The 72,089-nt window shown below is 31.2% G+C and overlaps 5 long non-coding RNA genes across 8 annotated transcripts; 1 reads left to right on the top strand and 4 right to left on the bottom strand.

The window, feature by feature from the left end:
* The first annotated feature begins 21,280 nt into the window (after window positions 1-21,280).
* LOC148601823 (uncharacterized) lies at window positions 21,281-26,245 on the top strand. Of its 3 annotated transcripts, XR_015917320.1 has the most exons (7): window positions 21,281-21,367; window positions 21,854-21,875; window positions 22,321-22,353; window positions 23,784-23,816; window positions 24,125-24,157; window positions 24,807-24,839; window positions 25,975-26,245. It is a non-coding gene; the product is annotated as an uncharacterized LOC148601823 (long non-coding RNA). The 3 variants fall into 3 exon arrangements; XR_015917322.1 differs by lacking the exon at window positions 24,807-24,839; XR_015917321.1 differs by lacking the exon at window positions 23,784-23,816 and having other exon boundaries at window positions 21,283-21,367.
* A 17,091-nt stretch (window positions 26,246-43,336) lies between these two features.
* On the bottom strand, window positions 43,337-45,090 carry LOC148601822 (uncharacterized). Its single transcript, XR_015917236.1, has 3 exons — window positions 45,021-45,090; window positions 43,779-43,919; window positions 43,337-43,459 (listed from the first exon to the last, which is right to left on the bottom strand). It is a non-coding gene; the product is annotated as an uncharacterized LOC148601822 (long non-coding RNA).
* Window positions 45,091-51,864: 6,774 nt separating this feature from the next.
* On the bottom strand, window positions 51,865-54,071 carry LOC148601821 (uncharacterized). Of its 2 annotated transcripts, none has more exons than XR_015917222.1 (3): window positions 53,929-54,071; window positions 52,687-52,827; window positions 51,865-52,367 (listed from the first exon to the last, which is right to left on the bottom strand). It is a non-coding gene; the product is annotated as an uncharacterized LOC148601821 (long non-coding RNA). The 2 variants fall into 2 exon arrangements; XR_015917223.1 differs by having other exon boundaries at window positions 51,865-52,331.
* Window positions 54,072-61,146: 7,075 nt separating this feature from the next.
* LOC148601820 (uncharacterized) lies at window positions 61,147-62,973 on the bottom strand. The gene is made up of 3 exons (XR_015917187.1): window positions 62,831-62,973; window positions 61,589-61,729; window positions 61,147-61,269 (listed from the first exon to the last, which is right to left on the bottom strand). It is a non-coding gene; the product is annotated as an uncharacterized LOC148601820 (long non-coding RNA).
* Window positions 62,974-69,988: 7,015 nt separating this feature from the next.
* On the bottom strand, window positions 69,989-71,852 carry LOC148601819 (uncharacterized). Its single transcript, XR_015917262.1, has 3 exons — window positions 71,730-71,852; window positions 70,488-70,628; window positions 69,989-70,168 (listed from the first exon to the last, which is right to left on the bottom strand). It is a non-coding gene; the product is annotated as an uncharacterized LOC148601819 (long non-coding RNA).
* Between the last annotated feature and the right edge of the window lie 237 nt (window positions 71,853-72,089).

Here is a 72,089-nt window from a genome sequence, read left to right as displayed (position 1 = left end):
ATAAAGATTTTAAAATCAATCAATCATGATAGGGAGTAATCAGTACCTATTCATTCCACATCATGAAAGTTTATAAACATTTCCGATATTGATGTATTCGCTGATATTTGATTATCCAATTTCTACCCAAACTTCTCGAAAGAGTAATCATGGGAACCAAGAAATCAAAAGAATGTAATCCAGGGACAACAACTAGACATGGAAAACAGACAAACACAACAAAAAACATCAAGTAACTAAAATAATACATACAAAAAAAACAAAAGTAAATGAACAACGCAGACTCCACTAAAAGCTGGGAGCATGGCCAGGTGCACCGGTAGGGTAAGCGTCCTCTGCATTTCTAGAAACCCCCGCCTAGTTGCTCATAAAAAGTCAAGTTCGGAGTAGATGAAAGAGAAAAGAAAACCTATGACACGTTGAACAAACCAGTTTTCATTGTGCAGATGCATCCACGAGTTCATGATGATAACCATAAAACTTCTGTACTGATGATATCAATATTGTAGCAACATAACCCTGTTCCAGAAGCCTAACTGTAAAAAGTCTAGCGCGATACAAAAAGTCTGCGTAGTTACAACGAGCTCTGGCATAACGTTTTAGTCGTGATATGACAACTCCATACGCAGGTGCTGAAGGGATGTTGCTACAGATGAAAGAACAGTTGACAATTCTGAATGAAAAATCATAACGTTTGTCGTAAAGTTTGGTCAATAATTTTCCTTTACCATCGATCTCTAAGTGTAGTTCAAGGTATAAATTTTATTAAGAAATGGGTAACAGCTCAGCTGAATATCGTGAAGAGGGTGGTTCGTTCATAAAATTGCAACATGTGCTATCTCTTTGTAATCCGTTCAATTTGGTCAACAAAAAAATGTTCATTATATAGGGGTAAGTTTGGCACTGTACCCTTTTTGTGCATGAATCACGTATATTGCATAGCTCTTACATGGTCTGCGACCTAGCTAAGTTAAGAAGGAAATCTTTGTTAAAACAAGATACATAAAAGAGAACGGTCATATGATTCTGGTAGCAATAAAATGCGTTTACTATTCACATTCTAATGTGCCAATTAATTGCAACAAAATTGCTTCATATTATAATATGAAGTCTTAACCCTCGAAATAATGGCCCTGATGATAAAAGACATTTCTAAGAAGTTTAATCTTATCTCCATACAAAATCACGAGCATTTCATTTTTCAAAATTTCGTTTGCAGGATGTGTAATTTTATAATATTGAAATCATTTTGAAGCAACCATAACACGATCATACATTTGAAAACAATATGTAGTTTAAAAATATGTTTGTGTGAATTTCATTCCATATAATTTGATTTCAACATCTTAACAAATGCACCGAAAAAAACCCACACTTTTTTAACTTGAAATTTTGAGATACTCATCTGTAATTCATTATAACCATATAAATACCTCATTTATATTCCCAGTATAGTATCGATATAGGGTATGCAATACAGGTTCTTGGGTTCTATTTAGGGTTTTTAAATTTTGGTGTATTTGAATTGTCTTTCTGCTGACACTTCGGAATTTTTTGCTGATATTTTGACCATTCATAATTATATTCATTATTGACAATGCGTCACAGTCACATGACAACAAATTACAACGGTGAATTTATCATATCATATCATTAATCCTTATAATGTCGTTTTATGATGTCATATCGCAAAACATCTAGCCGTCCAAGAAGTTTAAAAAGCGACCGAATCATAAGAAAATCTTTTTCACTATGATTCCTTTTAAAATTTGGCCGCTTGATATTTGACATTTTCCATGACGGGAATTTAGGCGATCATCTGTCTTTTACGTCAGCTGTTGTTAGGGAAGAACAACGTAGAAAACTTCACACCGTTTCATTCGATCTTGAAAATTCTAACGATAATGCGTTGCAATCAAATAACGATAAATCATAACGATTTTTTACTTCGCTAGTTCACCACATTGTCCCATGATGTGATATCGTAAATTATTTAGCCGTCCAAAAGTAGATAAAAAAAAACAAAACAAATCAATTAGAAATTCGAACGACTGACCAAAGCTGCATTACTTGCCGTATTGACCCTCGATCTAAATCATCTATTAGATCGGTAGCCGGTAAGGTGGTATACAAAGATTAATCAAAGAACCCAACACTTAAGCGGAAATAGAAAAATGCAGACATGCAAAACAGAAAGACACAAAAGGAATATGAAATAACCAAAACAATTTGTACAAAGCAACAAAAGTAAATGAGCAACTCGGACTCCAAAAAACAGGGAGCATGCACAAGGCGCACCGGTAAGGTAAGCGTCGTCTGATTGTCTAGGAACACTTGCTGAGCTGCTCATAAAAAGGTCGGTTGTAGATAAAAGAGGAAAGAAAAACTTTGACTCGTTGAACAAAGTTGTTCTAAAGGTGGGTTTCTTTTGTTGACGTTGTATGTGACACATATTTTTACTTATTCCTTGACTGTTATACATAATTTTATTTTCTTGTTTATTACAATAACAAATTTTAGTGCAGAGACAGGCGCAAAAAGTAATGGCTACAACAGAAACTATTGCAAGGGCATACATAATTCTGTCGGCTATAATGTCTCTAAAATAAAAAAGACAATTTACTTTTAATAAGGAGCGGTTTCTGCAATTTAGAAAAGCATGAAATAATTTGAATTAACAATACAACTATTCTTTTTATTTTACTACAATTGCAAATCATAAAATAAAGTGGGTTCTGGTTTTGTAGTCGTGTGAAATAACCGCTCGGTCACGACATTTCTTTCTTTTTTCTCACTTTCTCTCTCTTTTGCCTTCTTTGTTTAATTTGATAAGATGCTTGGGTTGTTGAACAACAACAACAACAACAACATGAAACGGAAACCACAAACCATACATTCGTATATGAAACTATCAACAAGGATATTTTCCGGATATTAGATGACAAAACAATGAAATAACCAAGAAAAAAATAAAGCAATTGATGTTTGTGATTGTCCATGTTCCTAATTGTTAAGTAATACAGTACGTTCTTGTGCATTGTTATGTACTAATATTGATATTGTGGTCATTAGTTCGGGTTATGAGTTTACATTGAAAATGGTATATATCATATGATTACTAAACGTTTTATACAAACTCTGTACAGCATCCTAGCCTGCTATGGGCATATCAATTAAGACAATCGACAGCAAAAAATAAAATAAAAATATTATTTCCGTTGTTTAACTGTGGTATTTAGAAGAGTTATGAGAAATATCAATCTTACATTTTATTATATATCAGTGTTATGTTTTTTTTTCTTTGGTAAGTCTCTTGTTTAATAAGTTTGCATGATAATTTGTTTCGAACTATATGTTTGGACCAGTTGTATCATTTGGGTAAGCGAGTTGCGTTTACAGACTTGACAGTCGTCAATTCGTATTATATGTGAAAAGAATCTATTTTGCTAAATTATTTATCTAAAACACAAACATGAGATTTAAGGCATAGATTTTGCATTCCTTTAATGACGCAAAAGGGGTACTCACGATTGATCAAAAATCACTCGCTGAAATTATCATTGTATTTAACCGAAGATTACATCTTTCCAACATGCCAATTCATTCATCAGTTAAAAACATTTAAGAAATAAAGAACGAACCTAAAATGCACACTTTTCGAAAGCCACAATATTTCTGTGTGAAATATGATAAAATATTGGGGAATGTAATTGAGCCATTGAAACGTGTTTGAAACTGTGTCGTTTATAGTGATAAGTTATGCAAAACACACAAAGATTTCAAGCGTAAACAATAAACTGCAGATAAAATTTCTACTTCCTTGTTTGTTTTTATGTGTTTGTAACCCTAAACTTGATTATGATGTGTGCAATATTTATATGGCTGTATGCCTTCAAATCTCGTCACAAAATATCATAACAATGTCAACCAGGCAAAAAAAAAAAAAAATAAAGGTTACTGTTACCTTCTGTATAAATGAGTCAAAACATGGACACTGCTGTTAGACTGTTTTGATTGGTACGGGCCTGGACAGAAATGTCCAAAACCATTTACAATAGCAAAACATTTTACATCTAAAATTAAAAAGGTAATACTTATCGCCGGTATTACACCATAATTTTAATATTTGATGTATTCTCTTTAAACAAGCTATCACATTTTTAGGAAACATCATCCATAATAGCTTATGTAGCTTTATAACAATAGAAACGAAACAAAATAAGTTTCACATCGTTGAATTCTATCTGATAAAGAATATAACCATAACGATTTATATGTTATTAAGTAAATATACAAAAAACATACAGTACAAATAGACCTGCATTTCATTATTTTGACATTTGTTTGCATGATACAGATGTCCCGTTTTCCAAGCTCCCACATACATTACTAAACTAAAATAAAGACTTCTAAACGTGCCAGGTTTAGACAGGTTTTCAGATTATATGGGATTCAACTTAGGTAGTTTTTACTGTATTTTATTGATATATAATTTTATTACTTACCTGCTAAGCATATTATCGAGAAGCATTTCACCTGAACTATTCCCATTCTGTTAGACTGTATCAAGTGTGGAAGGACTGACTTAGATGGGTCATGCCAAAACTTACCAGGTATATACACACAATTTAAATGGTTTTTTGTGTTACTTGATCACACACACACACACACACACACACACAAAAAACAAATAATGTAAAATAGTTAACTGTTGCATGAAACCCAAAACATACTCATATTACAATTTCGGTAACATCATTATCACAAAAAATTAGAATTGACTGATTTGTTTTACAACCTGTTCATGAATGAGGTATGATGTAGGATAGAGGATCAAATTAATGATGCATGTCACAACAAATCAATATTATACAAACGTCTCAGAATGTGACGACTCTATTTGCTACACTGCTCCATCGGATCAAATCATTAAAAACCGAGATATGTTGCCAATTAAAAACAAAAGAAAGAATGCTTTTGTTATTCAATTTTCTTTCAATTTTTACAAGCAGTAAATTAAGGCTCCACAGAAAGTTGATCATGTAGACACTAAATATTATATACTAACTGCAAAGAAGTACACTATCCAGGCATATGAACAATTACAAGTTCGTCAGTAACATTCTTTTCATGAAACACCAATTTTATTCAAAACATGTCCTGAAACCACAGAAAAAAAGGTTCATAACCCCATATTAAAAAAATGACTAAAACCAATAGCATGATGGAAAAGCTATATCGACCGGTATGATAATAATGACAGTCGTATGATATTTGGCTAGGTATATTTTTATTTCTTTAATGTCAAATATTCGTTGCTACACAGATAAGTGTGTCTTGGACAGATTTTCGTACTTAAAAACCAACAGTGAAAATATGCAATCTGACAGATTGGATACTAACACTAAAATAATTTTTTGATTTAAGTTTCAACAAAAGCAGTTTTCAAATGATTGAATTTTACATCAATTGCCAGCCTTAACCTCAACATATCATTCAAAATGATAAAACATAAGTCGAAAAGTACATGTAACGACACTTTTCAAATGTTCCTTTCTATTAACATACAAAATAACATCCGTGTGGAATTGAAATTTACCATCTTACTGATTCGAATTAGTTTATATTTATATTTATGGCGATTTCCAAAAGTGGTAAGAATCTGCTAATCTTAGTTATATCAGAGATTATTTCATGAAAAATACAGTATCGAGGCTTTACCCTTTGTATTGCAGAGAGTAGAACCTCTCGGTTCTTCGGACGAGGGAAACACGTTTGCAGCATACCGAAATTTTCGATCGATGATGAAGACGTAGAACAATTGGTGGAACAATTGAAATGTGGAGAGACCCATCCATTATTGACACTTTATTGTGTCCTAATGTCTTCATTAAAATAAACATATTTAGGGGTAGGATTACATTTGGCATGACATTCTGGGAGATTGGATCCGAAATAATGTAGAAGAAAAAATACAAGTTAGGCATGAATTTAAAAAAAACAATATGGCTATTTCAGTTCCAAACATAGTAGACCTTAACTTATGGTCAAATGAACAAGCTTGAACGAGTTTCTATAAACAAATCTATACTAAGTGGTAAACTATCGAATTTTAAAACACTGTCTTGATATTGACAAGTTTATTTCATGAGTCTTTCTAATGTAAAGAAAATAGTGTTTATGATATTAATGATGGTTAACAACTCAATGTGCAATACATTAACACTAAAGAAGGTTAAAAAAATGACTTCAGTTCGTTTACTTTACTTCATGACCATTACCTGGTCAACTACAAATAGAGCAATTGACATGATATATATAGTTTAAAATATTTCAACAAACTAACTTTTTACAATTCCGTAAAATAACTGATTTAATTCATACGTTGACATACACGTAATTGTCGTTTGCATAAGTTGTGTGAAGTCAAACTGACCTGTTATAACACCTAAACCTTGGCGCCTCAGACTTCAAACAATATTTCACATTTAAATGGAAAACAAATCTACAATTTCATTGACAACTACGGGTATAGTATATACTAAAGTATAACACAATCGTATCACTGCAGTGCCTGTATGGGATACACGTCCCATTTTATGGAATATTGGGCAAGGGGGCTTGGGGAATTGGGGAATGGGGCATTGGGAATAGGGTATATGAATAGGAAATTCGGGAATGGAGCGAGGGAATAATTCTGATTGGTCAATCAAAAATAATTGTTCTGCCTTTTTCCGAAAGCAACGTACCTATCATAATTCTATGACAGCAATTAAAATATTTATTTTTTTTTAAATTTGGACCATCATTGAAATTAAAATTGTTTGCACCCTTACAATCTGCAGAAATATGTCATTTTTTAGAAATTGGACTGAAATTAATGTTTCACAGCCACACATATGATGCTTATTTTGACAATTTTAACCTTTTAAACAATAATATAAGACCATGAAGGTAATTTCAAGCGCTTGCACTCACTAAGTTTGCAAAACATTTCTCATTTTCAAGAATTTGATCAGAAATTTATGTATCACAGCCATCAGCATAACACTGATATAGACACTATTAACATTTTTGAATATAATTATTGACTAATAGGTATATTAAAAGCGTTTGCACACATACATTTAACAAAAATATGTCATTTTGAAGATTTTGACTGAAATATGAGTGTCGCATCCACCAACCGGATACTAATATTGCCATTTTTAACATTTTAAACAAAAATTTTGGACCATTATTGAAATTAAAATTGTTCGATCGCATCCTTACAATCTGCAGAAATATGTCATTTTTGTAGAAATTGGACTGAAATAATGTGTTGCAGCCACACCTATGATGTTTATTTTGACAATTTTCAGATTTAAAACAATAATCAGTCTATCATTGAAATTGAACTTTTTTGCACCCATACAATTTACAGAAATATGTTATTTTGTGGAACTGGGACTGAATATGTATACATTTGGAAAAGTGTTTCCCTAATTAAAATTTGAAATAAAACAAGAATATTCATTTTTAAGAATCATTTTAGAAATTAAATTGATGCACAATATATATATATCTATAGTTATATTTTGGATCATTATTTCTCATGACGATAATACATGTAAACAATGCAAATATCACGTGATTTCGGTAAATACAGTATCGAGGCTTTACCCTTTGTATTGCGGAGAGTAGAACCTCTCGGTTCTCCTGACGAGGGAAATTTCTCGAAACACGTTTGCAGCATACCGAAATTTTCGATCGATGATGAAGACGAAAACTAAATCATAAGTAGAAAAATCTTTGGAACGATTGAAATGTGGAGAGACCCATCCATTATTGACACTTTATTATGTCCTAATGTCTTCAAATTAAAATAAATTTTTAGGGGTAGGATTACATTTGGCATTAGATTCTGGGAGATTGGATCTGAAATAAATTTTGCCCTCACCTTCCTTTATCGAGACTTGAAAAGTCCTAAAGATAAATGTAGCTACCAATCCTTTGTTTAATTACGATTTTATTTGGAGAATTTGAAAGAAAATGCAGTTAGTTTTGTTTGTCAACATTGCATCAGTTCCAAACAAATGTGGCGGATTTATAATTAAATATTCTCTTCTGGAATTCGAAATTTTGTTAATAACGATCGCATGATTATTTTTTTAACAGATTATCTAAAGAACACTCGAAAACAGAATGGTTTAAAATATCGATTATTGTCAGAATGAGACTGAACTCAAGCCAGTTATAGAAAGTTGTCTAAAATGTTTAATAATTTTCGAAAAGAAACAAAGATTAAGAAAAAAATCACTGCATTAATGATATGCTCTACCATATTTCATCAACTGCTTTACACCTTTTCAATGGAGTCCAGGTGGCTCATTGAATTTTGTTTTTTTATATATCTGTCATTCCAGTACCTTTGATGTATGTGCCTATTTCCTTTTTCTAGTTGTTATTCCTGTTTTTTTTTCCTTTTGGAAAACGGTTCGAATCTTTTCCCTTGACGTAACGAAAACGGAAAATTTATGCCATTGGTGCTCTTCTGTCCGTAGATAAATAAATATTGTATGAACAATAATTCAAAACCTTCAAATCATTTTGAAAAAGTAAGAAAAGGCAGAATACTTCGAATACGGATACAAAAGAACTCCATGATGGATGTAAAAATGCTCTGCGTAGCCTCGAAGTTTGCCCCGCTCCATAGCCTCGTACAAATACAGTCTATATTAAAAAAACTTCCTCCAGAATTGGAAATAGTGATTAATTCCTCTTAATCAAAATAAAATTATATGTGTTATACTAAGACGACTTGCATCATAAACTAAAGAATAAACTAGGTCAGAATTTTTCAGCTTCTGAGCACATATTTTTCCTTTTAAATTTTCATTTGGCCATGATTATTTTGTATCTTGAAATTTGCTCATACTATCGTGAAGACTAATTATTTAAAAAAAAAAATCTGCTACAGTTAATTTAGAGGATGAACTTAACTGTTAAATATCAATCATCTTTGTCAATTAACAATTTAATCAATATAAGAAAAATATTGCTCGTTGCAAATGTTCGAATTTTTAAAGGTGCAATTATTTTTGAAAAAGATACTACTACCCATTTTATGCATTAGTCCGCCGTAACAAAACTTAAATAAAACTATTTTGCCAATCCAGAGAACTACATTTATTACAAGTACTCCGTGAATAAAATCGGACAACCATTTTAAATCAATAAATCTACTATACGACAATAGAATAAAATACATGGAAAACTACAATTTAAATGAAAGCTTCTTCCGCCTATTTTTCATTATCATGTTTTTTTTTCAGCTTCACGCTCCACACAGAGGCAGCCGACGTGTGTTGCCTCACTTAATAACTGTTGCAGACAAGCTTTTAGAAATATTCGGTCATTTTTCAAATCAAACGGCATTTGAAAATCGGATAACATGATAACATCTAGTAAATCATTCACTTTTTCCGACTTTGCAAGATTCTTGAACTTTTCTGAATTCGAGTTGGCTGGCTACAGAGGCAGACTCTGTTCGGAGCCTGGTGTTTTGGGGATTTTTATAATCGATGAACATCGAGCAGTATCAATATCAATAACCCGCAGTTTAAATCGTTTTTAAGGCACAAATCCTTCATGTTTTAATGAACCGATAAGGGGATAGCAAGCCTAGAGAAAATTGAGTCCTCTGCTACAGTTCTATCAGCCAAGTATAAAGAACGCATCTTAAGGGTGAAAAAATACGTAGGAAAATTAGCGAAAGTAAATATGAGTCGTGTCGAATGATTAATCTTACACATGATGACCTAAACGAACATTTTTCAGACGCACAAGAAAGCTCTGATTCAGAAAACATGGAAGTGTCCGATGATGGAGATGATCCTTGCCATGAGAGTCACAGATGTGAGAACTCAGATGGTGAGAATTTTGTTAATATGAACAAAAAGTCTGAATAAATAATATCCGGCAGTATAGCACGGTATGTGAATAAATATTTCTTTACATAAGTAACTCAAAATTGTAACAGAGAAAAAGTGATCAACAATGCGTTAGTTCATATGAACAGTACACATATTTCACAATTTATTTAAAACTTTGTCAAGGACTTGATCGGTAATTGCAAGGTGGTATACATTCAGAGAAAGAATCCTGCAAAAACATAGATATCTGAGTCCAATCTATAAGGTTTCTATAAGATTGGCGGACCATGACAAGATATCGTCTGACTTGTCAATAGCGGAAAACCTGAATCTCATTGATTTTTGCTTTAACAGACTGTATAAATGACATTTGTAGTTTCTACTTTGGATCCACTTCTACAAGTTGAATCACGTATAATGTTTACTAGGAGAATGTCAAAATGAAGAAAAAATATCAAGTCATCTAGGTTCAAAAGCATACTGTTGAAGAATGTAGGTTTTTACTTTACGTTTTTGTTTTCTTTTGAATTTTGATAACACATTCAAATCTCTTGTTGATTGAACAAATTTGTTCCTTATCGTAGAAGGAATACATGAATTTGCTGATATGGAAAGTCTACAGAAGGATAAACTTGTATCTGAACCATTTCGTATGAGATAGTTTGTACACATTTAAATTGTTTGAGGTAGTAAGTTACAAAAGATAGAGATGCAATTGGGTTGTTCAGTTTAAAGAAATCCTTCCAATGTTATACATTTTATATGTACACAGTATCAAATAATTACTTCATTAAAAGATCTCTTCTTTCGCGTCTAGATTTTGATGTTTCATCTATGACAACATTCCTTCAGCACCTGTGTATGGAGTTTTCATATCAAAACTTATATACTTTATACCTGAGCTTGCCGTAACTACGCAGACATTTTGAATCCCCGTTACCTACTTTCAATTAAGCTTCTGGAACGGGATTATGTTGCTACAGGGTTGTAGACTAAGGAAGTTTTATAGTCGTCATCATGAACTCGTGGATTAATACGGTATAACCATCTGTATCACGAAAACTGATTTGTCGACGTGTCATAGTTTTCCTTTCATCTTCCATGGACGACTTCTTATGAGCAACTCGGTGAGTGTTTCTTAAAAGCATAGGACGCTATCCCTGCCAGTGCACCTGATCTATGCTTCCAGTTTTAGTTTAGTTCGATATACTCCTTCTTTATGTTACTTTGTATGTATCATTTTGGTATTTCAATGTTCATCGTTGTTTGTGTTTGTTTTCCATTTCTGGTATTTCTGGTGTCTGTTTTCAATGTCTGGGGTTTGTCCCATGATTACATTCTATTGATTTTCGCTGGAATCTTGTTTCCCTGATTGCTCTTCCACTTGCCATTTTGATCAAATGTTAAACCTAATTTTAACTGTTTATGAGAATCAATAATCAGAATTGCTTGATTATTATACGCAAGGTTGGTATTAATAAAACTCATGTTTTAAATCTTTAGGACTTCTATCTCATCTGGATTTAATTTCATCAAACACTTTTCTGACCAATCGTCTAGTTTAGCAAGATCAAGATCTATAATTGATTTTATATTTCCAGGATCTGTTCCAGAAACTCCAAATGATGTACCACCTGCAAAAAGTCTTTTAATTGAAATTTCCCCTTCTGATATATCGTTGATGAAAAATAATAAAAATAACAGAAGACCTCTGCACAGATCCTTGTGGAATTCCAGCTGAGACATCGCAAACGAGGGACATGGAATCTTTTGCAACAATTGTTTTGTTCCCTTTTTTCAAGATGACTGTTAAACCGTTTCAAAGGATCACCAATTATGTCATATGATTTAACCCGCGTTTGTATTTGTACAAAGGTTTATTTTTCAATTCATCTATTGTAACAATGTTTTTGTTTTAATTATTCCCTCCACCATTTTACACAGTTAATCAAAGCCAAATATTTATAATTCGACGGTAAAGCCAGTGTACCTTTTACAAAGATAGGAATCATTTTTTAGCCTCAGCGAAATTTGCAATAATGAACAAATTTGCTAAATATCATATGCAAAGGTTTTGGGACTTTTTCATGGCAGATTTTAAGCATTTTATGTCTTATTAAACTGAACCGCTGAGAAGGATTTTAATAACTATTTTTTTAGAACGTTCATTTTTATAATGAATATTTCATTCTTTGACATGTGCTCCATGTTGGCAAATGATGATTTGATAATGAACAGAAATATTCAGTTAATACGATGCTGTTTTCATCGTCCAGCATAACTCGCCAGTGGCTGAAAATCTGAGACACGATCTGTTAACGATAGAATATTGTAAGAACCTTTTTGTCCGATTTTAAGGCATTTACATAATTTCCTTACTTTTGGATTAGATGAATTTTCACAAGAATAAAGTTTATAGATTTCCTTCATTTTTTTTCTTTTACTTATCTTTCGAACTTATTGTTCTTGTTTCTTTATTTCTTATCCTTTTTCTATTTAACTGAGTCGCTTATATTTTTTTTTATCTATTCCGAATTCTATCATAAACACGTATAGTCTTTATTATTACAATTTTGAGCCAGGGTTTATCGGTGCCTATTTTATTTACTATTTTGATGGAACACTCGTTAATTATTAATTAATGTGTTTGTAAGCATTCATCAACTCTCACCAATGTCCAAGTCATATAACAATAAGTGCCAATCCACAGTGCCCATTAGGTCATTAAACTTGCCTCTATCTTATATGCTATATAGCATAATTGTTCTATACAGATCTTTGGTCTGGTTATGCTTTCGTTCTAAATAATATTATTGGTGCATCATGATCACATATATCTAGGTATCTGCAAAACAATAGTTACATGTAGTTTCATGCGATCCGATAATTGTATCTTATAGGAACTTAGAAAGTTGCGGACTTTGCTACGGTTTATCAATAACATCTTGCAGATCAATGGGTTAGTAATTTCAAATAATGTTGTGTTTTGTGTTACAAATAAGTCCAAGTTCAAATCACCAGTAATTATAATATTATCATTATTTTGAAGAAAAGTTTCTATCGCCAATGTAAGTCGTGTCCAATATCCAATATCTAACCAGTCTAACCAGTCTGACATATATGTACAACCAATGTTAATACAAATAATATTTAATTGAAAATAAAATGATTTATGTGGCCAAATTCCCCCTTGTTGACCCTCACTCTGTTATCTAATGTAGCCCATATCACCAGCTGCATTTAATTTATTCATACCAATGCAGATCATCCAATCAAATTAGCGCTATTGATCACATGTTCACTCTTTAACTTGATCAGCAAATCTTGTTGTGATTTTTGTTTAGTTGATTATAATTTAATTTCTATGTTTTATATCTGGATTTTTCCGTTCTACTGCACATTTATTGTTAGTTGTGATTTTCTTCATACGTGTATATTGGAAACGTTCGCCAGTGAACATCATACATCACAATTGGTAATATTATTTTTTTATGAATTACTTATCTTTACTGATGACATGCACATGGGTACATGGTACCTGCAGTGTATATGATGCATTGGTTTTCTGTCATCCTGATACAAGGTATCTGCCTCAGCTTTATTATTTTATGGGTACATGGTACCATTTCTGATCATGTAATTCCAAATATCTGTAATATTTCCATTTGGTATATGGTACCAATTTTTTTTACTTTAGTACATGGTTCTTAATCTGATCTCATTAATACATTTATTGTACAGTATCTCTATTGTTTGGGTACATGGTACCAACATTCTTACAATGTACCATTGTGCTGGTTATACATGTACTGTGCACATGGCAGTGACACTGTGTCCAGCCACTTTAAAGTTTCATACAATTTTGTAATTTTCAATACTGAAGTTTGAAATGTGTACTAGCATTATTTTTTAGTAAAATTGGTTTCGTATGTGGTCAACTCATTTAAAACATGATTTTTTTCTACAGTTAATCTAGAATATACATGTACGTGTAGCACTAGAAAAGTGTGGCACTGGGTCATACATTTTATATCACTTATCAGCTTACAGTATTACTTCAGTGATTATATGTTTATAAGTACACAAAGATACTTATTATTAGTTAACCAACAAGCTTCAATGTACATGTACCTGGTATATATTTTACATGCACGTTTGTAGACATATTTATATTGGGTTTAATCTGCACATTAAACTACTCATCTACTTCTTACACCTCTACAGATACTTGTACTAATGTTAAAGTACATAAGACCATGGGTCTAGTACTGCTATGAAAATATTTGAATTAGCAGCTTATTTGTACATGTACTTGAGGTTGTTGTTTTTATAATTATCTTTAACAAAATGTCTGCTTGTTTTCATTCTATTACAGATCACATAACTACACGAAAATTGAACTGCTCAATTACAGTGGGAATATGGGACCAAAAAAGAAAGGTTTAGAATTTTGCAAAAGAAACTCAAAATATTCCCGTCAAACTACATCTTCTGCATCCATTTCTGATGTCACCCCGCCTGAACCCCAACCTCAGCCTTCAGTCAGTGAAACAATTGTACCAATATAAATTGACAACACTTAATTAGCAAAAAACTGTGGAGGCAACACAGAATTTCTGACATTTCGACTAATGTTAATAACTCTGCAGGATCTGCAGACTTACCTCATGTTCATGTCACCGAGCATTCTGGACCTATTGAACAGCCCAATCAAGTGATGGGAACATCTGATGGCTCTACAAACTCTGATTCCGGGATTCCAAAAATTCTCAGATAAACAATTTGATTCAAAACATTCTAGATTCAGAGCCAACGGTTAGGGTCACTTCTATAGCTCCTGGTCAGCATACTGCTGCTGACCTTACAACAGGTATGCCAATAGATGCGCATATTTCGCGTAAACTTAAAACTAAAATTTTGACTATACTGATTTAAAAGGTTTCTTACCAAAAAATACGATACGTGTCAAGATCATGCCTCATGGACAGTAACTCTAACTTCAGCGTAAAGTTTTGTCCAGAATAGTCAAAATTCCAATGTCAAGTCTAAATATTCCTTATTCTGTTTTGATTGGAATAAAGCTTTCCATATATTTATGGCTGTTTATCTTCAGAAATTTCTTACTGAAGCTCCTCACTTGTTAAAATACATGAGTACTGTAAACGAAATTTATGAATTGAGAGGCAATGAAGCCTTTCATTACTTGATGAAACTTATCGTTCTATCCGGAAAGAGCACAGGCAGCCATGGCAAGTGGTGATTGAGGATATATATAGGAAAGCCATGTATATGAAATCTTTATCTAAGATGTCTGAAAGTAGAGTCTACTCAAGTCCTAAACACGATCAGACCTTTATTGGCAAAGAAAGGCATGACACCTGTCATGTCTGTAATAAATATGGAAACTGCTCCCGAGTTAATTGTAGATTCCAACATGTCTGCAAAAACTGCAAAGGTCACCATCCTATGTCGAGATGCTTAAAGCCAACGGGACAAAAGCAAAATAGTAAACCCCGGTCCATGCACACCCCTCCAAGCCCAATTAAGCCTGAAGTCTTAACACTGGATGGTTATGATAAATCCCTTAGCAGAAAGCTTATTGAAGGTTTTATTTTTTGTTTCAAGCTTGGTATTGTTGGTGATAATCACCCAACTTCTTGTACAAACCATAAATCGGCCATTCAGAAACCAGAAATAGTGTATGGAAAGTTAGCTCGTGAATCATTTCATAAACGTATTGCAGGTCCCTTAAAAAACCTTCTTTTCATGAATTTCTCTGTTCCCCTCTTGGGTTAGTACTTAAAAGTGTTCCAGGAAAGTTTAGGTTAATTCCTGACTTATCGTGTGCAAAAAATAGTTCTATTAACTCATTGATCCCAAGGGAGAATTTTATTGTGCAATATGACAGTATTGATGTAGTAGTGAATCTTGTTAAAAAGTTTGGTAGGTGCTCCCTTTTGGCAAAGTGTGATATTGAGGATGCATTTCGTATTAAAATTCATCCTTCTGACTATCATTGACATGGTTTTAAATGGAATGGCTATTTTTATTATGATAAGTGTTTACCCATGGGTGCTAGTAGTAGTTATAGAATATTTGAATCTTTTTCCTGTGCTTTGCAGTGGATTATGAAGTTTAATTACAGTGCTATTGGCATGTCCCATTTTATTGATGATCTTATCTTTGTGGGTCCTCCAAATTCATCTAGATGTTTGAATGATCAGAATGATTTTTTCAGCATTGTGCTCAAAAATAGTTCCAATTAAAATGACAAAAAAAAAAGCTGTTCGCCATATGACAGTACTTACAGTGTATGGCATTGAGGTTGACTCCAGTCAGTTAGAATTGCGTTTACCTGTGGACAAGATAGCAAAAATTCGGGCTTCTTTAGCCACCAGCCATGCGGGAAAAATCACTTTGAGGGATTTACAAAGCCTTATAGAAATTTAGAAATTCTTAATCATGTATGCATTGGGGTGAGCCCTGGTAGAGCTTTCCTCAGACGTCTCATCGACCTTACTTTGGGAATTTCAAAAGCACACTATTATATCAGATTAACTGAAGAAGCTAGGACTGATCTTAGGGCTTTGGAAGTTTTTTCTAGGCTCCTATAATGGAAAGCAGTCTTAGCTGATAAGTGGTTGTCTTCTGACCATTTTCACTTATTCACTGATGTCTCGGATAACCTTGGTTTTGCTGGTGTTTTTGGTTCTTCTTGGTTTGCTTTATTTTGGCCACAGGAATATATGCATTACCAAATAGCTATCAAAAAGTTATTTCCCATTGTTCGTTGCCTTGAGATTTGGGGTAATTCCTTATCCAACTCAAAAGTTTTATGTTTTTCAGACAATCAAGCAGTGGTTGAAATTATTAATAAACAATCTTGCAAAGACAAAGTTCTGATGAGATTAGTTAGGAGGTTAGTTATTGCCGCTATGCAATGGAATGTGTGTTTTAGAGCAAAAGATATCCCTGGAAAATCAAACAAAGTAGCTGACCTTGTTTAGTTTTCAATTTCAGAAACTCGACATCTAGCTCCATGGTTGGCGCCCAATGCAACCCAGACCATTTGTTCCGAATTTAGATTCCCAGGCAAGAACGCTCCTGCAGTCAGCGCTTTCCAAGTCAACCAAATCTGCATACAGACATAGTTGGAAATTATTAATTGAATATTGTAATTTTAAGAAATTGATTTTGTCATTACCTTTACCTTCAGTGCTAATTTGCAACTTCATTGGTCATTTATTTGCCAGGTCCTATAGTCCTTACATCACACATATCTGCTCTTAGTTATATCCATAAGATTTTGGACATGGAGGACAAATCCAACTCATTTATTGTCCGAAAAATGCTTGAAGGTTGTGATAATGCCCAAAGTTCTTGGTGTGACTCTCGCTTACCAATTATTAAAACCATTTTAACCCAAATGTTTTCTAGGATTGAAGTATGTATCAGTGACTTTTTCTATAAGATTACTCCTCAAAGCTGTTTTTCTGTTATCATTTTCTGCCTTCTTGCGTTTAGGAGAGATTTTGTTAATGTCAAAGGAGGACTCAACTAGAATAATACAAACAGGTGACGTTCAAGTTTCCGATTTTGATAAAGATATGTCTTCCCCTCTATCAAAAACAGCCACATTGACGCTGCGCCATCTTGAGAACCTAAAGTCACATCACCCTGTCTCAATATCTCTGGGAGCTAATTTGTCTGACCCAGGTTTCTGCCCTGTCTGAGCTTTGTTTGTATACTTACAGCATTTTGGTCATTCTGATGGTCCTCTCTTTCGGTTTTCTAACCATAAACCTGTAACCCACCATTTTGTTACTACACAAAAGGCCAAGATTTTACAATTCATTGATATAGACAATACTTTCTATAAAGACCACAGTTTTCGCATGGGTGCAACTACCCATTTTGACAACCTAGGTTACTCAGAAGCTTACATTAAGAAGCTTGGTCGTTGGAACTCAAAATGCAGTAGAAAGACATATCAGAATTGATACTTTTAAATTGTAGTACATTTAGCTGTTGAATTTACTTATTGAATGAGGCCAGGATTTGCCTGCTCATTTGGACTTCCATCCACTTATTACAATGTACGGTTACCTATACCAAAATGTATTTCTGTTATTTTCAGTTTTTGTACTATGTGTACTCGTTTGTTTTATTGCTTGTGCTTATTTTCATAAGTTCTGATCCAGGATTTGCCTGCTCAGTGACCTTTCAAGTTTGGATTCACTTATTCACTTTCATTTGAATATAGCACATTTTATTGCCTTAACAGACAGGAGGTCAGGATTTGCCTGCTCCTTATATGTTTTTTAACATTATGTGTACATTGTACACGTATGTTGTTGTTTTTTCATGTGACATGGCATTAAAGCACATTGATAGATATGGTTGTATGTACATGTAATTCCCTCCTGTTAACAAGTGGGTACATGTCTTGGGACAGATTTGAATGCTTAGATGTAATTATGTTTAGTATGGGTGACAAAGTTGTCACCAGACCTAGCTGATGGTTCATGATCCATTTCCAACATAATATTTGTTGTACCATATATATATGTAACTGTTAAATTGTATGTACTTTTGGTCAGCATGTGGCTGCTTCAGTACATATACACGCTGTATTTCAGTGTTACTCTTACATATATGTGTTGAATATATTGTTTTATTCTTTTGAATTTATCCCTAACCTCCCTGTGCTCGCTCCTCCAGGTATGGCGGCGCCGCCATTGACTGTCGGCTATGGCCGTTTTTTAGGACATTCCTTTTTTTTTGTTGTAAGGAATTTTGTATACGTTTTAGGGAGTGTCAACTGTATTATCAATTTTATATTATTTGCCTCATCTCTGACAGTGGCACTCCAATTTAATGTACATATGTTACTTATTTTTACAGTTTGATTTTCGTCATTTAATAAATGACATTCATGGGATATTAACAAATACCTATAGCACGTGCTTCAACTCAAAATGGTTCATCTAAGTTTGTTTCAAGTTCAAGTTTTTGATAAACTTATACAGTGTCTTTTTAAAAAAAACATTGTACCACTTCCACAGTTATTTTTTGTCCTTTTGTACCATGTGTTGAAATGTTTTGCGTATCAAGGTTCAAATCTAAATAAACATAGAGATTGATCAAAATGTGTTACAGTGATCGTTAGCATATCGAGTTTCGATAAATTATAGTTTGTTTCTCAAGCTTCGCCTCTGATACATGTATCTACATTACAAATAGACAAAAAGTACTCACTCAATTACCATCTGTGAAATTCTGAACAGGAGTTTTGTTCCATGTTGCAATTACCGATAAGTAAAATAAAATGAGATGTAAATAAATGGAAGGCGATATTAGCAGAATCTAGCAAATCGATAGTTGGAAGTTAATTTCTAATAACTGTAAAGAACATTTTGCATTGTCGAATTTTGAACAGACACAAAAATACCGATTGGATATAACTTGGCATATAATATAAAACACCGTAAATCTTAAAACATTACCAAGTGTAAAATTAACAATGACGGAATTATATTTTGAACACGATATAGCATAGCAATTGTTCGTGCAATGAAAACAAACACCGTGCCAAAATATTTCTTTGAAATTTTAAAATAGCAAGTGAAATGGAATGTACCTGTGAAGTTTCAACGACGGACGCTTAAAAATATAAAAAAATGAGTTTAATCAGTAAAACGTTATATCAATTTAAAATTGGGAACGACGTTGCATGTTTATGTATGGACAAAAAATAATTAAACAAAATGAAAAAAAATATATTAATACTTATGAAAATAATTGTTTCCATAGTTACAATATATTTTGTATCTTTAAGACTTATGTCTATAATAAAAAAAATTGAGAATGGAAAATATCTTGCTTTTGTAATCTTACTTAATAATTACCACTTCAACAGTTTTCACTGGTTTAAGCGTCGGTTTATCAAAACGTTTAAGTTTATATAATCTCAGTCTGCTGTTCCTATAAAGATAAAACAATAAATTCCATCATTTGTAATTCAGAAATATGAACAATGTCTGTACTATACATTTATTACTATAATTGATATTTCATAAAGTTTTCAATTATTTAACAAAGACGAATATTTTAACTGTTTGTTTTTCCTTATTTTTTTTAAAAAATGCACAAAGTAAAAAAATGTATCTTTAACAATATCAACGAATGCAGTAATATTATGGAATGCATTACATTTTTGTAAAAATGTTGAAAATACCTCACCTATTGAGCTTCTATGCCTTTATTAGAAAATGTTGTGGAGCGGATAACCTCAACATATAGGCTTGTTGAAAAACTAAAGCAATTTGATGGAAGTTTTGTGGACGGAGCAGCATCAGCGACGTCATATGTATGTAGAATGTAATACCAGAACTATGAATGGCTAAAAAATACTCTAATGGGGAGTCAAAATTTTTCGACACGGAAATAAACGTTTTGTCTTTAATACGTCGATATATTCGATTTTACATTTATTTATTTAATAAAAGTTTTGAAATTATTGGCTGTGTAGAAATGTTTTAAGGTCTTCCAGAAGAAACTCTCACATATGTACACTTTCTCACCAAATGAAGCTTCGCCCATAGCAACATGCAGTTGGTAGAGATAAAGACCAGGGAAGACCAGATGTCAAATTAGGAGAAAATGCAATGTCTTGTATTCTACCTACCCTAGCAACATGGTGGTGCACCATAAACAAAGAATGAACCCCGTCCATCGTAGGCATAGCCATAAATAATGTTATTAGATACGGTATTTCTTAAAATTGTTCCAAAAGTTCCTTCGGTTTTTTGTTACTGATTTTTTTTCGAAAACATTGATCAGTCATATCGCAAATAAGTAATATGTTTTTGTAGTTTATATTGATAATACCTCAGCATGTTCCTCATAATGTCTTTAAAGTGTTTTGATACTAGATGAGCTCTATGAATTCCTTTGACTGATTTACCAATACTTCGTCTAGATGTATAACCAAACGAACACCGGTTCGTATCATTAGAGCTAAAAATGGCTTTATTACCTTCATAATTTGGAAATAAAAGTCGTTTCAGAAAATGTATTGTTTAAAAGTGTTATTTCCAGTAACACGCATACAAAAGGATATTATTCTATCTATAAATATATATCATTAGACAAAAAAATTTCTATTTTTAGTCTCTCTGAAAAACGATCATGCCTATTTAGCAATTTAATGGAATTTAAAATAGACTTTATAGTTTGTTGTAAAATTTTATAAAATATATTGATCCGGTGACACTTGCCAGGTTCGTATATATATATATATATATATATATATATATATATATATATATATATATTCTGATCTTCCATGATTTATTTATGCTATCCAAATTAAGACTGAAACGTTGATATTTTGAACGCCTGCTTAATATACACCTTCTTAACAAGAATGTCTACTTTGCAAAATATTGAAGGTAAGAAGTAATTTTTGAAACCTGTCAGAGAAATGATTGGAATTATGTGTTTTTTTCATATATAATTGTTATAAATAGGGAATAACTGTCATATTTGTTTATTCATGTTTATTCATGAATTAAATTCGGGACATTGTAAACTCACATTTTGGAATTTTAAATATAAATGTATTTGAATATTCCTCGCAACAGCAAAAGAGAAATTTTGAATTTTTTGATTTAATCATTAATATGTTTTTACTTTTTGTGGAACTTATTTCTGAAATTGCGAATTTCAAAGTGAATCCATGTGAAATGCATAATGATAAAGTTTTTGATAGGATATGTTTAAATAAACGAGCGATCGATTCAGGTTTTGTGGGGCTACGGGATGTAATACCTTTAAATAGTGTATATTACACATTGGCATTACACTGTATAAACCTACTTTGGTTTATTTTACATTTCATAGAATAAAAAAAAAGATACTTCTCTTTGTTTCCTCAGATCACGATCCATGTAAAAACAAGTAAGTATGTATCTACAATGGCACTGGTTTTGTTATACCTCTTTTTGACAATTTAACCAACAGCGAGCATGCAATTTTTTGCAAGAAGCTTGCAGTGAAGACCATACATTTTTACTTGAATTACCATCACAAAAAATTGCTTTCGATTGATTTTGTTTTTTAAATGCTGTTAGTTATATGTTTCCGGAAGTTTTATGAAGATAAATCTTTATGGTTAGGTTTGTTAAATTTTTTTTTTGTAATTTGTAATTTGAACGAACTTCTTGACACATATGATCAATGTTTTCTGCGATGAAAATCTTCATCAACAGTATTTTTTTTTATTTTCTGTATATATATCTGAATGTGTAGGGAACAAAATATTTACTCGTGTCATTTCAGTCAGATCATTCCCCATAAACTTGATGTTGTTTTATTCCAATCTTTTTTTAACCTTCTTCTTTAGTAAATCTGGAAGTCATGGAAGCAATAAGCATGGGTAAGTTGTCAATTTTAATGACACTTTTATTCTGCTTTGATTTTAGAATAGTTTATCATGAATAGATAAGGTTAGTTTTTGACATAAACGAACAATATTCCTTACGAATCGATTTAGAAAACCTTGAAATTTTCTAATTTGATCGATTTTTTTTGTATCTCAGAAAAACCTACTATTGTACTAGCATAGGTCAGATCCCAAACTTTGAAACAGAATGAAGAGGTTTTCTTCAAGTATTTGCTTTTTCCTGATATAGTCAATATGACTTCTTTCAGTCATGCCGAAAGCTATGAAAACAACAAACGCGGGTAAGATTTGTTTTAAATGAGTTTCAAATAACATCAATCTTTATAACTAAGATTATTACGAAAAAAAAAAATAACCTTTTGATTGATTTTGTTCACTCGAATGAAATATGGGTTTGTTTATTTCTACGTAGAGAAAGTCAGATTTGATGGAATGTCTTATTCAAATTATAAAATTCTTTTTTTATAAATTGGGGCGAATTTTTTAGGAGCTTAAAGTTTTACAAAAAAAATCATAAATCCTTTGTCATATATCCGAAGGAAAACATAATGTCTGCAAAATATCATTTAATCGTATATTTCTAAATTTAGTTTTCAATCAATTTTGTTAACATTAATGCAAGACTGGTTTGTTTATTTATACAAAGAAAAAAAGTCAATTCGATCGAACTTCTTTATTCAGATTATTCAATACTTTTGTCTAGATTGGAGCGAACGATTTGACAAATATTAATACATGTTTTCGAAGCTGACGGTTTTTATCAAAACTCTTCTTTACATCTTTTTTTTCTTGAATCCGCATGTAGTGTCAGCAAAATATCATTCGATCGTCTAATTTTACTCAAGTTAATAAATAATGTTTGTTCAAGATCGATATTTTTTTATACAAACTATTTTCTGTTTTCCTTTTTAAGTGAGTCAGGAAAACTTGAAACCAATAAGCATATGTAATACTAATAAATCTGTCAATTTAAATCAAACCTTTTCTGCTCTGGTTATTGGACAGTTCAGCACGATTAATCGTAGTTCATTACATAAACAATAATCCCTGAGAATCGATTTATATGAGTAACATTGAAAGTTCCTAAGTTTTTTTGTTTTTGTTTTTGTATCATAGAGAGACTTACTATTGCATTAACATAAATCAAATCCAAAACGTTGGCACAAAATGATAAATTTTACCATTGTATTTTATACAGGTTTTTACTGATAATATAAAAAATAATCCTTGAGAATCGATTGATATGAATAACCTTGAAAGTTCCTAAGAGGTTTTTGTATCTTAGAGAGACTTACCATTGCATTAGCATAAATCGAATTCCAAAACGTCGGCACAACATTATAATTTTTGCCATCGTAGTTTGTACAGATTTTTACTGATATTGTCCATACTATTTCTTTCAGTCACCCGGAAGGCTATGAAAACAATAAACACAGGTAAGCATTCAAGTTGCTGAGTTTCAAATTAGATCAAAATTTCTTACTTAAATGGTTAACAAATTTAGTTTTCAATCAATTTTGTTAACATCAATGCAAGACTAGCTTGTCTACTTATATAAAGAATAATCCTTGAGAATCGATTGATATGAATAACCTTGAAAGTTCCTAAGAGGTTTTTGTATCTTAGAGAGACTTACCATTGCATTAGCATAAATCGAATTCCAAAACGTCGGCACAACATTATAATTTTTGCCATCGTAGTTTGTACAGATTTTTACTGATATTGTCCATACTATTTCTTTCAGTCACCCTGAAGGCTATGAAAACAATAAACACAGGTAAGCATTCAAGTTGCTGAGTTTCAAATTAGATCAAAATTTCTTACTTAAATGGTTAACAAATTTAGTTTTCAATCAATTTTGTTAACATCAATGCAAGACTAGCTTGTCTACTTATATAAAGAATAATCCTTGAGAATCGATTGATATGAATAACCTTGAAAGTTCCTAAGAGGTTTTTGTATCTTAGAGAGACTTACCATTGCATTAGCATAAATCGAATTCCAAAACGTCGGCACAACATTATAATTTTTGCCATCGTAGTTTGTACAGATTTTTACTGATATTGTCCATACTATTTCTTTCAGTCACCCGGAAGGCTATGAAAACAATAAACACAGGTAAGCATTCAAGTTGATGAGTTTCAAATTAGATCAAAATTTCTTACTTAAATGGTTAACAAGTTTAGTTTTCAATCAACTTTGTTAACATTAATGCAAGACTAGCTTGTCTACTTATATAAAGAATAATCCTTGAGAATCGATTGATATGAATAATCTTGAAAGTTCCTAAGAGGTTTTTGTATCTTAGAGAGATTTATCATTGCATTAGCATAAATCAAATCAAAAAAGGTTGGCACAAAATTATTAATTTTGCCATCGTAGTTTGTACAGATTTTTACTGATATTGTCCATACTATTTCTTTCAGCCACCCTGAAGGCTATGAAAACAATAAACACAGGTAAGCATTCAAGTTGATGAGTTTCAACTTAGATCAAAATGTCTTACTTAGATGGTTAACAAGTTTAGTTTTCAATCAATTTTGTTAACATTAATGCACGACTAGTTTGTTCATTTATATAAAGAAAAAGGTCAATTTGATCAAACTTCTTTATTCAGATTATTCAATACTTTTGTCTAGATTGGAGCGAACGATTTGACAAATATTAATACATGTTTTCGGAGCTGACGGTTTTTATCAAAACTATTCTTTACATCTTTTTTTCGTGAATCCGCGTGTAGTGTCAGCAAAGTATCATTCGATCGTTTAATTTTACTCAAGTTAATAAATAATGTTTGCGCAAGATCGATAAATTTTTATACAAACTATTTTCTGTTTTCCTTTTTTAGTGAGTCAGGAAAACCTGGACCCAATAAGCATATGTAATACTAATAAATCTCTCAATTTAATTCGAACTTTTTCTGCTCTGGTTATTGAACAGTTCAGCACGATTAAGATAGCTCAGTTCATTACATTTATAAACAATATTCCTGGAGAATCGATTTATAAGAACAACCTCTAAAGTTCTTAATTTGATCGTTTTTTTGTATCTTAGAGAGACTTACTATTGCATTAGCTTTAATCAAATCCAAAACTTTGGAATAAAATGTAAAATTTTCATACAGGTTCTTTCAATCGTTTGCTGATATTGTCCAAATTATTCTTTCTGTCATCCTGACACTATGGCTTTAATACACACGAGCAAAATTCTCGATTTTGACCTTCAAATTAAATTACAATTTCTAACTTTAATGATTGAAAAAACGATGTTCACCATTGACAGAATTTTCTGATTCCAAATAGCCTAATTTTTATAAAGACAAAACTTATTGTCCGATTCTATCAAATTTTTTAACACTGTATAAACCTACGTCGGTTATGTAGAATAATAGTTTTTGGACAAAATTTCGACACATTTCGAGTTGCGAATTTTATATTGACGGTTTTTATTGATATCATTTTTAACATATTTTATGAATCCAGAAGCAGTGTCAGCACAAATCTTGTGTTTGTTTATGTTTACTCAGGTGAATGAACTATTTGTAAATTTTAAAAGATTTGTTATTGAAAGTTTTTTTTTCATTTTCCTTTTCAGTGAATCTGGAAGTTATCATTCCAACAAAAACAAATAATACAACTCAGATGACCTTATTTAGATGGGAAAATGTACATTTTTTCAATCAAAAAGTATCTTCTTTCGTGCTTTTAGCATAATAATCTTTAGACGTTTACTTATATGTTTGATTTTAGAGGTTTTGACTCATTTTAAAAGCTATAACAATTGTTGGGATGCAAAATATACTCATTATAATATATTGTAAATAAATAGATCAAAGTGACAGAATGGTTTGAATTGTTTATAGTCATAGGGGCAGAACAAGATTTGTGTAGCATCAGTTTTCGGACAATATAGTTCGGCCAAAGAGCAAATCTCACCCTCGCAAATAGTGCAATTAAACCATCAACAAAAGTTGATTTAATTTGAAAAATGGAAAAAAGCAAGATAAGTTTTCATGACAAATATTGGCTTAGCAATTCATATTACAAGTATACATTGAAAATATCAATTTTGCATTTCCCGATACTACATTCCAACTTAAATAATTATGAGGTAAGAAAACTACTTGTTACATAAGTATTCTCATCTTAGTTTTATAATATGCTTTTGCATTGAATAAAGTGTATAATCAAACATTATTTGCCTGTCTTACCATAGGTTTCTGTGGGCAAGCGGCTCATCTATGCACGGAATTACTTTTCAAAGAAGAGGACAATAACTCCTACTAAATGTATCATTTGACATCGTCCTTGAAAACTCTATCTGCACATTTATCATTTTATAGTGTAATTGTATGTACTATCGTGTTTAAATTATAAGCCATAAAGTGCAACAATACTCAATGTTGACAAAAAAGAGATAACTAAAAGAAGGAATTGTCACTTGCTTTGACCCAATGATAAAAAATATGTAGATTTTATTTTAGTGTGATGTGTGTGGTTTTAAATTTGCACATATTTTCAAGATCTTAAACCATTTATCATTAAAGAGACCTATACAAAATATGAAATGAATTAACTTTGTGTAAGCTTTAATATAAGAATCGATTCATCAGTTGAATATTTTGAAGTTTCTTTTAAATTGTTATTATCAAGTTTAGATTTTTTCATGAGTCGAAAGTTCATTGCATCTGTTATAGCTACGACGATTTTATCTTTAAAGTAATTTTCAGCTGGTTTTTTTTTCTCACATTTTTACTATTACGTTTTTAAAGAGTTTCTATAGAAAAAGTTTTTCATCTTTAATTATATTAATATTTTTTTCATCGTTTGTTTATCGTGCGTTTAATAACCACGATGGAAGTGTTTGTTTATCGTGCTATTGGTGCTCGTTTTGCTTGCGTTTAGTTATCGCGGTTGTGGGAATCCGTAACATTTCAAAGGGTGAAATTGAAAGTTATTATGATATAATGAACAAAAATTGAAAACAATTCGTAGTACGTTTAACAATTTGATGAAAATATTGGAGTAATTGATCTGACAAAAAAAAGATAGAAAAACTGAATTAATCGAACTAAATGTGAAGTTTATGGGAAAGGGACACCAGTTGTTGCTTCTAGCAAGATATATCGCTTGTAACGAACGCCAACACTCAATATATAATCATGAAGAATATCACAGTACCAATGAAAAAATCTTTAAATAAACGATTGCTGAAAACCTTCCGCTCGACTTATCGTTATAACATCTGAACTTTTCAATACAATGTAATGCAGTATTTGTCATTAAAGTATTACGAAGTACATTGTACAAATACTTACATATAATTGCTAACAGTAACTTACGGAAGTATGGTGGTTAAATCAATTACATACAAACAAATAATGATAAATTTGTTTCAAATATTTATTTCATAAGCAACAAGCACTCGAATACCAAATCTAGTTACAAAACTAACATTGGAACGATACTGTTTATGAACATGAAATCAACAAATCTACTAACAACCCTTTCTTTGTTGCGTTGCCTCTTTAAATTATGACGTGGTCACGTCAAGCCCATAGATGTATCTAATAATCAACACAAGACACACCGTTTATGTCCGTTTCATTAATTTCCATACATTTGCATAAAAGGATCACTGTGATTAGGCCAACACTTTATTTTACTGAGGCTTGGACATTTAACATATGACTCCTGTTTCCGTGAATTTAAGATTCGAAACAATATCCATTTCAGCATTGTTTTTAAATGTTAAGAACCGTAGCAAAAAAAAAGGGGGGATTTCAATTGCTAGGGTATTCTTATATTTAAACATCATAAATTCAGATTATGACATAGAGAGTTAAAGGTTAGCGATAAAGGCCTCATAAATAGATAAAAAATATTGTTGACGTATTTTATTATTTCATATTGGTGTTTACAATAATTTGACTGACACGCCATTAACTAACTAATTTTATATGTAGTTGGTGTCTTTCGCAACCTATTGTTGTAATTGATCAATTAATATCTTCCTATGCATTTGGTTATAATACTGCTGTTGACAATTCATTCATCACTGCTTTGCATAACAAAATTAACAATATTTATATGACAGGTAGGTTTTGCATGTACATATTCCTAACAGAGCTTATTGCTATATGCTACACGATTTTAAGAATTATGCATTAATAACTTATAAATTTGTTTCTTGCTGTTGTATATCCATGTATGTTGGTAAACATTAGACAACATGAAATAACCAAAATAACACTTACAAAGAAAGAAAAGTTCACGAGCAACTTTAGACAAATTTATAACGTCATGTTTCTTATTTTGGTTGCATAATCATAGTATACATATGCATGTACATAAAAAGAGTTCTCATTTCATCATGGACTGACTTTCGCTGTTAAAAACTGGAGGCAAAATAGAAGGGGGTATTACAGTTGTTGTCATAAAGTCATAATTAATGCTATTAATTTGATGATTTCCATACGCTGTATGTGATATGGATTGGAAACATTCTTTTTTTAATTGTTTTTTTTTTCTCTATTTTTTCTTTTGAGAGTTACGGATCTTTAGCACAGCTCACATCTACATGGCATATACATGTGTTGCTATACTTCAACAAAATATGTTGAATTCAAGCCATTTTAGTGGTTGTGGTACCCCACTGTTTCATGTAATATTATATGGATATTACTATTCTACTTGATTATATTTATTTTCTTTTAAATCATCAACTATGAAGTCCTAATGCAAAATCTAGAGTTCTCAAGATTATACTGATCACAGTTGTTATGACATAGAAGTGTGGAGTTGATCATTTACCAGCTGTGACCAACAGTGTAGGAATTTAAGAACTTTAAGCTTGGTATTAGAGTGGTATTTCAACTTGATCTGTGTGACTAATTAAGGATTTTTTAAAAATATAGTTTTTCAACAAATTTAGCATGACGTCCAATGAAAAAATAAAACAGTCAAATAACTATAGCATAGCTATATTTGAACTAATTCTAGTCTTAGTGCACACAGATACAATGCGTTACCAGGATTAACTCTTTCTTTTTAATGTTACATTTATGTTGTTTCAATTTGGTCCGGTTTATTAATTTTACAAAAGATTCCAACAACTGGATAATGATCTTTAAAAATAAATTGATGATTAAAATTAATTATTCTCTTTTAAAAAAATGCATTTTGATCATTGGATGCAATTAAAATGAAAGCAAACATAAAACGTTATTCTGATGAAAAAAGAATAACTTTTTCCACTACTGTATTCAATATAAGACGTCAATCAATTCAAAAATATCAATTTTTGCATCCTTCAAACAAAACCATTTATGAAGGAGAAATATACTCATTCAAAATTAGTACATAATTGATATATCATGTAAATACAATTTTTTTTTATAATTTCTAAATATGTTTTCGGAACACTACAAAATTGTATGCAAATTCAAATGAAATAGAATGCATCACGGTTTCCTAATATTTCCATTTTTAAAGAGAGAGCGGATATTTGTCATCCCGATGGGGTTGTTGTCTCTTTGACACATTCACCATATACCTTATCGTTATATTAATTCGTGATTTTTTGGTGTTCAGTGAAATTTTACTTACACCACGTTTAAAATGCGAGATGATGTTTTCTATAGAAATATCAATCCCATTTCATTCATAAATAATTTTTAAAATAATAAGCAAATTTTGGTTTTTTTTTTAAATTGTTACATGTAAAAGTTCCTTAAAGCCAACAGAATAAAAGGTGTACTCTCCGGAGAAGTGTTTATGCTAGATCAAGTATGTAATTTAAATTCGATATAATTTACTCCTCATCAGTTCCAACTATTTGTTCAAATATGAATGCCTTATATCACAAATATAAAATATGTTACAAATTTGGTTCAATATTGTAAGCTGTATTGCAAGAAAATATAATGATGAGACAATTGTCTTTAAGTCTTTAAAAGGCAGGTTAAATTTCTTAATACTTGACTGAAATCTCAAAACGTTATTTTCGCAAGTTTTATCATTGTTATATTCCTTGTCAGAAAATGTTCCATTGAAGTTTGTATACTGAAAGCTTTCAAAGTGACAAATAATCAATTCTTTAATAAAAAAAAATTGATATCATTATTTTAAGGATCCCTGACCATTAACAAAAATGTGTAATATAAGTTCACAGGATGACTTGCGCGGACATTTGCACATCATGGAAGTGAATGTTTCCTGTTTTTGTGAAATTAAAAGTCAGTTCAAGATATGTTTTCTATATATATTGTATATTATTCCTGTCTTCGCAATTGTGATTTGCTGCACATTTCAAAATCCGTGTATGCTTTTAAAATAGGTTTATACATACATATCGAAGGATAAAGTCTTCTAGATACGATAGGAAGGTACGATACATATTTTGTGTTATGTGACATTTAAAATATTTAACGTTTTCCTATTGCAAATCAGCAATAAAGTATTAAATCTGTATTAAATTCTGTAAGATAAACTTAAGTTCAACTCAAATATCAAATAAAACACAATACTTGATCTGAATTAGAATTACTGTCAGCAAGCTCAACTTAAAAATAAAGACTTTTATGTATTTATTTCATGCTCATCTACATATTATACCCAATCTCAACCAAACCCTTGAGTAATTTAGGCGGAGTTGCGCTAACGAGGTGTTAACATGTAAAACATTTAAATTGTATAATCTCCCTCTGGAGTTCTCGGATAAATATTATATTCCTTTATGCACATCTCCTAATTATATCAAAGCTCCATGTGAACGATTCTCCAAATTCACGGGGTGTTTCCTTTTTACCCCCAAACTTTGTTTGTGGGGGTATATAAGTCAATTGTGTCTGATATTCTTTAAACTTTGCTATATTACATATTTCAAAAACCTCAAAAGTCAGTGCCGGGTTTGGCTTCCACTGTCGATACTTTTGGTTTTGAATATACGGTCAATTAATCTTTGATTGAGATCTTCATTATACTCATTCACGTCTACAGCATTCATAAAACATTATTATATAAGACACACTAAAAATAGACACGATACTTGTGAATTAAAAAAAAATACTAAGGGAACCAAGATTCAAAGAATTTTCAAATGAACTTATAATATAGACTAGACAGAAAAATAAATACACATAACAACGGACATGAAATAACTAACATAACATGTATGAAACTGGGAAAATGGAACCATGTGCTGATTTACTGTACATGGCTGAACCATGGATATTCGTTTTTTTGGAACACAAATAATTCTTGCAAATTGAGCTTTCTACTTTTAAAAGTAGCTTAAAGAACAAAACTAAAGTACAGATATATATCTTCAAATTAGGAAACATTGAACATTGTTTTTTATTCCATTTATACGCAATATAAGTTCTAGGTTGCATGAATTTTAAAGGAGTAGAACAATTGAAAAAATCGTATTGATAATCATGTGATCAATTCAAACAACTGCCGTTTTCAGAATGTCGGTTTTCTCCAGAAATAATAAATCGATTTAATTGTTTAACAGTTAATAGAGCAGATAAATGCAGTTTAATTGTCAAAATTAGCAGAAACGATAATAGAGTAACAGGTATTTCAAAACCTGTTCTTTGTATATTTACCATGTATGTGTATTTTAAAAATATGCCTTATTGTATGTATGTAAATGGAGAATTTAGTTATGATCAATAATAGTTCAACTGTAGTGTTAACTAGGTTTTATTAAAATACCATCAAAAGGTTATCACCTTACATACTGTTCTTTCTCGTGCTTAGATATTTTTCTAATTTATCCTAGTAAGTGTCGGTCTGTTAGATGTAAAATGTTTATCACAACTCATCTTTCAGCTTTAAAACTTAAATTTCTAGTACTTTTCTACTATTTTCGACATTCCTCAAATTGATATGTGGAAAGATAGTAACCATGTATACAATAACACACATGACAGTTCCATCTTCTCCTTTCGCCTGTTTCTCGATATAGAATGAAATGCAAATCAATCATCATTCGATTAAATCCTATCACGTAATTATTCGATATGTAATAGATCGATGTACGTATTTTCACAAGAACGTCGGAGAACAAGGTTACAGGGGTATATTTTGCGTTATGTCTTTTTAGTTCGGTTCAGGGTTAAGTAAATAACCACAACCAAAAGTAGGAAGCCTATGGTAAGGGTAAAATCCCAAAACATGATCTGATGATGAAAGCGTACTCAAGAAAACCAATTTAAAAAAAATAGTGGAAATTAAAATAATTTAATCCAGACGAAGAGAAAAAGAAAACTATGTCACGTTGAACAAATCGGTTTTCATGGTACAGATGGATAGAACTGAACGATACAAGAGTTCATAGTGGCGACAATTAGACTTAAGTAGTGATGACTTCAATCTTGTAGTAAGATAGCCCTGTTCGAAAAGCCTATTTATAAGAAGTCCAGCGCGAAACAAATGTCTGCATAGATATTGCCACGGAAAAAAGGAAACTTGACAATACGGAATGCATCGTGTTTGTCGTATAGTTGGATCAATAGTTTTTCTTTACCATCGATATCTAAGCGCAAGTCAAGATATGAAACTGACTTCATAGTGAAAGAAGGAAACAAAGATGATCTACATACACAATATTGAAAGCTGAATTAAATTTATAACATATAAAAACTATGACTAAGTAAAACAAAATGAGCGTTTAAGTAGATATATATGTATATGTGAAATATTGGGTTATAAAGAGGTAGATCGCGAGAAGAAGCATGATGAAAAAACACTGATTGGAAATTGCTTCTAACAGACACAAGAAGCATTTGCGTCTATTGTGGTACATTCTATATCAGGTTTTTATTAATTTTTATTGCTTTAATTTGTATTCCTACTTAGGATATAACAGCGACAACGAAGACTTGATTAACTCGAACCTACGTAGAAATACCCAAACGATCGATTTACACAGTTGCTAAAGTACACAAATTAAGCTAGATATAAACTCTGAGGTGTACGCGCAAAAGCTCAAGAACCAAAGAAGTAATATTAATAATTTGAGACAACAAGCAATTTTTCTCGTCTGTTAACGATTCTGTTGATGATCTAAACACTAGAGACTTGAACACTACTGTGAAACTGTAACATACCTGTGAAATGTGAACTACCAGTTAACGACATTCTATCGCTTGTAATCCCACACAATTTCAATTTAGCATAAGGGTAACAACAAAATTACCGGAAACTAATCCGATTCATAATCAAGTCAAGTCCAAAATAAATCTGGCAAAATAGATATTTCACTACCAGAGCAGCTGGTACCGCAATGGTCCTGACTTTTTTTCCAGTGAAGGTTTTTTTTTACTTTTATCCTTTAAAACATTGTTTTTTTCTTTTCTGTCTTTTGTTTTAAATAATCTAATATAATTGTCTTGAATCAAACTATTTCCATTGTCATCTGGTCTTTAACATTGATACAGGCTTGCGATCTTCAGAAAAAAAACCTAGGTTAACAAAGTACCAAACTTCTATTACTTTATTATAAGGCAAGAAACTTAAACTGATTTTGTCAATACCCCGGACCTGACTTTTTATGAGCAACTTGGCGAGTGTTTCTAGAAAAGCAGAGGACGGTAACCCTACCGGTGCACCTGGTCCATGCTCCCAGTTTTTAGTGGGCAAATGGACAAAGGCAATTATATGGACAAATACAGGACAAAAATGCCAGGTTCAATATGGCAAATTTCACTCTCCGTATTTTTTAACTACAAAAAATGTTTATTTTGACTTTTTTACCTTGGATTGATAGGTTGATTCATATTTGTTAGTTTGGCCATAAAATAGATACTGAAATTCATGAACATAGTAATATTTCTTTTCTTTTTAACTTCATGTTTCATTCATCCCTGTTCTACATGAATATGAGAGCAAAACCTACACGAATTAGATCAAAAATAGCGAAATTCGCCAAAGGAAATCAACGCCTTCATGTACTACTGACAGTTGTCACACAAATACAACGTTTTTTTGTTTGTTTTGTTTTTGCTTTTTGTTTTTGTCTTCTGTTTTGTTTTGTTTTGTTTGTTTGGGTTTTTTTTATCTTTTGTTTTGTCTTTTTTGTTTTTGTTTTTTGTTTTTTTTAAGAAAGTTACCCAATATAGAACAAAATAACATCATATGAACCACAAGTCGTCATGTTTGTATAGCCAGGCAATGTGTCATCGGGAATAGTTTTCAAAGATGCATCAGTGATGACGTCATCAAACCAGGAACGTCTCAAATCGAACTATATGAGGTATAAGATATTAAGATATAATCGCAAAAACATCCTTAACACTGCAGCATAGTTGGATTGTTTTGAAAAAAAATATTGGTCATGCTTTGTAATGATATATACCATCAAGACTTCATATAAACTGAGACCCCACAGTGACGTTAAATGTATATAAAGTAATGGAAGCAATGGAAACGTTGGAATCGTTAAGTATGAAATTTGTTTAAAATATTGTAATAAATCATGACATTCATATAAACATGTTTTCATTACATTTCCGAATAAGATGACGTGCAACATTGGTAATACTATGTAATGTAATAAATAGTCCGAACAATCATTCGGTTTGTCCCCGAAAAAGAATATGAATGTTCCATCGTGCAATGTCTTTTGAAGAGCGAATATTTTGAAAGTACAGAAAGAAAATAAAAACCATATCTATTAACAATAATAAAACAAATATATAATACTTTTAATGCTACATCACTAATTTGAAAGCCGATTTTTTCCAATTGTATTGAAATCACCGATGAAATGCTTCACACTTTAAATCAAGCAAAATACATATAAATAAGGAAACTAGCAAAAACATAGGTTTCATGATATGTTTTAATCATGCATTATAATAGATAAAAGCAATTTTACCATGTAAGCGACCTTTTGGCGGGCGATGGACATATTGCTTCTTTTATTTATAGTAAAACCTTGTGTCTGTCTCAGCAAAACAACCATTGCCATCGCAAAGATCACCTTAACAACCAAGTACAACTGCATTGCGTCAATTCCATAAAATATGAAACTTAAGAAACCGTTAAGGTCAAGGAATGTGTTGCATATGGTCAATCTTAAGACTTTCAGAGCGCGGAACCCAATATCATTACACTACACATGTGTGGAATATGTAAATTGAGCATTGCAAATGCGTTTTAACTAAAATGTTCACTGATTAACAACAAGTGAACGGATGATGGATAACTAAACTCTTCATCAACATGGTATTTTTCACTTCGATAGGAAAATACCATCAATTTATCAATTAAAGTAAAAAGGTACAACTTGTTGAATAAAGAGTATTTTCTGATGGCTTTCAGGCGTTTTTTACAAATGCAAGACTTTAACCTTGCGACAAAAAAAACAAAAAACAAAACAAAAAACAAAAAACAAAAACAAAAAAAAAAACAAAAAACAAAACAAAAACAAAAAACAAAAAACAAATCAAAACAAATAAAAAAAAATTTCTGTCGTTTAAACTGTTCAAATATGTCATTTATTCGACGTACACGAAAATCCATCTGCAGTTCCGGATAAAATAAATTAATTGATTAATCCAATTATATCTGTAACTTTAAAACGCATTGCTATCGGGTTAGTGCTTTGAAAGAGAGAATATTTCATTTCGTTTGAAATTTGGCACTATCTTAATTTTAATCTTACAATTTATTGCTTTCTTATTTTAAGTTCAAGACCAAATTCTAGCAGTTTCAAAAAGTAGTTGTAAATGGCGTATGTTTCATGGTGATTTTTTTATTATTCTAATTTTGTCAACCCAAGATTCTTATACGTTTCCATACTGACACTTCGTTCAAATAAGTTTGCTCTAGCTTGATATGTGTCTCGGAGCTGCATTATTGTTGCAAGATTGTATACGGATTATAATTGATTCAAATACGATGGATGCCGCTTGCGGAACATGACATACTTCTGGAGCACCTGATGTTACCCCTTTTTTGTGGAGTTCATTTTGTTAATGCTTTAGATGTTTTTGTTTACCGCCTTGTTTCCTTTTTCTTCAGTTATTATTCGGATTGCTACATTGTGTACGTAGATCTTCTCTGTTTCACGCATATACAATTTTAGGGGGATATTGACATATTTAAATAATCGCACGGCTCTTTCTCGTTGTTTTGCCGACATTTAATTCATTGCTGTACTACAGTAATGTGGTATATATGTGTTAACTCAAACCTCGCTTTATACTTATCCAGTAGATACGTGAAGATGTACAAAATATTGGTACATATAATATTTGAAGTAGAAATATAATAAATATCTAAACGCCAACAGTGTCTCAGTAAACACGTGGTCCATGCTCCCAGTTTTTAGTTTAGTCCGAGTCTCTCATTTGCTTTTGTTACTTTTTTATGTATGATTTTAGTTACTTTATGTTCTTTGTTGCGTATGTCTATTTTCCATGTCTGGTCTTTGTCCCTGAATTATATTCTTTTGATTACCGCTATAACCTTATATAAGTCAACAAAGTAAACGACATTTTTACAGTCGGGGGTTACAGTGTATTTCTAGTTAACAAATCAAGCATTTCACCCTGTGTCTTCACCAGTAATAAAACGACTGTCAGAGGTCATGTACATTAAAGTTATTACTATGTCTTGTAAAGTCATTAAATACCACCTTAATAACCGAAAAACCAAAAAATGGTGTAATAATAAAAATACCATTCAACACATTTCAGTACAGAGATACACAGAAAAAAAAATTAAATCCATTATCTTCTGGAAATTGGTTTAGCAAAGTACACAAAATATTTTGCCCAACTAACTGGAGCAGCACTATACAAAAGGAGACCGTGAAGGGAAACTCAATTCATTGATGATAACAATAATTGTAGAATTAGTCTATGATTCAATAATGTGACCTTGACGATGATATTAGTTTACCTTAATCAGTAAAAGTGACGCACGCTTAGCTTACACTTTCAAACAGTCGACCTGAATTTTGTTACATAGATAGGTAAATCAACTGGTCAGTGTATACATTTCATTAATTTGACCTGAACGCCAAGGCAAAAATAGGTTTAATGAAAGGTAACAACCAAAATGACTTGCTAAAAGATCCGGAGAAATATAGTTTGAAACAAATGGAAAGTATTTGCCATTTTAACCAGAAAAACACGATCGAACACAAGTATATATTAAAAACAATTCTTGTAAGCGCTATAATTATTAAGACAGCAAAAAAATCTGTCGAAAGGATTCGGTTAATGCTTATCCCTGCAACAGAATCTACTTTTTATAAAATACATAGGTGATCACCTTGCAAATTTGGCCTTTAAAATGTTATGTCATATCACCATGTATATGTATTACTTATATATTGTCTGTTTTTTTCGTGTTTTCCCATTTAATATGAACCAACCTTGTCCTTACCTAATTGCATTTATTGTTGTCAAAATACATTATCAGATATAATTCGATGTTTAACGTTTTTTGACTTTATTCAAATGTCTAAAGCTTTTGAAATATCATTAGGTTATTTTTCAGTATAAGATTTAATATGTAAGACAATGAAGTAGGGTTTAGATGTCGGGATGCGAAGTTTGCGATCATCTGATTGTCAACGCTATTTTCCATTGGGTATGTAACGCTAATCACGAAAGTGCTTTGGTCTACAACGTAGTGTGTTTTATGATATTGATTGGAAGAGTAATATCCAATTTAACTTTACATGTAATGTTGTTAAATAAATCACTTTTGTTCAAGATATTTATCATACTCATATATGAAGATAGTGTTACATGTAAAGTTTGGTGTCAATAACAGAAAAAAATATATAAGAACATTACTGATCAATTATTTTATAATAAAGTAAATATTCGTATCAACAAGCAACACAAGTTTGACCCATTAAAGTCAGTCACTCTTGTCGTTATGATCAGGAAAATTAATACCTATTAAAGGCCATCTCTTATGCCGCTAATATGTACCAATATTTAGACCTTTCAATTCAGTGAACAAGCACAAAAAAATGACCTTTCCAAATCAGTCACTCTTCTGTTTACGAGCCTTAAGGTGCTGACCACTTATCTCATTAACGAGCAAATATACTTAAACACAAATTGAATTCCCCTTACATGTACGTTATGTTTGTTTATTTGGTAGATTTCGTGCAAACATAAGTAATGCGTTTGTACAATTTATTTTCCAAATCACTTTATTCTTATTGACTCAAATATCTTTGTTTATCTTTAAAACTTATGTTTTGATCTCATGACAGTACATAGGCACAAGTATACCAAAACACGATGCGTTTCATGAGACCGTCATCATCAACAATCTCGGATAAACAAAGAGGAGTTTCCTTCTAGTACATACTTGTAGGGGATGATACTGCATGACAACTTGAAAATAATCATTCATCCGAACATATTATATGACAAATAAAGATCATACAGTATTATGAGAGATAGATTCAAACAAAAGGCATTCAACTATATTTTAAAGTTATAAACGATGATGTTTGGTGAAACAAAACGAGAAAACTAAACAAATAATAACAAAAAACAAAACAATACAAAACAATTAAACATTTTGACAGTCCTCAACTATATCAATTCCGGACTTTGTCTACCATATACATTTATGAAATTCATTTTATGGTAGAAACGAAATTAAAATGCCAGCTTCGAAATTGCCAATGATGTATGTTTTCAATCCATACTCAAAATATATTATTTTATAACAAGACAAAGACATCTGTAAAAAGTGTTTAATCAACAAATGTGACATTCCCAATCAAATTCATAAACAGCCAAACTGATGAACTGGGATTGGTAGTTTCCATGAATTATGTGCCCATTACCTTCTAAAGGTGCAATTGGTCAAAGTCTTTGCCTCAAACGAAGTATGTTTTTTTTTGTTTTTGTTTTTTTGTTTTGTTTTGATTTTATTTTTGTTTTGTTTTTTTTTGTTTTTTTTTGTTTTGTTTTTTGTTTTTTTGTTTTGTTTTGTTTTTCTTTTTTCTTTTTTTTTTTTTTGTTTGTTTGTTTTTTTTTAATTCAGCTACGACGAGACATTTTGGTAGAACCTTAGTCCATCAGAAAGAGACCAGATTCTCTCGTGTTAATAAGGTTTCGGGCATTTCTCCATTTATTATAAAGGTTTATATATTAAAGCTATCATCGTGAGAAACAAGGCGTGTGTTGATTCTCCACTATTTTTTTCCAAATCTCGTAAAACGACAAAAGAAGGTAATTTTTCTTGTCCTGAAAAACATTAAAAAATTTAAAAGTCTTATTTTGTCACTGAATCTATGAAGACTTGTCACAACATATATTATTTCTTTAAGACGAAAGTCAAATAAGGCAATAAGTTAGTCGGATTACCCTCATGTTAAGTGTCTGACGTTCATGTTTGTAAGATATGCGATATGGTCAAAAATATTATTTGAATTAAAAAATGTATCATACTTATGTAACATACATGAGGATAGCGTCACATGTCATCAACATGACATCAATAACAGAAAAAAATATGAATATAAGTGATTAGTAATGCTATACTTGAGATAAAGTTTATCGTGTCAACAAGCAACAGAACCTCGACCCATCAAATTCAGTCATTTCTCTTGTCTATGATCACCAAGATTTAGACCGTTTAAAGCCCAGCGCTCATCCCGTTAATTAGCACTAGTGTTCAGGCCCTTCAAATTCAGTGTCTGACCACGTTAACAAGCGCAGATAATTTGACTTTTCAAAATTGTACATAAATGTCAGATGTGTTTTCGTACATGGAAAATCAAAATTTACTCAAGTCCATAAAAAAGATAGACAAAAACAAGTAGTGTCAAATGTTTATCTAGATAGTTGTATGATGTCTGTCAGATCTTTATAAATATTCATTCTATTCACATGTCAAAGACTTTAACAATCAATTGAATGTTTTATGCATTGATTTTTCTTTTTGCAACAGGATAAACAAAACATGATAAGTAGAAAGGTTTTACCAAACATAAGTCGTTACTTGCGCTGGGATAACTTTCTAAAAAGAAATATATATTCCAAATCAACAAAATCCTGTTCATCATTCAATTATTTATGTTCCATTTTAAATTCCTCTTCCTAGACTTTTTTCCAAAGGTGTTTTTGTCTAACATTATTATAATTTAAATGTAATCATTTCAACTGAACAGTTAAAGCAAACATGTAAACCTTAGTTAAAATCTCAGTTTTGTTACATACTATCATACTTTCGCGTTTGTTGTGATGCTCAGGAATATCAGATAATACATTATTACCTTTGTCAACTAGTATGGGAATTAATACATTTGTCTCTGGTTCTGCAAAGGTTTCTTATAGTTTCAATGATCTTGAATGATGTTGTTTCACCATAATAGAGCAATACAGATGTGACGGTACTTTATTTTCTTATTTGATCAATATATTTGGTACATTTTACAAATTTTCCGATGAATCGCTTACATTAATTCCCCATTACAACTAATTGATACTGTTTTTTTTTTATTAGAACTAGGTATTTTTCATATGTAAGAAGTTTTTAGCCTGTGTATTTTAAATGAATACTGCAGACTGGGAAATTTTCGCACACTATTTTAAATTATGTTGAAGATGGTAACGTTTAATTGAAAAAATCGATATAATCACAATAGTTAACCGATCATTAGATGCAGTAAACGTCCATCTGTGTTAAAAAGGCCGTTGTCCAGTCGATTTTAAAGAAACCGGGATCAGATGTGAACATTCTGAAAAACTACAAACCATTTTCTGTGACGGGTAATATTGGATTACACTTTGGTCTTCATCATTTGAACACAAATAAATCAAAAGGTTTGCTTACATATTTACCTTAAATTACAGCTAAAATGAAACATGACATGGATAAACACAAAAACTTGTTCTGCGATTCCAAATCCCTTTATAATGTATTTTGAAATTTTGAATATTTTAGTTTGAACAGATGACCTTGTTATAAGAATATTATGTTTCCCAGGATTAAATACAGACCCAAAGTCATCAATTGAAATAATGCATATTCAAACGCGTTAGGAAAATCGTTCTGTCTAGCTAGACTGCCAGCCTGCATAAAATTGCAGCTGTAACGGAAAATTTTAAAATGCTCTTTCAAAATATTAAAGCACTTCCTCCACAAGATGTCACAAACAAAAAAGTGTTGTTATGAATGTGATGTCATTGTTCTGATATTTCATTGTTTCAATTTTTCATGATAAAATTTTGAAATTTGATGTAATAAATTATGGAATAACATGTGTTCAAAAGGTAGTTCATTAAAAATAATATGTCCAACAACATTTTCATAAATCATAAAGCATATTTTACTTTCAAAATGTTCAGTAATTTCTGGAATCCCACTGACCATAACATCTAGTTTGATTCCAGATTCTTCTACAATTTAGTAGAATTCGGAATCCTCTTAAGGCAAATCGAGATATCCTAATTAGTTCTAGGACAAATTAGAATTCCAATTTACACTTAAAATCCAGAAATTAGAATTCCAACTTGCCCTAGATGGATTCCGGATCCTACTGGATTCTAATTTACCCTGTAACATAGACTAATTCATTGTGACAACTATATATGTTACCGTTCTCACATTTTGCTTTCTAGGCCAAGTTCATTGCATGATTGATTATTATACGTTTCATTTGTTTTGTTTAATGCGGTTTACACGCAAAATCTGAGCAAGTATATTTGAAGTGGCCTTCTACTTTGTTTCAAATTATAATCCCATATGTTTTTTTTTTTCGATTGAAGCTTGTTTGACTTTTACCCTTTAGGACACTGATATTGTTTTATTTTTTGTCTTTTTTTACAATTATCTGATTAAATTGTGTTGAATCAAACAATTACAATTGTCATCTGGTCATGAACACGGAAACAGGCTTGCTATCTTTCACAGAAAATTTTGGTTGACAATGAACCGAACTTTTATTATTTATAAGGCAAGAAACTTAAACTGATTCATATGATAACAAAGTATATGACCTTCTTTTGTCTTTTTACGTCACTAGCAGTAAAAAAGTATGAACAGTAGTAATTACTTAAGTTAGGATAAAATAAAAAATCGTCTACAAGCATCAAATCTTTGACCAATCAAAGTTTTCAAATTTATGATCAACAAGACTGAGACACTTTAAGGCCCATCACTCGTCGCGTAAATAAGTACAAATATTTAGACCCTTCCAATTCAATAACTCACCTCCTTCACAAGCACAAAAATTTGACCTTTTACAATCAATTAAGCATTACGATGACAAAAATATATGTTTCAACCCTTTAAAATAAAAAACCAAAGCAAAACAAAAAACAAAACAAAAACAAACCCAAAACATGGACCAACGCACTTATATGGACAAATACAGGACAAAAAATGCCAGGTTCAACATGACAAATTTCACTCTCGGTCATTTTTTTTCAACTACAAAATTTTGATTATTTTGACTTTTCTTCACTTTGGATTCATAGGTTGATGTATATTTGTTAAATCTGAACTCTAGTAATATAACATAATAATATTTGTTTTCCTTTTAACTTCAAGTTTCACTCATCCCTGTACTTCATGAATATTTAATTGATATGAGAGCAAAACCTACATGAATAAGAGGAAAAATAGCGAAATTAGAGAAAATGATACCAAATAAATCGAAGCCTACAGCTGAGTGTTCCCACACAAATACAACGTTCGTTTGTTTTTGTTTGTTTGTTTTTTTTAATTATTTTTTTTCTGTATTTTCTTTGTGTGTGTGCGTTTTTTTTCCTTGTTTTTCCTTCGTTTGTTTTGTATTGTATTGTTTTGTTCTGTTTTTTTATATTTGCCTTTTTGTTGTTTTGATGTGTTTTTGTTACTGTTTTTGTTATTGTTTGTTTGTTTGTTAGTTTGTTTTTGTTTTGTTCTTTTAGTTTAAAATTTTGTAATACATCTTGACATTTATATCAACATGGTTTCCTTTAATTTCTTTAATTTGAAAACAGAATAGTCCAAATAAGATGTCTTGCAACATTGGTAGTTCTATGGAATGCTATAATCATCTGTAAAAAACAATCATTCGGTTTGTTATTTGTCCCCTGAAAAGATAATGAATTCAGATTTACATTCTACCACCGGGGAAAATGTATTTTAACAATTCTGAAGATACGGACAATCAAAAAGGAACCGTATCTGCTACTATAAAAATTAATATTAATAAACAATAAAATATTAATAAAATAAATAGATGATACCTTTAATGCTACCCCACTAATTTAAAAGATTTTTTTCAATTCGTATTGAAATCACCGATGAAATGCTTCACACTTATCAAGCAAAATACATATAAATAAGAAAACTGCCAAACCAAATGATAAGTTTTAATCATGTATTGTAATAAAATAAATGCAATTTTACCATGTAAGCGACCTTTTGACGGACGATGGACATAATGCATTTTATGATTCATAATAAAACCTTGTGCCTGTCCCAGAAACACAACCATTGCCATAGAAAAGATCACCGTAACAACCATGTACAACTGCATTGCGTCAGTTCCTAAAAAATAAGATTGATTCATTATTGATTAAGAATGTGTTGCATATGGTCAATCTGTAGACTTTCAGAGCGTAGAACCCAATATTATTACACTACGCATGTGTGGAATATGTACATTGAGCATTGCAAATGCATTTTAACAAAAGTGTTAACTGATTAACAATAATTGAACGGATGGTGGATAATCAAACTGTACATCACCATAGTGTTTATCACTTCAATAGGGAAATACACCCAAAATTTCATTTAACGTTAAAGCAAATAATAACTTGTTGAATCAACGATATTTCCAAAAAAGTATGATGTTCTTTGCAGAGGGTTTTCAGACGTATTTTACAAATGCAAGATAACATAAATTTACTTTTACCAATGTATATAACCAAGAAACGCAATAAAAAGAAGAGCCTGGAACGTACAAAGAAACACTAGCAAAAGACAATTGAAACCCAATGTAGAGGAAAACAAAATCAAAAATGTAAATGCCCAAAAAAACTCGGCAACCAACAGGAATATCGAATCAGGCTAAACATCAAAGTGAGTTTCTATGGTAAGGACGCTTACCCCACCGGTGCAACTGATAAACAAACCCTTTGACGATTACTGCTTTGAAGACACTAGTCTTTTGCTCGGTGATGACCATCTCCGTGATAAATATCTCTGACAGACGGGTCGATTTGCAAATAGCATTCCTTAGATCACAATGGAAATTGACTCTAATCTGAATATGCAGATTTTAACATGGCGGCAAAATAAAGTGCAATTAAGCACTATTTGTGAAGTAAAATGAATATCATTAACGCCAACAGTGTCTCAGTAAACACATTTATTCATACAATTAAAGTCAACAAAGTAAACTGAGATTTGTACAGTGGGGTAAACATTGTATTTCTAATTCACAATTCAAACATTTCATAAGTAACCCTGTGTCTTTATCAGTAATAAAACGACTGTCAGAGGTCATATACATGAAAGTCATTATTTTGTCTTGTTAAGTCACAACATATCACCTCAATAGCTGAAAAACTAAAAATGGTGTAATAATAAAAATAGTCTTCAACACATTTCAGTACAGAGATACACAGACAAAAATACATATATTACCTTTTGTAAACTGGATGGTCAAAGTACTCAAAATGTTTTCCACTACTTGAAATTTCCAGCAATATTTACGTAAACGGGCATGTACATTATATTTGTACGATTTTGCGTTGTGTTAATCACATTTGATTGGATGAAACATATCGTCCAACTAACTCGGGCATTAATATGCAAAAGAAAACCGCAAAGGGAAACTCAACCCATCTATGATAACAATAGTTGTAGAATCAGTCTACAATTCAATTTGACCTTAACGATGATATTAGTTTATATTAATCAATGAAAAAGATGCACGTTAAACGTACGATTTCAAACAGTCCACCTGAATTTTGTGACATAGATAGGTAAATCAGTTGGTCAGTGTGTACATTTCAATGATTTGACTTGAATGCTAAGGCAGAAATAGTTTTAACCAAAAGTAACAACCAACTGACTTCCTAAAAGAACCGTAGAAATATAGTTTGAAACAAATAAATTGATTTGATTTTTTAACCACATGAACACGATCGAAACTAAATATCTATTAAAACAGTTCTTGTAAACGCAATGATTATTAAGACAGCACAAATATCTGTCGGAAGGATTCGATTAATGCTTAACCAACCAACATAATCAACTGATTATACAGAAAACACAGTTGATCACCTGGGAGATGACAACTTTTATTTTTTGTGAATTTGGCCTTTAAAATGATATGTCATTACTTAATGTTATATATTGTCTATTTTTCGTGTAATCTCATTTACTATGAGCCAACCTAGAAACTACATTATTAGATGAAATTCGATGTTTAACGTTTTTAAAGTTGAAATATCATTTACTTAAATTTCTAAACTATTTGAAATATCATCAAGTTATTTTTTCAATAAAATATTTGATATGTAAGCTTACATCAGACATTGAAGTGACTGTCAGTGCTATTGTCCGTTGGGTGTGTAACGCTTAACCACAGAAGTGTTTTGATCTACACCGTAGTGTGTTGAATGATATTGAATGGAAGACTTATATCCAATTTAACGTTACATGTAATGTTGTTAAATATATCACTTGTATTAAAACTAATTATCAAACTCATATATGAAGACTTAAGTTCGTCCCATCAAAATCAGTCACTTCTGTCGTTATGATCATGAAGATTTAGACCCATTAAAGGCCATCTCTTATGCCGCTTATAAGTACCAATATTTAGACCCTTCAAATTCAGTGACTAACCTCATAAACAAGCACAAAGAATTTGACCTTTCAAAATCAATCACTCATTTGTTTACGAGCATTAAGGTGTTGACCACTGATCTCAGTAACGGGCAAAAATACTAAAACAGTTATAAATCAATAATCTTGTTAATGTCCACCAAAACCAAAAATGACTGTTAAAAGTCAATCACAAATTGAAGTTCCCTTACATGTATATTATGTTTGTTTACCTGGAAGATTTCATGCAAATATAAGTAATGCGTTCGTACAATTTATTTTCCGAATTATCTTATTCTCATTGACTCAAAAATATTTGTATATCCTTACAACTAATGTTTTTATCTCATGACCGAGTGTTCTTCAGTATATATGCACAAGTATAGCAAAACATGATGCGTTTCATGAGACCGTTATCATTAACTATCTCGTATAAACAATAGTTCTAGTTCCTTCTAGTACATACTTGAAGTGGATATTACAACATGGAAACTTGAAAATCATCAGTCATCCAAAGATATTATATGACAAAACATAACCAAACAAATATATAGATTCAAACAAAAGGCATTCAACTGTACTTTATAGTAATAAACGATGATGCTTGGTGAAAAAGATTAAAAAAACGAACAAAACATAACCAAACAAATAATAAAAAACAACATTTGTTAAACAGTTTAAATACTCTCAACTGTATCAACTTATGGTCTAAAAATGATGAGATCTTTTTGTCTACCGAACATATTTTTTTTTTTAAATCATCCTGTGGTAGAAACGGAATCAAAACGAAATTTAGATAAATGTATTTGTTAAATTCGTTCCCACGAGGTATTACTTTATAACAAGGTAAAGACATCTGTAAAATGTGTTATATTAACAACTTTGACTGTCCCAAACAAATTCTTAAACCGCCAAACTGATAAACGGGGAATGGGTGCGTTTTCCGTCTAGTAGTTTCCATGAATTAAGTGCTTATGACAAAGAAAGACTTAGATTCTCTTTTTATGATCAATTTGAGTAAACACATAAAGATATCATGCTAACACTTATGGCGAAATGTTTAATTTTAATATTTCCATTATGAAAGTTACTCTGGTCAGTAATAACTGATGGAATTTTGTTTTGATTAAACCTTTTTACTTATCCATGTTTTGTCTGTTCTGTTATTTTGGCAAAAAAATCAAATATCATAAAATTGTAAAAGTATTCGATATAAATACAATGACAGTAAACCATCTGACAGAATGTTACTATATTGCAGATCTCTTTAACCTTCTTGATAAACAAATGACACTTCAAAATTCCTGTCATTTTTATATATTCATTTGAGTATTTTTTTTTTTGTTTTGTTTTGTTTTACAATTGACGCAGAAACAACTAACAATGTTTTCCCTTGTCAACCACTTATTTGCATTAGGTTGTCAATGTTATTTTGAGAAAATAGTTACCGGGGTTACCGAAGTCGGATGCATTCAAAATATTGAATGATTGACACGCATCGAAAACGACCAACTAAAATTAACGCAATAAAAAACTAAAAAAGCAGACCTCGCATGTTGGCGACTAATTTAAAGTAGATAACTGAGACGCACTTGCGATTCTACTAAATACAATGTTGTATTTCATTTGGTTGTGAATAGATATATCGTGTTGTTGTGTGTATGAACTAGATTTCAAATTAAAAGTGAAAAGAAACAATAAAAAAGTTAGATGTAAAAGTCTGATTTTCTGGCTGAATGTATGAAGACTTGTTACAAGATGATGATGCAAGTTAAATAAAGCAATGACTGAATAAGACTTTCATAATGTATATATATATTGTCTATACCATCTCAACAAAAAAGTGAATATTACGGAAACAAAAGACAAAGCTCTCATAGCGGTGATCTGTACGAATTTAACGAATACCTTAAAAATCACAGAGGAGCATATTGAATAAATCAATAATAAACAATTCCAGTTAATGCAAAGGTATAATGCCAGAAAATATTTATTAGCTGTCCACACAAAATTGATCTGCGTAAGAAACAACGTGTTTATGTTTGTTTTGTTTTATTTTTGTTCTTGTTTTGTTTAAGTGAAACTGTATCGTGTACTTCAAGTATATCATTAGTTAGATAATTGTAACATTTTACTTGTAGATCTATTTTCAGGTTCATGATCTGATAATACCTAAAATGATTTTACCTAACAAATACAAAATAAATAAAAAAAAAAACATAGAGAGAAAACGAACACTTAAGCCTAAAAAATGTCAAACGACCTTCACACGTAAGCATGAGATTATAATTTGAAATCAATTTGGAAAACGTTGAAGGACAATAAAATCTCAGATTGCAACGGTAACATACCACAAAGAAAATAAAACGTAAAATGATCCAACATGCAATGGAATAGGCTTTAAAGGTAAAATGTGAGAACGTTTACAAATTTTATTGTCAGGTATATTCATGTATAAAATGCTGAAAATCTAATGTAGACGAAATTATCTCCCATACTTATTCATTGTTGTGTATGTCTGTTTTCCATGTCTGGTCTTTGTCCTTGGATTGCATTATTTTGATTACCGCTATAATCTTGGTTCCCTTGATTTTTCTTTCCTTAGTCTTTTTTTGTAGACATTGTAACTTAAGTTTTTTTTTTTTAAATGTCGGTAATGATGGTAAACATATATGTATAATATACCAATTTGAAGATGATATGATTTGTAATTTTTCAAAATTGTTAACATATCATAACTTATATGTGCTTTTTGAAATGTTTTAAAATTCGGGTTTTAGCATGTCCAATATTTTTGTAGGCATACCTCGCGAACTAGTTAAACACAAACAGAAAAAAACAAGTACTATCTAAAAGCAGACCGACGCATCAAAATTTTACTTCTAAGTTTCTACATTTCTTTAAGGAGTTATAGAAAATATTTATAAATCCTTGATTTCTTTCAAGAAAATAACACATGGCATACAATTTAAAATTTTCGAAACAGATTTTATGAACTGTTATCAGTATTTGGCCAATCGGGAAACAGAATTGCTATCAGGTGACTTGCGTTTCCATAAAATAACGTCCTTAAGGTCAAAGGGAAAAAAGCGAAACTATACCGACTGCGTCGGAAAAACAGACCTAATAAAATGACTGAAATAAACGTATTCCCCTTTTCCGTCACGTTATCATTTGCAAATATTTATGAACTCAACAATAAAATCATTTTCATTTTCAACTAGTATGTTTTGATGCCAGAGTTATAAATGTACAGGAGAGGTTATAATGTTTTAATTATGTTAATTTTATCACATTCAGAAGATACGATTAGGACGGGAAAAAAGATTGGGTAATATCATATATCTACGTTATTAACCTGATATGGAGGTTCACCAACTAAAACATCACTGGACTGTATGGGGCGGTAATGGTTATACGTAACTTCTGCTTTTACAGTTATGTAGGTTTTAAATGTTTTTGTTATAGTGTGAGTTAATTCAATGACGCGTAACTGTCGTTTTCGATAAAATATCATACTATTCGAGCAGTCCGCAAACAATTATGCTTTGCTGTCACATGTAATGGATTTGTACTAGTCGAGTACACGAATGGTACTAAAGTTTATTCGATTAGATTTTTATTAATGATTGTACTGATACAAAAAAGTATTTATTTGAAAATATAATTTTTTTTCTACGGTCAATTCCGTATTGAATAAAGTACACACTTTACTAGAGGATGTACTCCTTTCCCTCTGGAATAACCTCCTCTAAATTTCTGATTCTGCTTAATTTTCTTTCATTTCCTGGTTACTGATAACAGCTCCTTCTTTTGTAAGCTTTCTTATTTGGTCCGCCATTCTGCGCTTCAGACGAAAGTCAAGTCTTGTACATTTGTTGTAGGAACATATGCGTACATGTTTTAGACCTATCCCTTTAAACATGTATAACATGTTATCATATGTTGATAACGTATGTAATTTAGTATATAAATAATTTAGCCACACAATTTGTTAAATGCTCAAAATGGATAGAAAAGAACAGTTATTTGCACTGGACCTTATAATGTATATGCAATACAGAAGACTGCAATTTATATATTTACCATTTAACAAAAAGGAAGATTTCTTGTTAAATTTGATTATGAAGTTTTCCAACGAGTACAGAAGGAATATTGCAGTTGTTCTTCCTTTTAACAACCCAACCATACGTAACAGGATACTTGAAATGCATGCAGTACCAGCAATGATGGAGACCAACAATTTTTATGAATTACTGTTTACAAGACCGTACCGGAGATACAATGGACTCGTTCAGGGATATGCTACTACAAATATCGCCGCGAACAGCCAAATTCAGACTTGGAGGAAGATGTATGAGACTGGAGAATAGATTGTTAATGGCTTTGATGTGGCTACGTCAATATCCAACTTACACAGTACTTTCAATTTACTTTGGTGTTAGTATTGCTACAGCGAGTGTAGTACTAAGCAGGATGTGGGTACTTCTTTGGGAAGAATATGCGCTTGATTTTTTAAACGTGGCCGGATGTCAACACATTTCAGCAAAGATCAGGAACCTGGCCAGAAATGCAGAATGGTGTTGGATGTATAGACAGACGGAACATCTCACGAAATTCTTGTACCATCAACAGAACCATAAGAAGAGTTCTACAGTGGCCATGGAAAGTTCCACCGCATTCATACCCAGGTACAGTATCAGTTATCATAAACTGGAAGTTTTCATGTGCATGTACAAGTACAATGTGTACATAAAAAATAATATTTTATATTCTAATTACTTTTTAAGTTTTGTTTTTGTCTCTGTAGCATATTTCGCCATTCGTCTGAATAACAAACGAATCAGAAATTGATTGGAAAACTTAACGCACAATTATTAATTAACTCTTACCTTTTGTTTTTAATACAACCTAAACTGCCCTTACAATAAAAAGACGGCTAACGTTACTAAAATTAAATACCTAAACCAATATCGATTTTTTGTTCAATATTAACCGGGTTCCGATCTTTTCCGTCAAATATTTTTTTCTTCAACTTAAATTGAAACGTTTGTAATTTTCGGAACTTTGTTTTAAGAGAACAATTCAAGAATATATGGAAATGTAAAGAAAACGTGTCACGCGATGAAAATTGCACAATATTCAGTTTCAGTAGTTGTTAAATGTGTTATGTGAAATCGTAGTCTTATGAAGCAAAGAGAAGATCAACAAAATACTATGCATTCTTGCATGATGTCACGCCAATTTAAATACAAACGATTGACATTTTATCCCACCATTCATTAGCGGTGTGCACATGTAACTGAATCTGAAACCTCAATGGGGACTGTGAAGATTATAAAAGTTTTCATGAAAGAAGTGAAACATAACTCTTAAGACAATCATTAGTAAACAAAAAACAAAACAAAAACAAACCCAAAACATGGACCAACGCACTTATATGGACAAATACAGGACAAAAAATGCCAGGTTCAACATGACAAATTTCACTCTCGGTCATTTTTTTTCAACTACAAAATTTTGATTATTTTGACTTTTCTTCACTTTGGATTCATAGGTTGATGTATATTTGTTACATCTGAACTCTAGTAATATAACATAATAATATTTGTTTTCCTTTTAACTTCAAGTTTCACTCATCCCTGTACTTCATGAATATCTAATTGATATGAGAGCAAAACCTACATGAATAAGAGGAAAAATAGCGAAATTAGAGAAAATGATACCAAATAAATCGAAGCCTACAGCTGAGTGTTCCCACACAAATACAACGTTCGTTTGTTTTTGTTTGTTTGTTTTTTTTAATTATTTTTTTTTCTGTATTTTCTTTGTGTGTGTGCGTTTTTTTTTCCTTGTTTTTCCTTCGTTTGTTTTGTATTGTATTGTTTTGTTCTGTTTTTTTATATTTGCCTTTTTGTTGTTTTGATGTGTTTTTGTTACTGTTTTTGTTATTGTTTGTTTGTTTGTTAGTTTGTTTTTGTTTTGTTCTTTTAGTTTAAAATTTTGTAATACATCTTGACATTTATATCAACATGGTTTCCTTTAATTTCTTTAATTTGAAAACAGAATAGTCCAAATAAGATGTCTTGCAACATTGGTAGTTCTATGGAATGCTATAATCATCTGTAAAAAACAATCATTCGGTTTGTTATTTGTCCCCTGAAAAGATAATGAATTCAGATTTACATTCTACCACCGGGGAAAATGTATTTTAAAAATTCTGAAGATACGGACAATCAAAAAGGAACCGTATCTGCTACTATAAAAATTAATATTAATAAACAATAAAATATTAATAAAATAAATAGATGATACCTTTAATGCTACCCCACTAATTTAAAAGATTTTTTTCAATTCGTATTGAAATCACCGATGAAATGCTTCACACTTATCAAGCAAAATACATATAAATAAGAAAACTGCCAAACCAAATGATAAGTTTTAATCATGTATTGTAATAAAATAAATGCAATTTTACCATGTAAGCGACCTTTTGACGGACGATGGACATAATGCATTTTATGATTCATGATAAAACCTTGTGCCTGTCCCAGAAACACAACCATTGCCATAGAAAAGATCACCGTAACAACCATGTACAACTGCATTGCGTCAGTTCCTAAAAAATAAGATTGATTCATTATTGATTAAGAATGTGTTGCATATGGTCAATCTGTAGACTTTCAGAGCGTAGAACCCAATATTATTACACTACGCATGTGTGGAATATGTACATTGAGCATTGCAAATGCATTTTAACAAAAGTGTTAACTGATTAACAATAATTGAACGGATGGTGGATAATCAAACTGTACATCACCATAGCGTTTATCACTTCAATAGGGAAATACACCCAAAATTTCATTTAACGTTAAAGCAAATAATAACTTGTTGAATCAACGATATTTCCAAAAAAGTATGATGTTCTTTGCAGAGGGTTTTCAGACGTATTTTACAAATGCAAGATAACATAAATTTACTTTTACCAATGTATATAACCAAGAAACGCAATAAAAAGAAGAGCCTGGAACGTACAAAGAAACACTAGCAAAAGACAATTGAAACCCAATGTAGAGGAAAACAAAATCAAAAATGTAAATGCCCAAAAAAACTCGGCAACCAACAGGAATATCGAATCAGGCTAAACATCAAAGTGAGTTTCTATGGTAAGGACGCTTACCCCACCGGTGCAACTGATAAACAAACCCTTTGACGATTACTGCTTTGAAGACACTAGTCTTTTGCTCGGTGATGACCATCTCCGTGATAAATATCTCTGACAGACGGGTCGATTTGCAAATAGCATTCCTTAGATCACAATGGAAATTGACTCTAATCTGAATATGCAGATTTTAACATGGCGGCAAAATAAAGTGCAATTAAGCACTATTTGTGAAGTAAAATGAATATCATTAACGCCAACAGTGTCTCAGTAAACACATTTATTCATACAATTAAAGTCAACAAAGTAAACTGAGATTTGTACAGTGGGGTAAACATTGTATTTCTAATTCACAATTCAAACATTTCATAAGTAACCCTGTGTCTTTATCAGTAATAAAACGACTGTCAGAGGTCATATACATGAAAGTCATTATTTTGTCTTGTTAAGTCACAACATATCACCTCAATAGCTGAAAAACTAAAAATGGTGTAATAATAAAAATAGTCTTCAACACATTTCAGTACAGAGATACACAGACAAAAATACATATATTACCTTTTGTAAACTGGATGGTCAAAGTACTCAAAATGTTTTCCACTACTTGAAATTTCCAGCAATATTTACGTAAATGGGCATGTACATTATATTTGTACGATTTTGCGTTGTGTTAATCACATTTGATTGGATGAAACATATCGTCCAACTAACTCGGGCATTAATATGCAAAAGAAAACCGCAAAGGGAAACTCAACCCATCTATGATAACAATAGTTGTAGAATCAGTCTACAATTCAATTTGACCTTAACGATGATATTAGTTTATATTAATCAATGAAAAAGATGCACGTTAAACGTACGATTTCAAACAGTCCACCTGAATTTTGTGACATAGATAGGTAAATCAGTTGGTCAGTGTGTACATTTCAATGATTTGACTTGAATGCTAAGGCAGAAATAGTTTTAACCAAAAGTAACAACCAACTGACTTCCTAAAAGAACCGTAGAAATATAGTTTGAAACAAATAAATTGATTTGATTTTTTAACCACATGAACACGATCGAAACTAAATATCTATTAAAACAGTTCTTGTAAACGCAATGATTATTAAGACAGCACAAATATCTGTCGGAAGGATTCGATTAATGCTTAACCAACCAACATAATCAACTGATTATAAAGAAAACACAGTTGATCACCTGGGAGATGACAACTTTTATTTTTTGTGAATTTGGCCTTTAAAATGATATGTCATTACTTAATGTTATATATTGTCTATTTTTCGTGTAATCTCATTTACTATGAGCCAACCTAGAAACTACATTATTAGATGAAATTCGATGTTTAACGTTTTTAAAGTTGAAATATCATTTACTTAAATTTCTAAACTATTTGAAATATCATCAAGTTATTTTTTCAATAAAATATTTGATATGTAAGCTTACATCAGACATTGAAGTGACTGTCAGTGCTATTGTCCGTTGGGTGTGTAACGCTTAACCACAGAAGTGTTTTGATCTACACCGTAGTGTGTTGAATGATATTGAATGGAAGACTTATATCCAATTTAACGTTACATGTAATGTTGTTAAATATATCACTTGTATTAAAACTAATTATCAAACTCATATATGAAGACTTAAGTTCGTCCCATCAAAATCAGTCACTTCTGTCGTTATGATCATGAAGATTTAGACCCATTAAAGGCCATCTCTTATGCCGCTTATAAGTACCAATATTTAGACCCTTCAAATTCAGTGACTAACCTCATAAACAAGCACAAAGAATTTGACCTTTCAAAATCAATCACTCATTTGTTTACGAGCATTAAGGTGTTGACCACTGATCTCAGTAACGGGCAAAAATACTAAAACAGTTATAAATCAATAATCTTGTTAATGTCCACCAAAACCAAAAATGACTGTTAAAAGTCAATCACAAATTGAAGTTCCCTTACATGTATATTATGTTTGTTTACCTGGAAGATTTCATGCAAATATAAGTAATGCGTTCGTACAATTTATTTTCCGAATTATCTTATTCTCATTGACTCAAAAATATTTGTATATCCTTACAACTAATGTTTTTATCTCATGACCGAGTGTTCTTCAGTATATATGCACAAGTATAGCAAAACATGATGCGTTTCATGAGACCGTTATCATTAACTATCTCGTATAAACAATAGTTCTAGTTCCTTCTAGTACATACTTGAAGTGGATATTACAACATGGAAACTTGAAAATCATCAGTCATCCAAAGATATTATATGACAAAACATAACCAAACAAATATATAGATTCAAACAAAAGGCATTCAACTGTATTTTATAGTAATAAACGATGATGCTTGGTGAAAAAGATTAAAAAAACGAACAAAACATAACCAAACAAATAATAAAAAACAACATTTGTTAAACAGTTTAAATACTCTCAACTGTATCAACTTATGGTCTAAAAATGATGAGATCTTTTTGTCTACCGAACATATTTTTTTTTTAAATCATCCTGTGGTAGAAACGGAATCAAAACGAAATTTAGATAAATGTATTTGTTAAATTCGTTCCCACGAGGTATTACTTTATAACAAGGTAAAGACATCTGTAAAATGTGTTATATTAACAACTTTGACTGTCCCAAACAAATTCTTAAACCGCCAAACTGATAAACGGGGAATGGGTGCGTTTTCCGTCTAGTAGTTTCCATGAATTAAGTGCTTATGACAAAGAAAGACTTAGATTCTCTTTTTATGATCAATTTGAGTAAACACATAAAGATATCATGCTAACACTTATGGCGAAATGTTTAATTTTAATATTTCCATTATGAAAGTTACTCTGGTCAGTAATAACTGATGGAATTTTGTTTTGATTAAACCTTTTTACTTATCCATGTTTTGTCTGTTCTGTTATTTTGGCAAAAAAATCAAATATCATAAAATTGTAAAAGTATTCGATATAAATACAATGACAGTAAACCATCTGACAGAATGTTACTATATTGCAGATCTCTTTAACCTTCTTGATAAACAAATGACACTTCAAAATTCCTGTCATTTTTATATATTCATTTGAGTATTTTTTTTTGTTTTGTTTTGTTTTACAATTGACGCAGAAACAACTAACACTGTTTTCCCTTGTCAACCACTTATTTGCATTAGGTTGTCAATGTTATTTTGAGAAAATAGTTACCGGGGTTGCCGAAGTCGGATGCATTCAAAATATTGAATGATTGACACGCATCGAAAACGACCAACTAAAATTAACGCAATAAAAAACTAAAAAAGCAGACCTCGCATGTTGGCGACTAATTTAAAGTAGATAACTGAGACGCACTTGCTATTCTACTAAATACAATGTTGTATTTCATTTGGTTGTGAATAGATATATCGTTTTGTTGTGTGTATGAACTAGATTTCAAATCAAATTAAAAGTGAAAAGAAACAATAAAAAAGTTAGATGTAAAAGTCTGATTTTCTGGCTAAATGTATGAAGACTTGTTACAAGATGATGATGCAAGTTAAATAAAGCAATGACTGAATAAGACTTTCATAATGTATATATATATTGTCTATACCATCTCAACAAAAAAGTGAATATTACGGAAACAAAAGACAAAGCTCTCATAGCGGTGATCTGTACGAATTTAACTAATACCTTAAAAATCACAGAGGAGCATATTGAATAAATCAATAATAAACAATTCCAGTTAATGCAAAGGTATAATGCCAGAAAATATTTATTAGCTGTCCACACAAAATTGATCTGCGTAAGAAACAACGTGTTTATGTTTGTTTTGTTTTATTTTTGTTCTTGTTTTGTTTAAGTGAAACTGTATCGTGTACTTCAAGTATATCATTAGTTAGATAATTGTAACATTTTACTTGTAGATCTATTTTCAGGTTCATGATCTGATAACACCTAAAATGATTTTACCTAACAAATACAAAATAAATAAAAAAAAAACATAGAGAGAAAACGAACACTTAAGCCTAAAAAATGTCAAACGACCTTCACACGTAAGCATGAGATTATAATTTGAAATCAATTTGGAAAACGTTGAAGGACAATAAAATCTCAGATTGCAACGGTAACATACCACAAAGAAAATAAAACGTAAAATGATCCAACATGCAATGGAATAGGCTTTAAAGGTAAAATGTGAGAACGTTTACAAATTTTATTGTCAGGTATATTCATGTATAAAATGCTGAAAATCTAATGTAGACGAAATTATCTCCCATACTTATTCATTGTTGTGTATGTCTGTTTTCCATGTCTGGTCTTTGTCCTTGGATTGCATTATTTTGATTACCGCTATAATCTTGGTTCCCTTGATTTTTCTTTCCTTAGTCTTTTTTTGTAGACATTGTAACTTAAGTTTTTTTTTTTTAAATGTCGGTAATGATGGTAAACATATATGTATAATATACCAATTTGAAGATGATATGATTTGTAATTTTTCAAAATTGTTAACATATCATAACTTATATGTGCTTTTTGAAATGTTTTAAAATTCGGGTTTTAGCATGTCCAATATTTTTGTAGGCATACCTCGCGAACTAGTTAAACACAAACAGAAAAAAACAAGTACTATCTAAAAGCAGACCGACGCATCAAAATTTTACTTCTAAGTTTCTACATTTCTTTAAGGAGTTATAGAAAATATTTATAAATCCTTGATTTCTTTCAAGAAAATAACACATGGCACACAATTTAAAATTTTCGAAACAGATTTTATGAACTGTTATCAGTATTTGGCCAATCGGGAAACAGAATTGCTATCAGGTGACTTGCGTTTCCATAAAATAACGTCCTTAAGGTCAAAGGGAAAAAAGCGAAACTATACCGACTGCGTCGGAAAAACAGACCTAATAAAATGACTGAAATAAACGTATTCCCCTTTTCCGTCACGTTATCATTTGCAGATATTTATGAACTCAACAATAAAATCATTTTCATTTTCAACTAGTATGTTTTGATGCCAGAGTTATAAATGTACAGGAGAGGTTATAATGTTTTAATTATGTTAATTTTATCACATTCAGAAGATACGATTAGGACGGGAAAAAAGATTGGGTAATATCATATATCTACGTTATTAACCTGATATGGAGGTTCACCAACTAAAACATCACTGGACTGTATGGGGCGGTAATGGTTATACGTAACTTCTGCTTTTACAGTTATGTAGGTTTTAAATGTTTTTGTTATAGTGTGAGTTAATTCAATGACGCGTAACTGTCGTTTTCGATAAAATATCATACTATTCGAGCAGTCCGCAAACAATTATGCTTTGCTGTCACATGTAATGGATTTGTACTAGTCGAGTACACGAATGGTACTAAAGTTTATTCGATTAGATTTTTATTAATGATTGTACTGATACAAAAAAGTATTTATTTGAAAATATAATTTTTTTTCTACGGTCAATTCCGTATTGAATAAAGTACACACTTTACTAGAGGATGTACTCCTTTCCCTCTGGAATAACCTCCTCTAAATTTCTGATTCTGCTTAATTTTCTTTCATTTCCTGGTTACTGATAACAGCTCCTTCTTTTGTAAGCTTTCTTATTTGGTCCGCCATTCTGCGCTTCAGACGAAAGTCAAGTCTTGTACATTTGTTGTAGGAACATATGCGTACATGTTTTAGACCTATCCCTTTAAACATGTATAACATGTTATCATATGTTGATAACGTATGTAATTTAGTATATAAATAATTTAGCCACACAATTTGTTAAATGCTCAAAATGGATAGAAAAGAACAGTTATTTGCACTGGACCTTATAATGTATATGCAATACAGAAGACTGCAATTTATATATTTACCATTTAACAAAAAGGAAGATTTCTTGTTAAATTTGATTATGAAGTTTTCCAACGAGTACAGAAGGAATATTGCAGTTGTTCTTCCTTTTAACAACCCAACCATACGTAACAGGATACTTGAAATGCATGCAGTACCAGCGATGATGGAGACCAACAATTTTTATGAATTACTGTTTACAAGACCGTACCGGAGATACAATGGACTCGTTCAGGGATATGCTACTACAAATATCGCCGCGAACAGCCAAATTCAGACTTGGAGGAAGATGTATGAGACTGGAGAATAGATTGTTAATGGCTTTGATGTGGCTACGTCAATATCCAACTTACACAGTACTTTCAATTTACTTTGGTGTTAGTATTGCTACAGCGAGTGTAGTACTAAGCAGGATGTGGGTACTTCTTTGGGAAGAATATGCGCTTGATTTTTTAAACGTGGCCGGATGTCAACACATTTCAGCAAAGATCAAGAACCTGGCCAGAAATGCAGAATGGTGTTGGATGTATAGACAGACGGAACATCTCACGAAATTCTTGTACCATCAACAGAACCATAAGAAGAGTTCTACAGTGGCCATGGAAAGTTCCACCGCATTCATACCCAGGTACAGTATCAGTTATCATAAACTGGAAGTTTTCATGTGCATGTACAAGTACAATGTGTACATAAAAAATAATATTTTATATTCTAATTACTTTTTAAGTTTTGTTTTTGTCTCTGTAGCATATTTCGCCATTCGTCTGAATAACAAACGAATCAGAAATTGATTGGAAAACTTAACGCACAATTATTAATTAACTCTTACCTTTTGTTTTTAATACAACCTAAACTGCCCTTACAATAAAAAGACGGCTAACGTTACTAAAATTAAATACCTAAACCAATATCGATTTTTTGTTCAATATTAACCGGGTTCCGATCTTTTCCGTCAAATATTTTTTTCTTCAACTTAAATTGAAACGTTTGTAATTTTCGGAACTTTGTTTTAAGAGAACAATTCAAGAATATATGGAAATGTAAAGAAAACGTGTCACGCGATGAAAATTGCACAATATTCAGTTTCAGTAGTTGTTAAATGTGTTATGTGAAATCGTAGTCTTATGAAGCAAAGAGAAGATCAACAAAATACTATGCATTCTTGCATGATGTCACGCCAATTTAAATACAAACGATTGACATTTTATCCCACCATTCATTAGCGGTGTGCACATGTAACTGAATCTGAAACCTCAATGGGGACTGTGAAGATTATAAAAGTTTTCATGAAAGAAGTGAAACATAACTCTTAAGACAATCATTAGTAAACAAAAAACAAAACAAAAACAAACCCAAAACATGGACCAACGCACTTATATGGACAAATACAGGACAAAAAATGCCAGGTTCAACATGACAAATTTCACTCTCGGTCATTTTTTTTCAACTACAAAATTTTGATTATTTTGACTTTTCTTCACTTTGGATTCATAGGTTGATGTATATTTGTTAAATCTGAACTCTAGTAATATAACATAATAATATTTGTTTTCCTTTTAACTTCAAGTTTCACTCATCCCTGTACTTCATGAATATCTAATTGATATGAGAGCAAAACCTACATGAATAAGAGGAAAAATAGCGAAATTAGAGAAAATGATACCAAATAAATCGAAGCCTACAGCTGAGTGTTCCCACACAAATACAACGTTCGTTTGTTTGTTTTTTTTAATTATTTTTTTTTCTGTATTTTCTTTGTGTGTGTGCGTTTTTTTTTTTCCTTGTTTTTCCTTCGTTTGTTTTGTATTGTATTGTTTTGTTCTGTTTTTTTTATATTTGCCTTTTTGTTGTTTTGATGTGTTTTTGTTACTGTTTTTGTTATTGTTAGTTTGTTTGTTAGTTTGTTTTTGTTTTGTTCTTTTAGTTTAAAATTTTGTAATACATCTTGACATTTATATCAACATGGTTTCCTTTAATTTCTTTAATTTGAAAACAGAATAGTCCAAATAAGATGTCTTGCAACATTGGTAGTTCTATGGAATGCTATAATCATCTGTAAAAAACAATCATTCGGTTTGTTATTTGTCCCCTGAAAAGATAATGAATTCAGATTTACATTCTACCACCGGGGAAAATGTATTTTAAAAATTCTGAAGATACGGACAATCAAAAAGGAACCGTATCTGCTACTATAAAAATTAATATTAATAAACAATAAAATATTAATAAAATAAATAGATGATACCTTTAATGCTACCCCACTAATTTAAAAGATTTTTTTCAATTCGTATTGAAATCACCGATGAAATGCTTCACACTTATCAAGCAAAATACATATAAATAAGAAAACTGCCAAACCAAATGATAAGTTTTAATCATGTATTGTAATAAAATAAATGCAATTTTACCATGTAAGCGACCTTTTGACGGACGATGGACATAATGCATTTTATGATTCATAATAAAACCTTGTGCCTGTCCCAGAAACACAACCATTGCCATAGAAAAGATCACCGTAACAACCATGTACAACTGCATTGCGTCAGTTCCTAAAAAATAAGATTGATTCATTATTGATTAAGAATGTGTTGCATATGGTCAATCTGTAGACTTTCAGAGCGTAGAACCCAATATTATTACACTACGCATGTGTGGAATATGTACATTGAGCATTGCAAATGCATTTTAACAAAAGTGTTAACTGATTAACAATAATTGAACGGATGGTGGATAATCAAACTGTACATCACCATAGTGTTTATCACTTCAATAGGGAAATACACCCAAAATTTCATTTAACGTTAAAGCAAATAATAACTTGTTGAATCAACGATATTTCCAAAAAAGTATGATATTTTTTGCAGAGGGTTTTCAGACGTATTTTACAAATGCAAGATAACATAAATTTACTTTTACCAATGTATATAACCAAGAAACGCAATAAAAAGAAGAGCCTGGAACGTACAAAGAAACACTAGCAAAAGACAATTGAAACCCAATGTAGAGGAAAACAAAATCAAAAATGTAAATGCCCAAAAAAACTCGGCAACCAACAGGAATATCGAATCAGGCTAAACATCAAAGTGAGTTTCTATGGTAAGGACGCTTACCCCACCGGTGCAACTGATAAACAAACCCTTTGACGATTACTGCTTTGAAGACACTAGTCTTTTGCTCGGTGATGACCATCTCCGTGATAAATATCTCTGACAGACGGGTCGATTTGCAAATAGCATTCCTTAGATCACAATGGAAATTGACTCTAATCTGAATATGCAGATTTTAACATGGCGGAAAAATAAAGTGCAATTAAGCACTATTTGTGAAGTAAAATGAATATCATTAACGCCAACAGTGTCTCAGTAAACACATTTATTCGTACAATTAAAGTCAACAAAGTAAACTGAGATTTGTACAGTGGGGTAAACATTGTATTTCTAATTCACAATTCAAACATTTCATAAGTAACCCTGTGTCTTTATCAGTAATAAAACGACTGTCAGAGGTTATATACATGAAAGTCATTATTTTGTCTTGTTAAGTCACAACATATCACCTCAATAGCTGAAAAACTAAAAATGGTGTAATAATAAAAATAGTCTTCAACACATTTCAGTACAGAGATACACAGACAAAAATACATATATTACCTTTTGTAAACTGGATGGTCAAAGTACTCAAAATGTTTTCCACTACTTGAAATTTCCAGCAATATTTACGTAAATGGGCATGTACATTATATTTGTACGATTTTGCGTTGTGTTAATCACATTTGATTGGATGAAACATATCGTCCAACTAACTCGGGCATTAATATGCAAAAGAAAACCGCAAAGGGAAACTCAACCCATCTATGATAACAATAGTTGTAGAATCAGTCTACAATTCAATTTGACCTTAACGATGATATTAGTTTATATTAATCAATGAAATAGATGCACGTTAAACGTACGATTTCAAACAGTCCACCTGAATTTTGTGACATAGATAGGTAAATCAGTTGGTCAGTGTGTACATTTCAATGATTTGACTTGAATGCTAAGGCAGAAATAGTTTTAACCAAAAGTAACAACCAACTGACTTCCTAAAAGAACCGTAGAAATATAGTTTGAAACAAATAAATTGATTTGATTTTTTAACCACATGAACACGATCGAAACTAAATATCTATTAAAACAGTTCTTGTAAACGCAATGATTATTAAGACAGCACAAATATCTGTCGGAAGGATTCGATTAATGCTTAACCAACCAACATAATCAACTGATTATAAAGAAAACACAGTTGATCACCTGGGAGATGACAACTTTTATTTTTTGTGAATTTGGCCTTTAAAATGATATGTCATTACTTAATGTTATATATTGTCTATTTTTCGTGTAATCTCATTTACTATGAGCCAACCTAGAAACTACATTATTAGATGAAATTCGATGTTTAACGTTTTTAAAGTTGAAATATCATTTACTTAAATTTCTAAACTATTTGAAATATCATCAAGTTATTTTTTCAATAAAATATTTGATATGTAAGCTTACATCAGACATTGAAGTGACTGTCAGTGCTATTGTCCGTTGGGTGTGTAACGCTTAACCACAGAAGTGTTTTGATCTACACCGTAGTGTGTTGAATGATATTGAATGGAAGACTTATATCCAATTTAACGTTACATGTAATGTTGTTAAATATATCACTTGTATTAAAACTAATTATCAAACTCATATATGAAGACTTAAGTTCGTCCCATCAAAATCAGTCACTTCTGTCGTTATGATCATGAAGATTTAGACCCATTAAAGGCCATCTCTTATGCCGCTTATAAGTACCAATATTTAGACCCTTCAAATTCAGTGACTAACCTCATAAACAAGCACAAAGAATTTGACCTTTCAAAATCAATCCCTCATTTGTTTACGAGCATTAAGGTGTTGACCACTGATCTCAGTAACGGGCAAAAATACTAAAACAGTTATAAATCAATAATCTTGTTAATGTCCACCAAAACCAAAAATGACTGTTAAAAGTCAATCACAAATTGAAGTTCCCTTACATGTATATTATGTTTGTTTACCTGGAAGATTTCATGCAAATATAAGTAATGCGTTCGTACAATTTATTTTCCGAATTATCTTATTCTCATTGACTCAAAAATATTTGTATATCCTTACAACTAATGTTTTTATCTCATGACCGAGTGTTCTTCAGTATATATGCACAAGTATAGCAAAACATGATGCGTTTCATGAGACCGTTATCATTAACTATCTCGTATAAACAATAGTTCTAGTTCCTTCTAGTACATACTTGAAGTGGATATTACAACATGGAAACTTGAAAATCATCAGTCATCCAAAGATATTATATGACAAAACATAACCAAACAAATATATAGATTCAAACAAAAGGCATTCAACTGTATTTTATAGTAATAAACGATGATGCTTGGTGAAAAAGATTAAAAAAACGAACAAAACATAACCAAACAAATAATAAAAAACAACATTTGTTAAACAGTTTAAATACTCTCAACTGTATCAACTTATGGTGTAAAAATGATGAGATCTTTTTGTCTACCGAACATATTTTGTTTTTAAATCATCCTGTGGTAGAAACGGAATCAAAACGAAATTTAGATAAATGTATTTGTTAAATTCGTTCTCACGAGGTATTACTTTATAACAAGGTAAAGACATCTGTAAAAAGTGTTATATTAACAACTTTGACTGTCCCAAACAAATTCTTAAACCGCCAAACTGATAAACGGGGAATGGGTGCGTTTTCCGTCTAGTAGTTTCCATGAATTAAGTGCTTATGACAAAGAAAGACTTAGATTCTCTTTTTATGATCAATTTGAGTAAACACATAAAGATATCATGCTAACACTTATGGCGAAATGTTTGATTTTAATATTTCCATTATGAAAGTTACTCTGGTCAGTAATAACTGATGGAATTTTGTTTTGATTAAACCTTTTTACTTATCCATGTTTTGTCTGTTCTGTTATTTTTGCAAAAAAATCAAATATCATAAAATTGTAAAAGTATTCGATATAAATACAATGACAGTAAACCATCTGACAGAATGTTACTATATTGCAGATCTCTTTAACCTTCTTGATAAACAAATGACACTTCAAAATTCCTGTCATTTTTATATATTCATTTGAGTATTTTTTTTTTGTTTTGTTTTGTTTTACAATTGACGCAGAAACAACTAACAATGTTTTCCCTTGTCAACCACTTATTTGCATTAGGTTGTCAATGTTATTTTGAGAAAATAGTTACCGGGGTTACCGAAGTCGGATGCATTCAAAATATTGAATGATTTACACGCATCGAAAACGACCAACTAAAATTAACGCAATAAAAAACTAAAAAAGCAGACCTCGCATGTTGGCGACTAATTTAAAGTAGATAACTGAGACGCACTTGCTATTCTACTAAATACAATGTTGTATTTCATTTGGTTGTGAATAGATATATCGTTTTGTTGTGTGTATGAACTAGATTTCAAATTAAAAGTGAAAAGAAACAATAAAAAAGTTAGATGTAAAAGTCTGATTTTCTGGCTGAATGTATGAAGACTTGTTACAAGATGATGATGCAAGTTAAATAAAGCAATGACTGAATAAGACTTTCATAATGTATATATATATTGTCTATACCATCTCAACAAAAAAGTGAATATTACGGAAACAAAAGACAAAGCTCTCATAGCGGTGATCTGTACGAATTTAACTAATACCTTAAAAATCACAGAGGAGCATATTGAATAAATCAATAATAAACAATTCCAGTTAATGCAAAGGTATAATGCCAGAAAATATTTATTAGCTGTCCACACAAAATTGATCTGCGTAAGAAACAACGTGTTTATGTTTGTTTTGTTTTATTTTTGTTCTTGTTTTGTTTAAGTGAAACTGTATCGTGTACTTCAAGTATATCATTAGTTAGATAATTGTAACATTTTACTTGTAGATCTATTTTCAGGTTCATGATCTGATAACACCTAAAATGATTTTACCTAACAAATACAAAATAAATAAAAAAAACATAGAGAGAAAACGAACACTTAAGCCTAAAAAATGTCAAACGACCTTCACACGTAAGCATGAGATTATAATTTGAAATCAATTTGGAAAACGTTGAAGGACAATAAAATCTCAGATTGCAACGGTAACATACCACAAGGAAAATAAAACGTAAAATGATCCAACATGCAATGGAATAGGCTTTAAAGGTAAAATGTGAGAACGTTTACAAATTTTATTGTCAGGTATATTCATGTATAAAATGCTGAAAATCTAATGTAGACGAAATTATCTCCCATACTTATTCATTGTTGTGTATGTCTGTTTTCCATGTCTGGTCTTTGTCCTTGGATTGCATTATTTTGATTACCGCTATAATCTTGGTTCCCTTGATTTTTCTTTCCTTAGTCTTTTTTTGTAGACATTGTAACTTAAGTTTTTTTTTAAATGTCGGTAATGATGGTAAACATATATGTATAATATACCAATTTGAAGATGATATGATTTGTAATTTTTCAAAATTGTTAACATATCATAACTTATATGTGCTTTTTGAAATGTTTTAAAATTCGGGTTTTAGCATGTCCAATATTTTTGTAGGCATACCTCGCGAACTAGTTAAACACAAACAGAAAAAAACAAGTACTATCTAAAAGCAGACCGACGCATCAAAATTTTACTTCTAAGTTTCTACATTTCTTTAAGGAGTTATAGAAAATATTTATAAATCCTTGATTTCTTTCAAGAAAATAACACATGGCACACAATTTAAAATTTTCGAAACAGATTTTATGAACTGTTATCAGTATTTGGCCAATCGGGAAACAGAATTCTATCAGGTGACTTGCGTTTCCATAAAATAACGTCCTTAAGGTCAAAGGGAAAAAAGCGAAACTATACCGACTGCGTCGGAAAAACAGACCTAATAAAATGACTGAAATAAACGTATTCCCCTTTTCCGTCACGTTATCATTTGCAAATATTTATGAACTCAACAATAAAATCATTTTCATTTTCAACTAGTATGTTTTGATGCCAGAGTTATAAATGTACAGGAGAGGTTATAATGTTTTAATTATGTTAATTTTATCACATTCAGAAGATACGATTAGGACGGGAAAAAAGATTGGGTAATATCATATATCTACGTTATTAACCTGATATGGAGGTTCACCAACTAAAACATCACTGGACTGTATGGGGCGGTAATGGTTATACGTAACTTCTGCTTTTACAGTTATGTAGGTTTTAAATGTTTTTGTTATAGTGTGAGTTAATTCAATGACGCGTAACTGTCGTTTTCGATAAAATATCATACTATTCGAGCAGTCCGCAAACAATTATGCTTTGCTGTCACATGTAATGGATTTGTACTAGTCGAGTACACGAATGGTACTAAAGTTTATTCGATTAGATTTTTATTAATGATTGTACTGATACAAAAAAGTATTTATTTGAAAATATAATTTTTTTTCTACGGTCAATTCCGTATTGAATAAAGTACACACTTTACTAGAGGATGTACTCCTTTCCCTCTGGAATAACCTCCTCTAAATTTCTGATTCTGCTTAATTTTCTTTCATTTCCTGGTTACTGATAACAGCTCCTTCTTTTGTAAGCTTTCTTATTTGGTCCGCCATTCTGCGCTTCAGACGAAAGTCAAGTCTTGTACATTTGTTGTAGGAACATATGCGTACATGTTTTAGACCTATCCCTTTAAACATGTATAACATGTTATCATATGTTGATAACGTATGTAATTTAGTATATAAATAATTTAGCCACACAATTTGTTAAATGCTCAAAATGGATAGAAAAGAACAGTTATTTGCACTGGACCTTATAATGTATATGCAATACAGAAGACTGCAATTTATATATTTACCATTTAACAAAAAGGAAGATTTCTTGTTAAATTTGATTATGAAGTTTTCCAACGAGTACAGAAGGAATATTGCAGTTGTTCTTCCTTTTAACAACCCAACCATACGTAACAGGATACTTGAAATGCATGCAGTACCAGCAATGATGGAGACCAACAATTTTTATGAATTACTGTTTACAAGACCGTACCGGAGATACAATGGACTCGTTCAGGGATATGCTACTACAAATATCGCCGCGAACAGCCAAATTCAGACTTGGAGGAAGATGTATGAGACTGGAGAATAGATTGTTAATGGCTTTGATGTGGCTACGTCAATATCCAACTTACACAGTACTTTCAATTTACTTTGGTGTTAGTATTGCTACAGCGAGTGTAGTACTAAGCAGGATGTGGGTACTTCTTTGGGAAGAATATGCGCTTGATTTTTTAAACGTGGCCGGATGTCAACACATTTCAGCAAAGATCAAGAACCTGGCCAGAAATGCAGAATGGTGTTGGATGTATAGACAGACGGAACATCTCACGAAATTCTTGTACCATCAACAGAACCATAAGAAGAGTTCTACAGTGGCCATGGAAAGTTCCACCGCATTCATACCCAGGTACAGTATCAGTTATCATAAACTGGAAGTTTTCATGTGCATGTACAAGTACAATGTGTACATAAAAAATAATATTTTATATTCTAATTACTTTTTAAGTTTTGTTTTTGTCTCTGTAGCATATTTCGCCATTCGTCTGAATAACAAACGAATCAGAAATTGATTGGAAAACTTAACGCACAATTATTAATTAACTCTTACCTTTTGTTTTTAATACAACCTAAACTGCCCTTACAATAAAAAGACGGCTAACGTTACTAAAATTAAATACCTAAACCAATATCGATTTTTTGTTCAATATTAACCGGGTTCCGATCTTTTCCGTCAAATATTTTTTTCTTCAACTTAAATTGAAACGTTTGTAATTTTCGGAACTTTGTTTTAAGAGAACAATTCAAGAATATATGGAAGTGTAAAGAAAACGTGTCACGCGATGAAAATTGCACAATATTCAGTTTCAGTAGTTGTTAAATGTGTTATGTGAAATCGTAGTCTTATGAAGCAAAGAGAAGATCAACAAAATACTATGCATTCTTGCATGATGTCACGCCAATTTAAATACAAACGATTGACATTTTATCCCACCATTCATTAGCGGTGTGCACATGTAACTGAATCTGAAACCTCAATGGGGACTGAGAAGATTATAAAAGTTTTCATGAAAGAAGTGAAACATAACTCTTAAGACAATCATTAGTAAACAAAAAACAAAACAAAAACAAACCCAAAACATGGACCAACGCACTTATATGGACAAATACAGGACAAAAAATGCCAGGTTCAACATGACAAATTTCACTCTCGGTCATTTTTTTTCAACTACAAAATTTTGATTATTTTGACTTTTCTTCACTTTGGATTCATAGGTTGATGTATATTTGTTAAATCTGAACTCTAGTAATATAACATAATAATATTTGTTTTCCTTTTAACTTCAAGTTTCACTCATCCCTGTACTTCATGAATATCTAATTGATATGAGAGCAAAACCTACATGAATAAGAGGAAAAATACCGAAATTAGATAAAATGATACCAAATAAATCGAAGCCTACAGCTGAGTGTTCCCACACAAATACAACGTTCGTTTGTTTTTGTTTGTTTGTTTTTTTTAATTATTTTTTTTTCTGTATTTTCTTTGTGTGTGTGCGTTTTTTTTTCCTTGTTTTTCCTTCGTTTGTTTTGTATTGTATTGTTTTGTTCTGTTTTTTTATATTTGCCTTTTTGTTGTTTTGATGTGTTTTTGTTACTGTTTTTGTTATTGTTTGTTTGTTTGTTAGTTTGTTTTTGTTTTGTTCTTTTAGTTTAAAATTTTGTAATACATCTTGACATTTATATCAACATGGTTTCCTTTAATTTCTTTAATTTGAAAACAGAATAGTCCAAATAAGATGTCTTGCAACATTGGTAGTTCTGTGGAATGCTATAATCATCTGTAAAAAACAATCATTCGGTTTGTTATTTGTCCCCTGAAAAGATAATGAATTCAGATTTACATTCTACCACCGGGGAAAATGTATTTTAAAAATTCTGAAGATACGGACAATCAAAAAGGAACCGTATCTGCTACTATAAAAATTAATATTAATAAACAATAAAATATTAATAAAATAAATAGATGATACCTTTAATGCTACCCCACTAATTTAAAAGATTTTTTTCAATTCGTATTGAAATCACCGATGAAATGCTTCACACTTATCAAGCAAAATACATATAAATAAGAAAACTGCCAAACCAAATGATAAGTTTTAATCATGTATTGTAATAAAATAAATGCAATTTTACCATGTAAGCGACCTTTTGACGGACGATGGACATAATGCATTTTATGATTCATAATAAAACCTTGTGCCTGTCCCAGAAACACAACCATTGCCATAGAAAAGATCACCGTAACAACCATGTACAACTGCATTGCGTCAGTTCCTTAAAAATAAGATTGATTCATTATTGATTAAGAATGTGTTGCATATGGTCAATCTGTAGACTTTCAGAGCGTAGAACCCAATATTATTACACTACGCATGTGTGGAATATGTACATTGAGCATTGCAAATGCATTTTAACAAAAGTGTTAACTGATTAACAATAATTGAACGGATGGTGGATAATCAAACTGTACATCACCATAGTGTTTATCACTTCAATAGGGAAATACACCCAAAATTTCATTTAACGTTAAAGCAAATAATAACTTGTTGAATCAACGATATTTCCAAAAAAGTATGATGTTCTTTGCAGAGGGTTTTCAGACGTATTTTACAAATGCAAGATAACATAAATTTACTTTTACCAATGTATATAACCAAGAAACGCAATAAAAAGAAGAGCCTGGAACGTACAAAGAAACACTAGCAAAAGACAATTGAAACCCAATGTAGAGGAAAACAAAATCAAAAATGTAAATGCCCAAAAAAACTCGGCAACCAACAGGAATATCGAATCAGGCTAAACATCAAAGTGAGTTTCTATGGTAAGGACGCTTACCCCACCGGTGCAACTGATAAACAAACCCTTTGACGATTACTGCTTTGAAGACACTAGTCTTTTGCTCGGTGATGACCATCTCCGTGATAAATATCTCTGACAGACGGGTCGATTTGCAAATAGCATTCCTTAGATCACAATGGAAATTGACTCTAATCTGAATATGCAGATTTTAACATGGCGGAAAAATAAAGTGCAATTAAGCACTATTTGTGAAGTAAAATGAATATCATTAACGCCAACAGTGTCTCAGTAAACACATTTATTCGTACAATTAAAGTCAACAAAGTAAACTGAGATTTGTACAGTGGGGTAAACATTGTATTTCTAATTCACAATTCAAACATTTCATAAGTAACCCTGTGTCTTTATCAGTAATAAAACGACTGTCAGAGGTCATATACATGAAAGTCATTATTTTGTCTTGTTAAGTCACAACATATCACCTCAATAGCTGAAAAACTAAAAATGGTGTAATAATAAAAATAGTCTTCAACACATTTCAGTACAGAGATACACAGACAAAAATACATATATTACCTTTTGTAAACTGGATGGTCAAAGTACTCAAAATGTTTTCCACTACTTGAAATTTCCAGCAATATTTACGTAAATGGGCATGTACATTATATTTGTACGATTTTGCGTTGTGTTAATCACATTTGATTGGATGAAACATATCGTCCAACTAACTCGGGCATTAATATGCAAAAGAAAACCGCAAAGGGAAACTCAACCCATCTATGATAACAATAGTTGTAGAATCAGTCTACAATTCAATTTGACCTTAACGATGATATTAGTTTATATTAATCAATGAAAAAGATGCACGTTAAACGTACGATTTCAAACAGTCCACCTGAATTTTGTGACATAGATAGGTAAATCAGTTGGTCAGTG

This window comes from Perna viridis, chromosome 12, assembly GCF_037379345.1.
Source record: "Perna viridis isolate PV_CMFRI_1.1 ecotype Kerala chromosome 12, ASM3737934v1, whole genome shotgun sequence".
NCBI classification, from domain to species: Eukaryota; Metazoa; Mollusca; class Bivalvia; order Mytilida; family Mytilidae; genus Perna; species Perna viridis.
Note: the sequence above shows the minus strand (reverse complement) of the source record. Positions and strands in the feature narration are given on the sequence as shown.